The sequence below is a fragment of the Hevea brasiliensis genome, chromosome 5 (genome assembly GCF_030052815.1).
Source record: "Hevea brasiliensis isolate MT/VB/25A 57/8 chromosome 5, ASM3005281v1, whole genome shotgun sequence".
NCBI classification, from domain to species: Eukaryota; Viridiplantae; Streptophyta; class Magnoliopsida; order Malpighiales; family Euphorbiaceae; genus Hevea; species Hevea brasiliensis.
In genome coordinates, this window is record NC_079497.1 from 61,254,645 (window position 1) to 61,326,733 (window position 72,089).

The window sequence follows — 72,089 nt, forward strand, 5'->3', positions numbered from 1 at the left end:
ATCGTGTAACACCCCTATGTTCGGTAGTACGTTCTACTGTTTCGGTGACCAGTGTCTATCCGAACAGCTAGGATGCTTAGAATTATATTTAAATGTTAGTGAGGAGACATAAAATAATAAAATACAAGAAAGGAAAATACAAGAAAAACAAACGAAAAATAATAGCAATGAAATGTAACCAAGTTAAACGAGCCAAAAACCGTAGCGATGGGTAATCGCACGGGGAAGTTACGGCGCAGGAAATAGCTGACCCCAAGACTGCAGGGAACCCTCAGAATTTAATTTCGAGACCTAATTAAAGACTTATTGAAGTATAAATGTCATTAGAAATATCAAAGAAAAATTACTTAATTAGTACAAAGAAAAACGAGAAATCGAGAAACCGATAAAAATCGGTGTTATCGAAAAAGTCTGAATTTAACCCGAAGAAGGGCATTTTGGTCATTTGACACCTAGAGTGGACTTTTGACCTAAATATCCATTAAAAATAAGTATTATTAAATTTTAAAAATGCCATGAAAATGAGAAACTTGACACATAATGTAAATAGTGAGAAATTTGGGTGTTAATTGTAAATTAGGAAACTTAGGGTTATTTAAATGTTAATTAAGGTAAGTGGAGCACTAAGTGGATTATTTAAATGTTAATGGGCATGGAGGGCAGCACTAACCATCATCTTCAACCTTCATCTTCAACATAGCCGAATGGTTCTCTCAAGCTCTCCATCCATGGCCATTTTATGCAACCTCCCTAAACTCCACCATTTTCAACCTAAAACCCAAAGCTTGCTTCACTAAGCTTGCTCCCCACATCACAAGAAAGAGTTAGATAGCAATTTTAAGAAGTTTAGTGAAGTTTTGGTCAAGCTTTAAAAGTGGTAAGTGTGTGTTTTCAATTCTTGTTTCATTAAACTTTGAGTGGATGTTGTGGTGAGTTGTTTTGTGGAAGAAGTTTTAAAGTTTGATGATTTAATGGTGATACACCATTTTGGCAACCATGGGAATTTAGTATATTTAGCTTGTTTTCACTTGTAAATGGTTGTTTAAGATGTTGATGTAAGTGTTTATGTGTATAGGAATGATTTAGACAATGTATACTAAGTGTATGTGTAATGGTGCAATTGGTTTTGGAAGCTTGAAAGCAATTTGAAGGAGATGTGTTCAATGAGGTAATTCAGCAACTTTAAAGTGTGGTTAGAAATGTATAGTTTCATGGAATGGTTTGTTCAATTATGATGCTTATGGTGGCAGCATGTGTATGTGTATAATTGTTTGGATTTAGACATGTAAATGAGGTATGTTCATGTGGTTAAATTGTGTAAATGGACTTTGGAAAATTCTGAGTTATAATGTGTATATTGAGAATGGTTACAAGCTATCCAAAATGAACAAAATGTGTTGTTAAGTATGTTAATGGTATGTTACCAATTCAGAATTGGCATGAAAGAGTTAGCTTGGTAAGTATAGAATGTGTAATTGGTAAGTGATGAACAATGTGTAATAGGGCAGTGTATATTTTAGCTTAGAACCTTAAGTGAGTGACTCCAATTGGTATGAAACCAATTGGAGGTAAAACTAGGCACAAAATGTGCCAACTTTCTTGAAGAAAGCTTACCTAAATTCTGCCTAAAAGGTGACTTGAAAAATGACCAAATTAGGATTAGTGACTTAAAAGCCTGAAAATTGACTATTTGGGCAGCAGTTAGTGTTTTGACCATAACTTACTCAAAACAGGTCCAAATGACCTAAAATTTTTACCATGAATAGTTTATAGATAGATCTACAATTCTTATGAAGACACCAAAGCCCATAAATGGCCAGAAATAAGCCAAATAGCTTGCACAAGTTCAGGTACCAAAACTGGCCGAACCAAAAGTGACCTAAAAATGACCTAAGCCTACCATTTTAGTGCATTCTGTCCAGCATTGGTAAATTGACCATATCTTGGTCTACACAACTCAGAATGACCTGAAATTTTGCCCCGCGTGCAAAACGACATAGACCTACAAGTTTATAGTTTGGACCAAAACCCGAAAACCGAGGAACTAGGTCATCCGGCTAGGTCAAAATAGTACACCGAAATCTGGTAAATTGCAATAAAATGCAATACACTTGGAAATGAAATTGGTAACATATACCAACACTAAAGGGCTATAAAATGTGACATATTGGTAACATTAGAATTAACTTACTTAGAGTGCATTAAGGGTCAACATTATAGGTTGACTAATGAAATGAATTGAAGGGAATAGTACTAAGAAAATTTAAATATTAGATTTTATTGTTAGAAACAAATTCATTGAGTACTGAAACACTTTAAATTGTGTTTTTCAGTTGAAAAGGATATTAAGAAGCATAAGAAACACTGAGTCAAGGCCTAGAGGTGACTCAAACTAGGTCTGTGCACAATACTTTTTATATTCACTGCTTTTACTAGAAAATTTATTTGGAAAAATGAGTTATGAATAATTTTTTATTATTTTGGTTTTGGAAATTTTATTTGAGAATTATTGTGTTGCCTACTTTGTAAATGAAAATTTTGAGATAAATTGTGTTTAGTGGTATCAGAGCAAAGTAGGGACGGCGATACATAACGCCTACGATTCCTAGGAACTCTCACTCATGAACTTAGGAGCTTGCAGGGATGGCGATACGTAACGCCTGCAAGTGCTCTGATAGGTACATTATATTCCTCCCTCTTTGACTTGTCAGTCTGAGGTGAGTATGGATGTTCATTATCTATCTAGCTACCTCCCTCATTGATTTCAATTATTGGGGTGAGTGCGCCTTGTCGTGATGTACACACGGCATGTTTGGAAAATTTTGTGTCATGACCTAAATTGTGTTATTGATTGGCAACTGTTAGTAGTATGCCCTAGAGCATATCATTTAGTATGTATCTTGTACATGTTTTTATTAATAAAAGGCATTTCCACTTTTCCGTTTACATAAGATATTTATGTGTAATAGAAAAGGTCCATTGATATTTTGTTAGAAATTCTATTCTTAAGTTGTTAAGAATATGAGTGACAATATTTCTAGTACAAAGTATCATAAATAGGTTCACAATCGAGGATACTTCATAATAAGGACATGACTTATCCAGAAAGATTGTATTCATGTTTGTTCCCAAGTTATTTATATGAGATATAAATAAGAAGGAATGGTGAGTCTCATGCCATATGACAAACATGATAGGCAATTATAAATGATAAGTAGGCCGAACTAGTGACACTTATGATAAGCACATGGAGTTTACTCTTGTCAATGTTTTGTCATAAATCATATTAGTGCATATAATCTTTAGACCTGAGATAGCACAGTTATCTTGTATATAGGTAGTTTGAGTTTGATACTGCTTTCATACTTGTACTGTGTATGGGTATATGGGCATATGTTGGCTCCTACTAGTTATATATGGAGGTTGGTGTTGATCAAGATGGAATCTGTTCCTCTAAGTAAATAGAGATAAAATCCTATGTTCATTTAATTATTCTTGATGTTTCAAGTTCCTGGCTAGGACAGATAGATTTAATCAGAAAAGAGTTTCTGATGAGAAAATCTTTTTTATCAAGAACTGGAATTAAAAGAGAACATAATATTCATAGCAAATGGAGTTTGACATAAACCATGACTCCAGCTTGAGTTGGGATTTTGTAACAGAGAGATTCTAGTGCATGGTAACATATGATTATAGGTTCATTTAAGGTAAACCTTATTACTAATTGGGTAGCCATGGCATGCTATGCTAGGTGTTAACCATGGTCTATGAGATGCATAAAAATGGTTTAGAGAAATCATTTATGGTAAGAAAGAGTTCTGATGATATTAAGAGTTGATATCATATCTCATTGCCAATTAGTGATGAGCCTAGTAAGTCACAGACATACACAAGTTATCACCTAATTAAATATGATTTAATTAATTAATTAATTAAAGAGTTTAATTGATTAATTAAATAGGTTTGGTTTGCAATTAGATTGCAAAGTCCCTAGCATGACTTGAAACCAAAGCTAGATTATTGGATGTAAAGTATAAGTTAAATTTATATTTAAAGTGTTTAAACATGAATTTAATTAATGAGAAATTAATTAATAGAGATTAATTAATTAATTTATATTTGATATAAATTGATTAGAAAAAGAGAAATAATTATTTTGGGTTAAGAACTCAAAATTAAGACACTGGGGCATTTTGGTCATTTCACAGGGTGACATGTGGCACCATGAGATGGTAACACATGGCATTACACATAAGCTTGCCAAATGTCTTTTAATCATGTAAGATGATTAAAATTAAGATTAAATATAGGTTTGACACTTGGCACAATGTGATTGGGTCAATTAAACCTAGAACCAATCAAAGGGTGACATGTGGCAAGGGTTTAAGTGGTGACCTAGCTATATAAGTGTTGTTATGAAAAATTAAAACACACAAGCTGCTGCTCCCAAAGGTGCTGCTGCTCCCAAAGGTGCTGCCACCCCTTGGCTACCTCTCCCTTCTTTTCTTCTTCATCTCTCATTCATTCCAAGAGATTAGCAAACGATCTCTTGAATTAAAAATACTAGAAATTGTTTCTAGTGTCCTGTTTACATCTTTAATCTCTTAAAAGGCATAACTTGATTTTCCAAATAATAGAAAAAGCTTTAGAAGCTATTCAAGGGCTGCCATAGGTGATCTTGATGTGAACAAGCTAGAGGGATAACATCTGGTGTCCTGAAGACAAATCTCAAAGGCACAAATGCACTGCAGTGCATCAAGAGGTTAGTGTATTTATTCTTGATTTAATCTAGGGTTCTAAAATTAATCTGATTAATTTTAAAATCTTAAATGGCAAATACAGATCCAAAAACATGTTAAAAGAGTTTTAATATGTTGTTTATCATTGAAAAAATAAATCTTGCATGATGCATGCGACCCTAGGTGAAAATTTTTGAATTCAATGGTATTAACTTGTGTTTTTCACGCTTCCTCTCCTTCAATTGGTATCAGAGCCACTATATTTGCCATTTAGATTATTAATTATATGATTTAATTGTGTGTTTTGATCATGAGATGATTTATCCATTGCTGGTTGCAATGGATGTGTGGCGGCATGCAAGAGAACACCTAATGGTGCGCTAGGTTTGTGGTTCCATGGGTGGCTCAAGGTTTGGCTTTTTAATTTGCAATTGTTGTATGATCTAAAAGCTCATCCTATGTCTAATTAAATTGTTTAATTAGAATTTTAATCAAACAATTAAATTTTGATTCAAATCAGAATTTTTAAAATTGTTTGAATGTGATTCAAATCTAAATTTTAAAAGTTGTTTGAATGCGATTCAAATCTGAATTTTTAAAGTTGTTTGAATCATATTTAAATCTGATTTTTTTTTAAAGTTATTTGAATAATATTCAGTTCTGAATTTTTAAAAATTGTTTGAATATGATTCAAATCTAACTTTTAAAAAATTGTTTGAATGTGATTCAAATCTGAATTTTTAAGGTTGTTTTAATGTGATTCAAATCTGAATTTTTAAATTTGTTTGAATGAGATTCAAATCTGAATTTTTAAATTTATTTGAATCATATTCAAATCTAAGTTGAATATGAGATATTCAATTTAATTTAAATATGTATGTTTTATTTAATTGTTAAATAGTGATATGCATGATGGATGATCATGGACTATAAAAGATCAACGTGATTAGATTTATTTCTTTTATGTTTTTTTGGGATTGTAAATTAACTAATTTATTTTAATTTATTTTGGGCATATATTATTAAGTTTATAATGATTTTTGGGTTGTAATTTCATTTATTTAAGTTCTTGTAAATTCGCCTTGGTATGCCAAGGATTACTATGTAATATTGGATTGCAAGAAGTTGAAGGAGGTCAAGAGCATTGGTGGGACCAGTGGGAGGAATTCAAGGTCAAGTGTTGATTATGTACTCCTTCAGTAACTCTTGTAAAATGAATGAATGAAATGCACTTAGAAATGCCCTGATTCAATTCTTGGTAGCTCAGAATTGAATCCCTTAGAAAGTCCATGATCATACCATATTTATTGCTTATCCATGAATGCATGAGATGTATGGGAATGTATGCAATTATATGATATATGCATGCTAAATGGATAATGTGCAAAGTGAGACCTTAATTGTAATTAGGATGACCATAAAATCTTCCAAACAAATGATTAAGTTGAAAATGTTATAATTAAAGTAATTATAACATGGGCCCTCCATTGGGGCAATTATTTTAAGAAATTTTAAATAGTTGCATAAGATGCAATTAATTTAAGAGATTTTTTTAAGAATAATTGTTAAGCATGAGATGTTGTAAATATGTAAATGGTTTGGTGGCCAATATTGGATGTACCTGAGGACATTAAAATTATTTGCATAATTATTGGCTCAATGGGATCAACTTAACTAATGCAAGATAAGTCAATAATGGATGTACCTGAGATTTTGAGCATTAGGGGCTAGGTAAAGGATTGAACCTCACATGAGATGTGATGGGCAAGGAGTTGCTCACTTATAGTTTATTGTCATTCCAATAACGGATGTACCTAGGATGATCAATAGAATTTTAAGAATTCAATCACCCACTAGAAATCCATCCAACTAGGATTTCCGTTTTCTATTTTGGAAGTGTAGGATTCGCTAAGTTAGTGGGAGGACCAATTTGATTAAAAGACTATAATTATTTTAGTTAATTACTTGATACATTTGCTAATTAATCTGGTTATTTTCTGTAGTTAATTTTCTGATAATAATGAGCACAGAACAACCACCACCATCCAATATCCTTGCAAGCATACTTGATCGCAATAGGTTGACAGGACCTAATCATGCGATTGGCTAAGAAATTTGAAACTTGTCCTGAACCTTGAACATATAGGATATGTTCTAGATTCAAATGTTCCTGGTCCCTTACCTCCAGAGGCCACTCAAGAGGAACATGAAACTTTGGACAAGAGGAAGGAGCATGATATGAGAGCCAAGTGTTACATGCTTGCTTCAATGAGTAATGAGTTACAAAAGCAGCATGAGAACATGCAGAGTGCGAGTGAGATCCTCCTTCACCTATAAGACTTGTATGGTAAGCACAGTAGGAATGCTAGGTATGAGATATCTAGGCAGCTGTTCTGCATGAGGATGTCTGAGGGACAGAATATTGGGGATCATGTCCACAAGATGATTCAGCTGATTGGGCAGTTAGAACATCTTGATTTCAACATGGATTTCCAACTACAGACGGATTTGATCCTTCAGTCTCTTCCTGAGTCTTTGGGAATTTTGTGACAAATTTCCATATGACTAAACAGGAATGCACCTTAGCTGGTTTACTCAATATGCTGGTTATTGCTCAAAAGAATATGCCGAGCAATAAAGGAAAAGAGGTAGCTTTGATTGCATCTTCTTCTGCTGGAAAGTCCAATAAAAAGAAGGGCAATAAGAAAAAGAAACCTCAGATTCCTGGTCCTTCTAAGAAAATAGCTAAACAGAAAGGGAAGACTAAAGCTGATGGAGGCAAAGAAAAGTGTTTCCACTGCCAAAAGGATGGGCACTGGAAAAGGAACTGCCTAGAGTATCTTGCTTCTCTCAAGGACAAGAAGGATACACCTTCAGAAGGTATGTCCATATCTTATTATTTAGATTATGATGATACTCATAGTTCATCTACAGCTTGGATTTTAGATACTGGTACCAGTTCTCACATTTCTAATGATATGCAGGAACTAGCAAATAGTAGCAGCTTGCGTTCTCAAGATTTTAGAGTCCGGATTGGCAATGGTTCAACTGTTGAAGCTTTAGCCATAGGATCTAAATCTTTTTACATGTTTGGACATGTTTTGTGTTTGGATAATATTTTATATGTACCTGATACTTTTAAGAATATCATTTCTATATCTAGTTTGACTAGAAATGGCTATGAATTTCAATTCACAGATGATGTTTGCAATATTTATTTTAGAAATAAATATGTTGGTTCAGGTTATATGAATGAAGGTCTTTATTATTTAGATAATAATGATAAACACAATTGAATGCAAGTGATCTAAATGAATGCAATGCCATGGTGAAAACCAACTCAAGTTCAAAACATATTTGGCACTTAAGGTTATGTCATAAAGCAGAAGATAGGATTGCAAAACTGGAGAAAATGGGGATTCTATCCTCATTGGCCTCTGAGCCTACTCCAACTTGTGAATCTTGCCTTCAGGGCAAAATGACTAGATCACCCTTTGTTGGACAAGAGCTAAGGTGTGGTGATCAACTTTAATGAAGAGAACTAGTGGAAATAATGGCTAAATGAGGAGTGCATTGAGGCTTGTGTGAGGTTTGGCTATGGAGGATTTTCTTTTGGGAGGTTTTTGGCTGGTTGTTAAGTGAGGTTGAAGATGACAGATTTCTATCCCAAATGCTGTATTTTAATTCCCCTTAGTGGAGCACTAACTTAGTTTTAAGATTTAATAATCCAAAGTTTCACAATTCACACATTTTACCTCAATTCTTTTACTATTCCCATAATATACCACAATTTTAATTTTCATGACATTTTCAAAGTTTAATGTCATTTATTTTTAATGGACATTTAGGTCAAAAGGCAACTCAGGGTGTCAATTGACCAAAATGCCCCTATTCGGCTTGCATTTCAAATTTTTCGATAACACTGATTTTTATCGATTTTTCGATTTTTCTTTGATATTTTCTAAGTCAATTATACCTCAATAAATGTTTATTTAAGTCTTAAAAATATTTTCCAAAGTTCCTCGCGGTCCAGGGCTAGTCAACGGTCCACGCCGCAACTTTTTGGTGCGGTCACCCATCGCTACAGTTTTTGGCTCGTTTAACTTAGTTACATTTCATTGCTCTTATATTTTCTTTGTTTTTCTTGTATTTTCCTCTATTGTATTTCATTATTTTATGTCTCCTCACTAACATTTAAGTATAGTTCCAGGCATTCTAGCTGTCCGGACAGACACTGGTCACCGGAATAGTAGAATGCACTACCGAATATAGGGGTGTTACAATTCTCCCCCCTTAAAATAAATTTCGTCTCGAAATTTTACCTAGCTTCAGTCTCTGAATAGCTATGGATGTTGTCTCCTCATGTCCTCTTCACGTTCCCAAGTAGCCATCGTGCTACATTTTGAGTTCTGAGTTAGGTAGAATGTTGTAACACCCCTATATTCGGTAGTGCGTTCTACTGTTCCAGTGACCAGTGTCTGTCCAGACAGCTAGAATGCCTAGAACTACACTTAAATGTTAGTGAGGAGACATGAAATAATGTAATACAATAGAGGAAAATACAAGAAAAATAAAGGAAAAACAAAAGAGAGAAAATGAAACTAAGTTAAACGAGCCAAAAATCGTAGTGATGGGTGACTGCACCGAGAAGTTGCGACGTGGACTATTAACTAGCCCTGGACCGCGGGAAACACTGGGAAATATTTTTAAGACTTAAATAAACATCTATTGAAGTATAAATAATATTAGAAATGTCAAAAAAAAATTAATTAATTAGTACAAAGAAAAACGAAAAATCGAGAAACCGACAAAAATCGGTGTTACCGAAAAATTGGGAGTACAACCCAAATAGGGGCATTGTGGTCATTTGACACCCCGAGTTGCCTTTTGACCTAAATGTCCATTAAAAATAAATGATATTAAACTTTGAAAATATCATGAAAATTAAGATTGTGATACATTATAGGAATAGTAAAAGAAATGAGGTAAAATGTGGGAATTATGAAACTTTGGATTATTAACTCTTAAATAACAGTTAGTGCTCCACTAACTCATGTTATATGACACATATGTAAGCCTTTGGATAGCCATCTCCACTAAGTCACCTTCTTCTTCATTTTTCTTCTTCATTGCTGAAACCAAGTTGCTCTCCCAACTCTTCCATGGCCGTCCACATGCAATAGCCAATCCACCATCTTTAAGCCACCATTTCCTTAAGAGTTCTTCATTAAAGCTGGAGTATACACCTTGGGCAGCAGTTTGGGAGCAAGAAGGGAGAGATTTGAAGAGGTTTGACAAGTTCCACTTGAGGTACATATCCATTTCTTCATCCTTTCTTCATTAAAGCTTGTGTGAGTGTTGTGGTGAGTGGATTTATGGAAGAAATGTTGAGGTTTGGTTAGTTAGGGTGATGTTACATTTTGGCAGCCATGGAAGTTCAACATGTTAACTTGTTTTTTTCATGTAAATGGTAGTTTGGGGTATTGATTTAAGTGCTTAAATGTATAGAAGTTGATTTTCATGTATATAGTTTGAATTGTAAGTTATAAATTGAAAATGGAAGTTTGGTGTGAATGTGTTCCTTGGGCAGCCTCATGGTGAAGATTGGTAATGTTTAAGTTCATGAAAAGTGGTTGAATTATGGTACAAAAAATGACATCATATGTATATGAAATAGTGGTGATAATGTATGTAATTTGGTAGTGTAAATTATATGTATTGGTTAGGAGTATTATGTGGAAAATTGTTTAGAATTGGATATTGTAAATTAGGAGTTGTATTTGGTGTACATAAGGTCATTGTATTCTGCCCAAAGTTGCTATAATGCAAACTAATGACTGGGTATGGTATGGTACAAGTGTAGAATGGTTTGGGAAGTAAAGATATAGTTGGTTGAATGTGTATTTGGATTGGTGCTTTTAAAATGTGTTAAGGGCAATATGTGTTTTAGGCTATAAATGGAATTGTGTGACTCCAATTGGTATGAGGCCAATTGGAGATGAAACTAGGCACAAAATGTGCTAACTTTCATGAAGAAAGCCTACCTAAATTCTTTCCAGAAAGGTAAATGAGAATTTACCAAATCCGGATTAGTGACATTGTAAACCTGAAAATTGACCATTTGAACAGCAGTCAGTATTTTGGCCATAACTCACTTAAAACAAGTCCAAATGACCTGAAATTTATACCATGGAAAGCTTAGACATAGAGCTACAACTCTTATGAAGACATCAAAACCCAGAAATGACCATAAGCAAGTCAAAATGCTTGCACAAGTTCGGGTATAAAAACTGCCAGAATCGGAAATGACCTAAAAATGACCTAAGTTTGCCATTTTAGTGCAATATGTCTAGCAATAGCAAAATGACCATAACTTGGTCTAGTAAACTCCAAATGACCAAAAATTTGTGGCAAAAGTTTACTAAGACATAGACCTACAAGTTTATAATTTAGACCAGAACCCAAAAACCGAGGGAACTAGGTCATCCGGCTAGGTCAAAATAGCATACCAAAATCCAATAAATTGCAATAAAATGCAATACACTTGAAAATGAAATTGGTAACATATACCAATACTTGAGGACTATAAAATGTGACATATTGGTAACATGAAAATTAATTCGCCTAGTATGCATTAAAGGTCAATATTATAGGTTGACTAATGAAAGGAGTAGTATCAATAAAATTTAATTATGGAACCTTATGATTAGAAATAATTTAACTGAGTACTGAAACACTTTAAATTGTGGGTTTCAATTGAAAAGGATATTGAAGAGCATAAGGAACATTGAGTCAAGGCCAAGAGGCGACTCATCCGAGGTCTGTGCACAATACTTTTTATATTCACTGCTTTTACTAGAAAATTTATTTTGAGAAATGAGTTATGAATAATTTTTTATTGTTTTGGCTTTGGGAATTTTATTTGGGAATTATTGTGTTGCCTACTTTGCAAATGGAAATTTTGAGATAAAATGTGATTTGTGATTTATATGAAATATTTAAATATTATGATTTGGAATTGTTTTGATTCACACTTGGCATGGCATTCCCTTACTCAGTTCCACCTCCACTTGTGGGGTTGAGTATGATATTTGACTATTTTCCTCTCCCTCTGGCTTGCCAGTCTAAGGTGAGTATAGATGAGTACTCATTAACTAGCTAGCCACCTCCCTGATTGATTTCGATTAGTGGGGTGAGTTTGTCTTATCGTGGTGTACAACACGGCATGTTCAAAAAAGTTTGTGTCATGACCTAAGTTATGTTATTGATAGGCAAAACTGTGTTATTCAATTGTTTGATCAAATTTGTGTTATATGAGCTTTGAAAAATTGTGAATTGTTTGAATTGTAAATTATCAATAAAAGTTTTATATACCGTATTTTAAATTGTTATTGTGCACCACTGAGTAAATTTTACTCAGTGATAGCTTTTTCATTGTTATCGCAGGTAGACAGACAAACAGAGCAGCAGAGTAGGCTGCTTGTGACTCCGGTTTGGGATTTTGCCGGGTATATTAAGTATACCACTTCCTTGTAAATATTATTATAATGTATGTGAATTGTACATATATATTGTACTTGGTCTTGAGCAGTTGTAAAATAAAGTTATAAATTATTTTAGCCTGTCAAAATGTTGTATTACAATTCTCTTATTTTAGCTTTTGAAATACTCATCTATTTTGCACTTTATCTTTGAAATTGTTGAAAATGATATTGAATTGACTTTGAACTATGTTGAGGACACTGATTTGAGTTGAGCCATATTGGAGTTTGGGATTGAACAAATATATCGGAAGTGTTTTTTACAGGTTTTTAAAGTACTGTTTTGCTCCAAATACGGATGGCACTCTATCGAAATTTTTACAAAAATTATTGATACTTCAGATTTGTTATTTGATTTCACTTCAATTAATAAAAAATTTTAACACCTGTCAAAAGTGCTCACCACTGTAAAAAGAAATAAGAAAATGTTTAAAATCCCTGTAGTATATTTAATGGGTTATCAATAGACGAAGTTTGGTAATTCATTAGGTATACTATGAGATCATGTTATGCCTTACGGAGGGGTAGGGTGTGACAAATGTAGTGCAAGGATACTTGTAATTGCTGATCTTGAGAGATCGCCCAAATGATGTAATCTGATCTTTTGGAAATGAAATGAAATTTTATTTGAATATTTATTTTGTTTTATTATTGCATTATTTTTGGATCCCTTTTAATTGTGACCGATCTAATCCTGCCAAATGAACTCATAAACTAATCTCCTTTTCCCAATCTCTTTTCTGTGCTTTTGGAATTTTCTCGGGGCACTGGTTAGATCTCGCTTATCGATGTAGCATTTAATGCATCAGCGGGTATAAATAGGGAGGGGGTGGCTATTTGCAAATCATGCCACTTTCAAATTTCTCTCATCGATATCAAATTCTCTCTCATTTTCCAAGTTTTTCAAGCACCGACTAGTACTTCAGTAAGAGCTTTAATCTTTTTCCGATCAATTTTCCTTTTTATTTCCTGAAATGAGTGGTACCGAGGGTCAAAGAGCTGTAAGCCCGCCTTCCGTCCAAATTTCGTGGACCTCGAAAGAAGGTAACGCGATTAGACCAAGCGGGCGATCTAACACAGCCATTATTCTGGCTACTAGTCAAGCTACCAGACTGAAGTGAGGAACGTCTTTGAGGAAGGAGAACCTGCCAGTTGATGAACTACTGTCAATCCTTAGAGAGACTGATCTCCAATCTATTATTCAAGAATACAATCGGTGGATCGACTCTTTTGAACTGATCAGATGCCATGGTGATCTTCGGGCCGATCACTTTTTTGAAGAAGGCGATCTTGCCATAATGTACGAGGAGCAGCTGAAGTCTGGGTTTCATTTTCCCTTGGATGGATTTTACAAGACCGTCCTAAAATTATTTGGAATTGGAATTATTTGGTCCCCCAAGTTCCTAAAAAGCTTAATTTAAATAAAGACGAAGACACCATGTTGAAAGAATTAAAAGCTCAGGCGGCCACCCATAAATATTGGTGCTTAGATGCGGTCATGGCCAAACTGAAATGGTGGATGATGTGGTTGATCGCCCATGAAGATTATGAGCTTTAGCTTTCTAACCTCGGTCCTGCGATTGGTATAATCCAGATCCCTAGTCTCTTAATCTTAGCGAACTCACTGACTTCTTCTTTATGCAGGTATGGCAGGTGGTGAAGCTTCCAAAGAGAGCCGCAAGCGAAAAAGGAAGGTCTCCTGAACGGTACAAGCGATAAAAGAGGCTACTACCACCGCTGCTCAGACACCCAGACGAGACTTGGTAGAAGTACCAAGCTCCCCTCCTCGACTTCAGGAGCAGCCAGTCTTGGAAGTAGAGGTTGTCGCCTCTCCACCTCAGCAGATTAAATGTCCAACTCCTCCAATCTCTTCTAATGTAGAAGGGGAGCCTTCTGGCCCTACTGTTAGAACACTCTCCAGAGGAGCTCAACTCTTTATCAAATTGCTGGAAAGAAACTGCTCAACCCGAGGGAATCCTGGTCTAGCCAAGGTCATAGGTGCCTCCATCTGTTTCTAAGAAAATTGAAACCAATTGGCTGAGGAGAGTATTGATGATATTCTAACTCAGACAATGAGTTTGGACTTGGAGGCTATTGCAAACCAACATGTGATCAGAGAAAAAGCCCATATCTTAAGGAAGGAGATTCTTAAGGCGGTCCAGGATGCGTCAACTGCAAAGGCTCAGCTCTCCACTGCCAATGATTACATTGTCAAAATAGAAGATCGAGTGAAGTATTGTGAAGAGAGGATAGCTAAAGTGGCGCGAGAACTTGAAGTCACCTAGGCTGGTCGATCAGCCGATCTTGCTCATTTTTCTAAGGAACTTCGGGCAAAGGAGGAGGAGAGCACTAGAAAAGAGGCTGGGGCATATGTGAACGCCCATAGCGAACTCTTGTCCGAGCTAAAGAAGCATTATCCTGAGGAGGACTTTACCTAGATGGATAAGCTCATCCCGGCAGTCGAGGAGGACAGCGATGAGGAGCACAATGGTGGGAGAGAGAGAAGAATGTAACCAGAGAGCAGGGTAGAGAAGACCCCCCTGCTAATTGACTTGTATATTTTTATTTTAAAATGAATTGAAGTCTTTTATGTTTAAATTCTTGATAAGATCGGAAAACATCCAAACCAAATTGTCTGAGTACTTAATTGATTGAATGCAGTTGAACATTAAACCTAAGAGCGACTATTAATCATAAGATAAACTACTCCAAGAGATCAGAAAAACATTACACATGAACATGAGATCAGAGGAGCCATGACCAAATATCGAATGGAACTTTAGAATATTAGAATTGCAAAGATTTGAAAATGACTAGGACTTTTTAAGGTTAGAACCATTATTTAGAGATAGGATAAAACCTTAATTTCATTTGAGGAATATCTGGGCAATTCAACTGAGAAACCCGATCACAACATTAGTTAAATGGAATTTTGCGGTATTTGTACATAGAGAGATCGGAGAACAACAGTAGGCAAGATTGGATGGTCTAGAGATCCAATATTGACTCAAACTCATTAGATAAAGACCAAGGGATCGAAAAGCAATCTAACTTGAGCGTGAGATCGATTTGTTCTAGAGACGAGCCATTGGTAAGTTCGAAAAAGCTACCTGTGATTGGGACATTGGTCGAGAATGGATAATAAAGTTTCAATTTTAAAAGAACCTTGCCTTTGAAGGTCAACCAAAATATGGTGTCTATACCAGTGGCAATATTGGAAAAAGAAAGAAATTTGGGGGATCAGGCAAAGGTGGAAGGTCTGGTAGGGGTAGATTTTCTAGGCAGAGATCCCCTTTGTCTAGTCAGCAGACATCTAGGAGTTCTCACCCTCCCCACCCTTGTGAGACATGTGGCAAGGCCCATGGTGGGATATGTTACTGGGCTATAGGAACCTGTTTTAACTATGGGAGTATGGGGCATTTAGCTAAAGACTGTACCAGTGTCCGTAGATTTGGGCCACCTCCTACTACTGTAGAAGGGTCTATTCAGAGTTCTGCTACCAGAGGTTCACAACCAGTTAGCAGAGGAAGAGGCAGAGGTAGAGGCAATACTTTTAGCAGTCAGGGCACAGTAAACTAGTCAGAATAAGGGAGTGCTCCGACTAGAGTCTACACTATGAGACAGCGGGAAGAAGCTAAAACTTCTGACATTGTGGCCTGTACATTCTCTATCTCTAATCAAGATGTATTTGTACTGTTTGATCTAGGTTCTACCCATTCGTATGTTAGTGCTAGCATCGTCAGTTCCCTTATTGTTCCGTGTGTCAAGATGGGTTTTGAAGTGCTAGTAACTAGTCCATTAGGACAAGAGGTCTGGGTTAACAAAATCTATAGAGATTGACCTTTGGTGATCCAAGGACATGTTTTTCGATCAGATTTGATTGAAATGCCCTTCAGAGATTATGATATCATCTTGGGCATGGATTGGTTAGCCAGGCATCATGCAATGATTAACTGTAGACTGAAGACTGTCACTTTTGGTCTCCCTCAGTATGGTGATGTGGCAATACACAGGGAGAGGCAGTTATTGCCATCAAGCATCATTTCGGCTGCACTAGCCAGGAAGATGATAAGAAAATGGTGTGAAGCATACTTGGCACATGTGATAGACACCCAAGTGGAGAGTCCATTATTGAGAGACATCCCTACAATATGCGACTTTTCGGATGTGTTCCCTGATGAGTTGCTAGGATTGCCTCTGGAAAGAGAGGTGCAGTTTGAGATTGATGTCATGCCTGGTGTAGACCCAATTTTTATAACACCATATAGAATGGCACCAGTAGAATTGAAAGAATTGAAAGTGCAGTTGCAAGAATTGCTTGATAAGGGCTTTATTCACCCTAGTGTGTCACCTTGGGGAGCGCCAGTATTGTTTATTAAGAAGAAAGATGGCACTATCCACTTATGTATTAACTACCGGCAGTTGAATAAAGTGACAATAAAGAATAGATATCCATTGCCCCACATTGATGACTTGTTTGATCAGTTAAGGGGTGCAGCTGTATTCTCCAAAATTGACCTGAGATCGATTATTATTAGCTGAAAGTACAAGAGCAGAGTATTCCAAAAACTGCCTTTAGAACTTGATATGGCCATTATGAGTTCTTAGTTTGCCATTCGGGTTAACTAATGCTCTGGCTGCTTTTATGAATCTGATGAACACTATCTTCAGACCATACTTAGATCAGTTTGTAGTGGCATTTATTGATGACATGTTGGTGTATTCGAAGAGTGCAGAGGAGCATGATAGATATCTGCTGATTGTACTAAGACTTTGAGGGAGAAATAGCTATAAGCTAAATGGTTGAAGTATGAATTTTGACTGAAGGAAATATCCTTGTTAGGGCACATAGTATCGGTAGAAGGCATCAATGTAGATCTAAGTAAGATAGAAGTTGTCCTTAATTGGAAGCCACCCAGAAATATCACAGAGATTCGCAGTTTTCTGGGTCTAGCTGGATACTACCGCCATTTTGTGAAAGGGTTCTCCATGTTAGCATCTCCATTGACCAAACTACTTCGAAAAGCTATGAAATTTCAGTGGACGGATAAATGCCAATAGAGTTTTGATGAGTTAAAAAAATATTTAACTGAAGCTCCAATCCTTACTTTACCTACATCGGGTAAAGAATACACAGTTTACAGTGATGCTTCTCATAATGGGTTAGGCTGTGTATTGATGCAAGATCGGAATGTCATTGCATATGCATCACACCAGCTGAAACCGTATGAGAGGAACTATCCGACACATGACTTGAAGCTTATAGCTATTGTGTTTGCTCTTAAGATCTGGAGACATTACTTATATGGGAAAAGTGTTACATCTACACAAATCCTAAGAGTTTGAAGTATTTGGGTACTCAGAAGGAGTTGAATTTGAGATAGAGGAGATGGTTAGAGTTGATAAAAGACTATGATTGTCTGATAGACTATCAGCCAGGGAAAGCCAATGTGGTGGCTGACGTCTTAAGTCGTAAGGCTATAGCAAGTCTATGATTTTCTCCTTTGTCTATGGTACATGAGTTGAGAGCATTGCATGCCAGCTTAGAGATTAATGATGAGAGGCAGACAGTAGTTGCATGGCATGTATAGCCAGTGTTGATTGATCAGATCAGAATGGCTGTTCAGAATGATGAAAGATATCAGAAACTACTAGAAAAAGTCAAGTAGGGCGAAAAACCTAAATTCTTGGTGCGAAAAGATGGTCTACTGCTACACCAGGGCAGAATGTGCATTCCTAATGACATTGACTTGAGACAGATTATTATGAAGGAAGCACATAAATCTCCTTTTGCTATGCACCCTGGTGGCACTAAAATGTATAGAGGGCTAAAGGAGCATTACTGGTGGATGGGTATGAAAAGGGATATAGCTGATTTTGTCTCTAAATGCCTAACTTATCAACAAGTGAAGGCAGAAAATCAAGTACCAGCTAGTTTGTTACATCCATTGCTAATACCTAAATGGAAATGGGAATGAATAACTATAGATTTTGTGATGGGACTTCCAAGTACATAGAAGAGTCATGATGCAGTATGAGTCATTATTGATAGATTGACCAAGTCTGGTCATTTTCTGCCATTCGGATGGACTATAGTTTAGAAAGATTAGCCAAATTGTATATTGATGAGATAGTGAGACTTCACGAAGTGCTAGTATCAATTGTATTAGACAGAGACCCTAGGTTCACTTCTAGATTCTGGGGTAGTCTTCAGAGAGCCCTTAAAACTAAATTGAACTTTCAGTACGGCATTCCACCCATAGACAGATGGCTAGTCTGAGAGGGTAATACAGATATTGGAGGATATGCTACAGGCTTGTGTAATTGAGTTTGAGGGCAGTTGAGACACAAACTTGCCTCTGATTGAGTTTGCTTGTAACAATAGCTACCAATCAAGCATTGGGATGCCTCCATATGAAGCTTTGTATGGTAGAAAGTGCAGAACTCCTCTGTGTTGGGATGAAGTGGGCAAAAGAAAGATGATTGGCCCAGAAATTGTTTAACAGACAAAGGACAAGATCAGACTGATCAGAGATCGACTCAAGGCTACATCAGACCGTTAAAAGTCCTATATTGATCTGAAGAGAAGGGATATTGAGTATACAGTGGGTGAGAAAGTATTCCTCAAGGTTTCCCCTTGAAATAAAATTATGAGATTTGGCAGAAAGGGGAAACTAAGTCCTCGTTTCATCGGGCCATATGAGGTTCTGGAGAGAGTGAGTCCTTTGGCATACTGTTTGGCACTACCTCCAGAGTTGGAGAAGATATATAATGTCTTCCATGTGTCTATGTTGAGAAGGAATAGATTTGACCCATCTCATGTGTTACCAGTGGAAGAAATTGAAGTAAATCCAGACCTCACATATGAAGAAGAACCCATAGAGATTCTAGCTTATGAGGTAAAGCAGCTACAGAACTAGCAAATACCATTGGTAAAGGTGTTGTGGAATCGTCATTCAGGCCAGGCGGCTAATTGGGAATGTGAGAAGGACATGAGGAGGCAGCACCCATAGTTGTTCAGAGACTGATACCAGGTAAAATTTCGAGACGAAATTTATTTTTAGGGGGGGGGGGATTATAACACCCTTATATGCATAGCCTGGTATATTTTATTATTCCGGTGACCAGTGTTAGTCTGGAAAATTAAGGAGATTAGAATCACATCTAAGACACCTAGATAAGCCCTGAATACAAATAATTAGTAATTGCAGATAGTTAAGTATAAATAAGAAAAACAGAACACAAAAGGTTAAATGAGCTGGGAGTCACAGCGATGGGTAACCTTCCCGGGAAGTGACTGCGAGTCAGTCTTAACCCAAATTTTGAACCGGAAAATGTGACGCCACGATCCTTAGGACTATTGCAAACACAGTGGAAAAGAAAAAATCACAAAAAAGAGTTGATAAGAAGGTCAAATAATTATGTCAGGGATCCAGAAGAAATATTGAATTACTTATAAACAGAATCAGACCGGTGAGGGGCAAATTGGTAAATTCACCCCTAGAGATGACTCTTGATCTAACAGTCTAATAAAATCGGAGAAACAAAAATTTTCTAATCGAGAATTAAATTAAAGAAACAAGAAAAAATAAAGGAAAAAGAAAAAGAATTAAAAGTTGAATTGTTACATCACACACATGACATCACATATGATCTCAAAAGTAATTTTAACTTTCCCCAATAATTGACCAAGTTAAATAGCCAATTAATTACATAGAAATAATAAGAAAAAGAAAAAAATCATTATGTTCCTTCCTCACCACTTTGGCCGGCCAAGCACCCACCTCCCACCTCCATTAAAATACCTCCATTAAAGCTTGAACTCAAGCTTGATTTGCCTCACTTAACCCTAATTTCTCCCACATTTATTTCATAAAACCTTGTTATCCCAACTTAAGAAGGAATTTGAAGAAGGAAAGAAAGGAGAAAAGAGAGAGAATTGAAGATTTGGGCATCAAAGTTTGAGGTTAGTTCTTTCAATTAAAATTTTAGTTTAATACTTGTGTTTTTAGTTCACTTAACCTAGAAATTACTTTAAAGCAAAAGAAAACTATTATTGGGGGACTGAATGGGATTTTTGGCCAGCCTATAAGGGTATTGAAATTTCATGATTTTGATGGAATTGAAGTATTAGTTAAGTTAAATTGAGTGTATAGAGGTTGATTATAAACTTTAATTGCATTAGATTTCAAAATTGTGTAATTAGGGTTCTTAACCTCTTGAAAATTAGGGGGAAAATTTGGGAAATGGTCAATTGATGCAAATGACCCTAATTGAAGTGAGAAATGGTCAATTGGGACCATTTGTGGTATGTTTCAATTGGTAGAAACCAATTGCAATACGGATTGGTTAGGGTCACTATTCTGGCAGCTTGACCTAGGTCTCTTTCAGGGACTAAAATTGAAAATTTACCTATCCAATTGGTGTAAGGCTGATTGAGAATGAAAATAGACACATAATGACACATTTTTCATTCAGGAACCATGCCTAGAAAATGACATTAACATAGTGAACAATTACATCAAACCCGAGTGTAGTGCACTGCCACTGTACCAAAATGACCAAATAAATAGTGTTTGTTCATTTGGCCATAACTTAGGCTATACAGGTCCAAATGACCTGATTTTGTGGCATTGGAAAGGTATGACATAGCACTACAACTTTCATGAAGAACACCAATCTAAATTCTACCCACAACTAAGTCATTTTGCCACCCAAAGTTAATGGTCCAAAATTGCCAGAACCAATTAGGTGCCCAAAAAATCTGGGTTAAACCAATCCGGCCAGCTATATTCAAATGGCCATATCTTGGGCTACAAAACTCCAAATGGAGTGATTTTAAAAAAATAATTAAATATAAGACAATAAGGAATAACTTCTATGAAGAACACTTAGCCAAATTACCACAGCAACATGACCAATGGAACAGTGCAAAATAGGACATCAAAACTGAAAATTTGAAATTATGCCTAGGAGACCTAAAAATTGAAGGGGCAACCAAAATCAATAAATTAAACAACCAAAATGTGGTATGTGGGTGAAATTGAAATTCCCATACCTATTAAGCATAAAAAAGTCAACAATTTGACTTGAATAGTGTCATGAATAGTAACCCCAAAACGCAAAATTCAAAGAACGTTAAATTAAGCATATTAAAGCTAGACATATGTAACACCCCTATTTGCATAGCCTAGTAATTTTACTGTTCCGGTGACCAGTGTCGGTTTGGATAAGTAAGAGAAGTAGAACCACGTCTAAGACACCTAGTTAAGTCTTGAACGCAAATAATTAGTAATTGCCAAATAGTTAAGTATAAAGAAGAAAAACAAAAGATAAAAAGTTAAATGAGTCGAGAGTCACAGTGATGGGTGACCTTCTCCGGAATGACTGCGAGGTTAGTCTAAACTCAAATTTCGAACCGTAAAATGTGACGCCCTCTCTCTCAAACTCCATTGAAGCCCACTTTGAGCTTGAGAAACCCTAAACCCAATCACTAAATTCATAAAATCCCTCCATTAAATCTTATCTTTGGACCTTGCTAAGCAACTTAGGAGCAAAAAGAAGAAAGGAATCAAAGGTTTGAGAAGAGGAAATTTTGTCTAAACAAGTTGAAAAGAATACCGGGAAAGAACCCAAGGCATCGAGTCAAGGCCAAAAGGCGATTCGCATAAGGTTTGCGCACAACATAGAAATTTCTGTAAATTTTCTTCTGCAAATTGTTTTGAATGAATTGTGATATTAAATTGTGACTTAATTATATTGAAATTTTTATTATGCTTTTACCTTAAATTATTGAAAGTTTACTTGTATGTGTTTGAAATGGCAATAAATATTTAGTAAATTGCTAAGATAGTTTTGAAACCACAGTGTCATGACCATATATTTGAATACCTCACTAGCATGACTAGTGGGAGGAAATAGTTTTGAATTTTGATTCCTTCTCAATAACCTTCTGGCTATTGAGATGAGTATTGTTTTGAATAGCATGATATAACTGTGTATTTTTATGAAATTCTTTTTGAGACTTTCTAAATGAAATTGTTTGGACTAAAAGTTTATAAATCATGTTTTGTATCTGTCTTTCATTTTCAGTACTGTATTTGAATAAATGGGATTTGAATTATACATAAATGTTATTTTTGTATGTTGTGCACCACTGAATCATAGTACTCAGCAATGGCTGTTATTGCTGTCGCATATATAGAGACTAGAGGAGCAGCAGAGTGAGCTGCTGAGGATCTTGCAGCCACATCCCTGAAGTTTTGTCGAGTATATTTTTTACCCTGATTGTAATATTTAGTTTGATGTATGTAAATGTATGTACATGTAATAACTGGTCATGAGCAGTTGTATAGAATTTAAAATAATATTATTTTGGTTTTGCTAATGTAAAGTTTGGTTGATGAATGTAAATTATTTTTATTTTAATGAAAAATGAATGAAATTATTGAGTGTTATTTTTTATGACAATTGAATTGAGAAATGATGTTGAATTGTGTTGAGGTAGTAATGAGTTTGATGAATGAGATATTGGAAGTGTTTTTACAGATTTTTGAAGAACTGTTTTCTTAAAATACAGACGGAACTCTGCCGAAATTTTTCTAAAATTTGCGTAAAAATAAAATGGACAAAAATTTGAACTAGTTTTTAAATTTCTATTAAATGTAAGAAAATGCTCACCACTTCCAAAAAGTAAGAAAATGGTTTTAAAAATCCCTTGTAGGGTACTTAATGAGTTATCGGTAGATGAAGTTCGGTAGTTCATTAGGTATTCTACGGGATCATGTTATGCCTTACAGAGGAGTAAGGTATGACAACATAAGTAATTGTGAATTTATTATTGAATTTATTATACGTTATGATACTGAAACACAGTAAAATTATGTGTTTCAGTTGAAAAGAATACCGAAAAAGAATCAGAGACATTGAATCAAGGCCTAGAGGCGACTCGTAAAAGGTTTGTGCACAACATAAAAATTTTTCCATAAATTCTCTTTGATAATTTGTTTTGATGAATAAATTGTGATTTATTTTTACTACAAATTTGTGACTGAAATGAATAATATGCGTTTGACCTAAATTATTGGAAATTTAATTGTATGTATTTGAATTGTCAATAAATGTTTGATAAATTATTAAGATAATTTTGAAACCACAGTGTCATTGCTACATATCTGAATGCCTCACTAGCTTGTCTAGTGGGAGGAATTAGTTTTGAATTTTGAATTTTGAATTCCTTCTCTGGCTGAAGTGTTAAGGTGTGTGCCAGTAGAGGAAGAAATTGAATGGGTACCCATAGTTTGAGCTAGCTAGCTTTGAGATTCCTCATAAGCCTCCGGTTATTGAGATGAACATTTTACTGATGGCATGATATAACTGTGTGTTTTTATGAAATTTGTTTTACGACTTCCGAAATGAGATTATTTTGACTAAAATTATAAATTGTGTTTTGTATTTATTTTTCATTTTCAATACCATATTTGAATAAATGTAATTTGATTTATGCATCAAATTTTATTTTAGTATGTTGTGCACCACTGAGTCATAGTACTCAGCAATGGCTATTTATTACTGTCGCAGATAGAGAGACTAGTAGAGCAGCGGAGTGAGCTGCTGAGGATTTCAGAGCTACTTCTGGACCTTTTATTGGGTATAATTTTATACCCTGATTGTACATGTTTATTTTGATGTAATTGACTGTATATACATTTGTAAAGTGGTCATGAGCAGTTGTACAAATTTTGTAATAGTGTTATTTTGGATTTTCTGATGTAATTTAGACTGATGAATGTAAATTAATGTTTCTTGAATGGAATGTGAATGAAAACTATTTAGTATTATTTCTGAAATATTTGAGTTGGAAATTGATTTAAATTGTGGAGATTGGGGAAAATTATGTTGACTTGAGTTTTAATGATGGTTGAGATTGGTTGAAGTGGTATATTTGGAAGTGTTTTCTACAGGTAAAATTTTTGGTTTTTCTCGATTATAGCCGGCACTCTGCCGAAATTTTTTCAAAATCTGTGGAAAAATAAAAATGGACAAAAATTTTACATAACTTTTAAACTTCAATTAAATGTTTTTAATGCCTGCTAGAAATGCTCACCACTTTCAAAAGTAAGAAAATTGTTTTAAAATCCCTTGGAGTGTATTTAATGAGTTGTCGGTAGACAGAGTCAGTAATTCATTAGGTATACTATGGGATTATGTTATGCCTTATAGAGGGGTAAGGTGTGACAATTCTTGCAATAGAAACACGATTTAGTGTAACTAAATGATGTGTTTTTCAATAGCTAAAAGTGATTGCATGATGCATGAAACCCTAGCTTAAGAAAAATTTCAAACTGCACATATCCTGTACCTCTTGATGAATTGGTCATGCAATTAGTGCAAATCTCTTACAGTAACATGTATCAATCATTGACTAAAGATGCAAACTAATTCAATTGAGTAAATTAGTTATAAAGGTTAACAACTTCCTTATCTTTCCTTATAGATTAGATTAACAGGAAGTGCTCTACCACTAATCTTATACCATCACACTCAATCTAAGACTAAAACAACTTAATTATAAGTTTGATGGTAGCATTAATCATTAGAAAGACATTCTAATTCAAGGTAACAAACTCATTCAGCGTGGTTCATTTAATTTAGACACTCATCTTTATAAAAAATAAATCATTATGTGCCACTTATAGTTAGATTATTCAAGGTATTAAGTACTCAAATTATCTTAACTTAGCAATATGTTTTCATGCACAATTAATTAGTTGGCCACCCTAACTAACCATGCATTCAACATTCATAAAATAAACCAAAAGATAAGTGATACTCAATAAAGAACAAATATGAAATTTATTAAACTCAAATCAAAGTCTCATGATAACCTATTCCATGGCTTCAACTATCTCCCTATCGAATTACAAAACTATTCACACATAACTAAGAACATTAAACATAAACAAATTAATAAGAAAAGAGAGAAAAGCATACTGCCCCTTATGAATGGAATTTGAACAACTTGAATTTGATGTTGATGATGATGCCACACACTCCAAAAGGATGTAGAAGCACCCCACAAGCCAAAAGAAGAAGAAGAAATCACACCAGTAACTAGATTAAGCAGTTGATGCCTTTGGATGCGCAAAGAGGGAATTTGGCCATTATGAGTAAAGGAGAACTAAAGAACCTCATATCTGAATTTTGGACCATTTTTATAGAGAAACATAGGTTAACTAAGACTCTAGATCTGATTTGGAAGTCCTAGTTGTATTTTGACTTATAACTCTCTCAAGAATCCTAGTTAAAATAGGAAAACAAGTTAAAAACAACTATCCTTGTATAGATGTAGACCCACACATCTTTTTTTTTTTTTTTTTGGGCCTTAAATAAAATAATTAATCAAGTCCTTAACTTCTCGTCCCACATAACTCAATATCAAACACACTTAACATGTGGCCCCCAATGTAATTTGGCACAATTGCTCTCATTTTTCATACATCATCTCAAAAATATGTCAATTAAGGTCCATCTAAGCCCATAAGTTCATATTCAAACTCTAAAATAGTGGATCACATACAAGCTCTATTAAGGTTGTCCAAAGAAGCTCAACATGACTTAATGCCCGAACATGTTTGTTTGTCACCCTTAGCCTCCAAATACCATATACCAAACCCAACCATCCTAACATACCTAAATATACTTAGATCCTTCTAAAAGATCACAAGGAAAAAGAGTTTACCTTTTTCCCTTAAATTTGAGAAAGAAGGAGAGTTGGTGATTTTAACTTCAATCCACTCTCACCAGCTTTCCAAAAGAAAAATCAAGCTTCACGGCATGAAATTTCTAAGGAAGTCTTTTAAAAAATCCATTTGCATGTTACAAAGGTTAAGCAAGAGGGAGAAATGAAAGTTCAAGCCTCCTTTGGGCAAAAAAAATGAGACTTTGCCCCTTTATACCATCACTGTCGAGGGATTTTTGGCTGCTAAAAGCTCAGCTATTGGTTGTCAAAGTCCATTTCGTCCAAAATAGGTACTTGAACAACAAAAGGGACTTCGGCTACCAAAACTTCATATTTCAGCTGTCGAAGTTCCTTTTGTCCCAAAGTAGCACATAGAAAATTTTTTCTTGATCACATTTTCAATTTTAAATAAATTTTTAACCCATCATATATATACATACTGTCACGACCCAACCTATGGGCCGGACCGGCACTAGGACCTGGGCCAGCTTAAAGCCCCCGAGGCCCGTAGTAAGCCTAACTATTCCTCAAATCCATAACCAGGCCCACAGTTTAGGCCCAATATGCACATAAAATAATTTAAATTAAACTGTTATACTCATATTTCGGGCCAACTTAGCCCAGAAATTATCAGAAATAAAAATTTGGGGAGCCCAGCTCAACCCTGTTACCTCATTTATAACCATTTAAAACTCATAAAATTTTTTCTTTTCATTTATTAATACGAAAACTTGAATTCATACAGTCCCTAACAGGCTTAATGCTACTACTAGCACATGCGGAATCCTAAATTACAAATTTAGAGAATAATAATACAATTAAATAATCGACGTTAAACCTGCGAGGAAGAAAACAGGTTGCTCTGTAAAATAACTCCTCCTGTGGCCTGGAAAAATATTGAACAGGAGTGAGCGTTCGACTCAGAGAGTAAAATATCAATTTTAACCATAATCTCTATAACTATCTAAAACTAATGCACCCTATAGAGTGAAATGCAACACCAGCAATAATTTCACATCATAACATCAAAAAGGTAATTTGGAGCACTCACGCACCTAGCAATATCAACCATATATATATATGGGAGCTGATCTCCTATACAGCTCTCTTAATTCCAACTGTGCCAGCGAAGAACTCAGCTCGGACTTCCACTTATTTGTCACACCCTAACCCTCTGTAAGGCATAACATGATCCCGTAGTATACCTAATGAATTACCAACTCCGTCTACTGATAATCCATTAAATACACTACAAGGGATTTTAAAAACTTTTCTTCTTTTACAGTGGTGAGCACTATTTACAGGTGTGAAAGACTTTGGTGAACTGAAGTGAAACAACTAACTCATTTGATTTATTTGGAGTATCTGTAAAAATTTTGGCAAGGTGCCATTTGTATTTTGGACAAAACAATTCTTCAGAAAACCTGTAAAAAGCACTTCAATATATTTTCAAATCTCAACTCCAACATTTTTATCAACACAACACATTTCTCAAGTCAAATCCACAGTGATTTTCAAAGACTAAGATACAAAAATATAACAAAATTTTTACATGTCATATATCTCATTATTATTTTTCTACTTGATTGTAAAACTTAAATTTACATCTGCTCAAATACAAGAACAAAATATACATACAGTGAATATACATTCTGATTACAAAATGCCACATATGGTATACTCACTATACCCAAAATCTCTCATTGGCGGTACTAGCGACCTAGTCTGCCGCCTGTCTATCTCTCTACTGCGACAATAAAAGCTATCATTTGAGACAATGTCTCGATGGTGCACAACATTAACCAAATACAATTTTAAATCACAATTCATAAATCATATCATTAGTGGATACTTAAAACCATAGTTGATTTCAAGACAATGAATGTCATAAGGAATTTAAACTCCAATTCACAAATTATCAAAATTCATAATAACACAATTTAGTCAAATAGCTTAAGAATACCGTATTGCCAATTCATACACAATTTGATCAAATTCTTGAATAACACGCTTTTTTCCAATCAATGACACAATTTGATCAAATAATCTGAATAATATCGTTTTGCAAAACAATAACACAATTCGATCAAATAATTGAATAATAACGATTAGAAAATCAAAAAAACCATTCTATCAAAAAACTGGAGAATAAAGTGTTGCCAATCAATATCACAATTTAAGTCATGACACAATTTTTCCATATATGCCGTGTTGTACACCACGACAAGACATGCTCACCCCAATAATCGAAATCAATGAGGGAGGAAGCTAGCTATATAATGAGAACTCATCTATACTCACCTCAGACTGGGAAGTCAAAGAGGAGGAACTTAATCATACTCACCCTGTCGATAAGTCAAAGAGGGAGGAATAATCACACTCACCCCATTAATGGAGGAGGAACATAGTATCGGTGTCATGCCAATTGTGAGTCAAAACAATTCCAAACATTTTATTCAAATGATCCGTAAGAATCCAATAAATTTCCAAAGTTATAATTTCATTCACAAAATGGCAACACAATTGTAATTCACTTCAATTTCCACAAAACCATTTACGATTGCTTTTCAATCAATAAGTATCCATCAATATCATTCAAACAATTTTTCACAGTTTCAAACCATTCACAATGTTTTTCAATCAATAAGTGTCCACCAAACACATTTCCACAATTTAAAACAATAATATACAAGTAGTCATAATTTATTTCAATTGAAAATAATTCAAAAGAAATAGTTGTTGTGCACAAACACAATTTAAAACAATAATATACAAATAGTCAATATTTATTTCAATTGAAAATTCAAGAGAAATAGTTGTTGTGCACAAACCTCTGATATTTGTCTCTGGTTTTGACTCAGATTTCTTTCCCTTTTCTTTGAGTCCTTGTTAATCGAGAAACACAATTTGAAGTGTTTGGTGCTAATTTAATTTGCCTCTAACGAGGGTGTTTAGTAAATAATGCACTGAACTCAATTATTTACTTAATCACCTAATATACCGACCCTCGTTGCGTTTTAGGTAAATTAGGTTTTAGTGTCGTTAATATGTCACATTCGATAGGGTTTTAGGTTTGGTACATTTTGCCAAACTCGTTTCCTTGTTTAGTGCATTTTAATGCAACTTGCTGGATTTCGGGATCTGGTTTGACCTAGCCGGACGCCTAGTTCCTCGGTTTCGGGCTTCGTCAAAACTACAAACTTGTAGATCTATGTCTTATTGCACGGGGCAAAATTTTAGGTCAATCCGAGTTAAGTAGACCAAGTTATGGTCATTACACTATTGCTGGTCAAATGGTATCAATTTAGGTCAATTTTTGGTCAATTTGGTCAACTCTGGTTCGGCCAGTTTTGGACCCGAACTTGTGCAAGCTTTTGACTTGCTTATGGTCATTTCTGGGCTTTGGTATCTTCATAAGACTTGTAGGTATGGGTCTTAACTATTCATGGTTAAAATTTCAGGTCAATTGGACCTGTTTTGAGTGAGTTATGGCCTAAACACTCACTGCTGCCCAAATGGTCAGTTTTAGGTCTCAAGTGTACCTAATCCGAATTGGTCATTTTCACATCACCTTGCAAGCAGAATTTTGGTATGTTCTCTCAATGAAAGTTGGCACATTTTGTGCCTAGTTTCACCTCCAATTGGTCTCATACCAATTGAGGTTACACATTTAAAGTTATAGGTCTATTTGCACACTGTCCTCTATGTGTCTTTCAAACCCCAATTCAAACACACATTTAACTTGCTCTACCTTAAATCCCCATACCCAATTCTGATGTTATACCATTCCATATTCATTTATCACTTCTTACTATGGTCAATTTGGACAGAATACAAACATTCTCAATACATCAATTACAACCCTAAACCACAAAGTCCAAATTTAGCAATATATGTACATAATTACACCTAATCATTACATATAATTTCCACTACTAATTTACATACACATTCATCAATTCTTCTATGTCAACATTCTGCCAATACTTCCATCAATACATACAATTATTCAAGGGTCCCCAAGCTGCGAAAACCTTCTTCAACATCAAAGTGCCCTACAATTTACCAATTCCCATCCAAGTGCATAAATCACCATATATATGTGAAATAATCCTCTAGGATATTAAATCACCATGATCAACATTATTTCTCATCAATTATATGCATAAATATCTCATCAAAAACGTGACTCCATGGCTGTCCAAAATGAAAACAACAATAACTCTTCAAACTCAAAATTTTCCTTCACAAAACCAACACCCATAACATGCACACAAAACTTAACAAAGCTATCTTCAAAATTATGGACTTACCTTATGCTTGGAGCTTGTTAAACCTTGCTTAAACTTCTCAAATTTAGTATCAAACTCTTCCTTGTGATGAGTAGACAAAGTTTCATGAAGGAACCCAAGTGAATGGAGTTGAAATGGAGGGATGGATCAAGCTTGCATGAAAATGTCCATGGAGTTTCCTCTCCCTTCATTCACGGCAACTTTGGTACAATGGAGAAGATGAAGTTTCTGCCTTGGATAATGGATGTACACCTGCCCCACTATGTCTTTAGTTTATTCCTTTAGTGGCCCACTCACATTATTTAACCATATTATAAGTTTAATGTGTTATTTACACCATTTCCACTCCATTTTTGGCTATTTATTTTAGGTACCACTAAACAAATTTTTCATTTCATTTTCTAAGTGTAATATTATTTATTTTTAATGGAAATTTAGGTCAAAAGACAATTCGGGATGTCAAATGACCATAATGCCTGTTCGTGGCATTCCCAATTTTTCGGTAACACCGTATTTTGTCTCTTTTTCGATTTCTCACTTTTCTTTGTACTAATTATTTAATTTTTCTTTGATCTTTCTAATGATATTTATTCTTCAATAAGGGTCTATTTAGTCTTAAAATGTTTTCCGTGGTTCCCGCATGATCCAGGGCTAGTCAACGGTCCACTCGTGACTTCCGTCTGATCACCCATCGCTAGGTTTCCGCTCACTTATTCGGTTACATTTCTTTGCTATGATTTTTCCTTTGTTTTTCTTATATTTTCTTTTTTTGAATTTCATTATTTATGTCTCCTCTCTCATAACAAGGTGTGGTTCTAGGCATCCTAGCTGTCCGGATAGCACTGGTCACCGGAACAGCAGAACGCACTACCGAACTTAGGGGTGTTACAATTCTCCCCCCCTTAAATAAATTTCGTCCATGAAATTTTTACCCAGTAGCCATCTTACAATAGTCATACGTTTATTTCTCCTTTCTATATGATCGTAAGACTTTTAACAATCTAATACAATGTTTAATTTGTTTGGATAAACCCAATCTCCTCTTAATATTCTGCTGTATAATATTTTGGTTAACGTTGCTCCATGAATGACCCTTGAGGTCATGTTAGAATCATTCATCAGTCATTGGTCCTCGACCATTCTAGTCCATAGTCTTCCTCACATTTGTAATATTTCTTTGTTACACATGAATCAACATTCAATTCTCTACTTTCATAACTCTTTTTATCACAATATTCTATAACTTACTTCCTTTTGTTTGAACTATAACCTTTCGATATTTTAAGTTTTGAGTTTTAGATCCCTAAGTAGGATTTTCAAACTTATTTCTAACAATTAAATTCTGTCATGGCATAACTATACCAAAACAGATGCCGTTGGCAACTATTCTTATCTAGGTGTACTATCGGGTAGTACGTAGCTCTACACAATAATCTCAAGTCAGTACTGTAATCTGCAGCTTACAGTATAAACATCAAGAACATTGCATAGTTACTACGATACATCCCAATAGATCAACTTTGTTATCTTTTATTCTTTTTGAATTCACTGATATTCGAATCTTATTCGATTACAATATCCATTAGCAATTTCTAACATAACCTCCTTGCCCTCATCTAGAGCAATTCCATTCTTGCATCTTACATTTACGTCCTCTTGCCTTACATTAAGTAGGCTCGCCAATTAGCTTATAATTTTATGGTGTGTCACAAATACTTTTACGATAAACTCTTCCAAAACTAATTTCACTTGTTATCACAATCCTTATCCTAAAGGACTAGTCACTAATGCATCAAAATTTATTTCCACGACCTCTGTACAATAATACAAGGAGATTTCCTCCCGTTAGTGCATATTTATTTTTTAATGTACTGTATGTATGAAACATTTGAGCAGTTGTAGTTACCGACATAAAGATTTCAAATTCACAGTTTGAAATTCACTTTAAAACCATTGCTCTGATACCACTAAAACATGTCACACCCTACCCCTCTGTAAGGCATAACATGATCCCGTAGTATACCTAATGAATTACCAACTCCGTCTACTGATAATCCATTAAATACACTACAAGGGATTTTAAAAACTTTTCTTCTTTTACGATGGTGAGCACTATTTACAGTGTGAAAGACTTTGGTGAATCAAGTGAAACAACTAACTCATTTGATTTATTTGGAGTATCTGTAAAAATTTTGGCAAGGTGCCATTTGTATTTTGGACAAAACAATTCTTCAGAAAACCTGTAAAAAGCACTTCAATATATTTTCAAATCTCAACTCCAACATTTTTATCAACACAACACATTTCTCAAGTCAAATCCACAGTGATTTTCAAAGACTAAGATACAAAAATATAACACAATTTTTACAAGCCAAATAACTCATAATTATTTTACAACTTTATTGTACAACTTAAATTTACAATTGATCAAAACCAAGAAAAAAATATACATACGGTGAATATACATTACAAGTACAAAATGCCACATATGGTATACTCACTATACCCAAAATCTCTCATTGGCGGTACTAGCGACCTAGTCTGCCTGTCTATCTCTACTGCGGCAATAATAAAGCTATCGCTGAGACAATGTCTCAGTGGTGCACAACATTAACCAAATACAATTTTAAATCACAATTCATAAATCATATCATTAGTGGATACTTAAAACCATAGTTGATTTCAAGACAATGAATGTCATAAGGAATTTAAACTCCAATTCACAAATTATCAAAATTCATAATAACACAATTTAGTCAAATAGCTTAAGAATACCGTATTGCCAATTCATACACAATTTGATCAAATTACTGAATAACACAGTTTTTTCCAATCAATGACACAATTTGATCAAATAACTGAATAATATCGTTTTGCAAATCAATAACACAATTCGATCAAATAATTGAATAATATCGTTTTGCAAATCAATAACACAATTCGATCAAATAATTGGAGAATACAGTGTTGCCAATCAATATCACAATTTAAGTCATGACACAATTTTTCCATATATGCCGTGTTGTACACCACGACAAGACATGCTCACCCCAATAATCGAAATCAATGAGGGAGGAAGCTAGCTATATAATGAGAACTCATCTATACTCACCTCAGACTGGGAAGTCAAAGAGGGAGGAACTTAATCATACTCACCCCAGACTGATAAGTCAAAGAGGGAGGAATAATCACACTCACCCCATTAATGGAGGAGGAACATAGTATCGGTGTCATGCCAATTGTGAGTCAAAACAATTCCAAACATTTTATTCAAATGATCCGTAAGAATCCAATAAATTTCCAAAGTTATAATTTCATTCACAAAATGGCAACACAATTCGTAATTCACTTCAATTTCCACAAAAACCATTTACAGTGCTTTTCAATCAATAAGTATCCATCAATATCATTCAAACAATTTTTCACAGTTTCAAACCATTCACAATGTTTTTCAATCAATAAGTGTCCACCAAACACATTTCCACAATTTAAAACAATAATATACAAGTAGTCATAATTTATTTCAATTGAAAATAATTCAAAAGAAATAGTTGTTGTGCACAAACACAATTTAAAACAATAATATACAAATAGTCAATATTTATTTCAATTGAAAATTCAAGAGAAATAGTTGTTGTGCACAAACCTCTGATATTTTTCTCTGGTTTTGACTCAGTATTTCTTTCCCTTTTCTTTGAGTCCTTGTTAATCGAGAAACACAATTTGAAGTGTTTGATGCTAATTTAATTTGCCTCTAACGATGGTGTTTAGTAAATAATGCACTGAACTCAATTATTTACTTAATCACCTAATATACCGACCCTCGTTGCGTTTTAGGTAAATTAGGTTTTAGTGTCGTTAATATGTCACATTCGATAGGGTTTTAGGTTTGGTACGTTTTGCCAAACTCGTTTCCTTGTTTAGTGCATTTTAATGCAACTTCTCGGATTTCGGGATACTGGTTTGACCTAGCCGGACGGCCTAGTTCCTCGGTTTTCGGGCTTGGTCAAAACTACAAACTTGTAGATCTATGTCTTATTGCACGGGGCAAAATTTTAGGTCAATCCGAGTTAAGTAGACCAAGTTATGGTCATTACACTATTGCTGGTCAAATGGTATCAATTTAGGTCAATTTTTGGTCAATTTGGTCAACTCTGGTTCGGCCAGTTTTGGACCCGAACTTGTGCAAGCTTTTGAATTGCTTATGGTCATTTCTGGGCTTTGGTATCTTAATAAGACTTGTAGGTATGGGTCTTAACTATTCATGGTTAAAATTTCAGGTCAATTGGACCTGTTTTGATTGAGTTATGGCCTAAACACTCACTGCTGCCCAAATGGTCAGTTTTAGGTCTCAAGTGTACCTAATCCGAATTGGTCATTTTCACATCACCTTGCAAGCAGAATTTTGGTATGTTCTCTCAATGAAAGTTGGCACATTTTGTGCCTAGTTTCACCTCAATTGGTCTCATACCAATTGAGGTTACACATTTAAAGTTATAGGTCTATTTGCACACTGTCCTCTATGTGTCTTTCAAACCCCAATTCAAACACACATTTAACTTGCTCTACCTTAAATCCCCATACCCAATTCTGATGTTATACCATTCCATATTCATTTATCACTTCTTACTATGGTCAATTTGGACAGAATACAAACATTCTCAATACATCAATTACAACCCTAAACCACAAAGTCCAAATTTAGCAATATATGTACATAATTACACCTAATCATTACATATAATTTCCACTACTAATTTACATACACATTCATCAATTCTTCTATGTCAACATTCTGCCAATACTTCCATCAATACATACAATTATTCAAGGGTCCCCAAGCTGCGAAAACCTTCTTCAACATCAAAGTGCCCTACAATTTACCAATTCCCATCCAAGTGCATAAATCACCATATATATGTGAAATAATCCTCTAGGATATTAAATCACCATGATCAACATTATTTCTCATCAATTATATGCATAAATATCTCATCAAAAACGTGACTCCATGGCTGTCCAAAATGAAAACAACAATAACTCTTCAAACTCAAAATTTTCCTTCACAAAACCAACACCCATAACATGCACACAAAACTTAACAAAGCTATCTTCAAAATTATGGACTTACCTTATGCTTGGAGCTTGTTAAACCTTGCTTAAACTTCTCAAATTTAGTATCAAACTCTTCCTTGTGATGAGTAGACAAAGTTTCATGAAGGAACCCAAGTGAATGGAGTTGAAATGGAGGGATGGATCAAGCTTGCATGAAAATGTCCATGGAGTTTCCTCTCCCTTCATTCACGGCAACTTTGGTACAATGGAGAAGATGAAGTTTCTGCCTTGGATAATGGATGTACACCTGCCCCACTATGTCTTTAGTTTATTCCTTTAGTGGCCCACTCACATTATTTAACCATATTATAAGTTTAATGTGTTATTTACACCATTTCCACTCCATTTTTGGCTATTTATTTTAGGTACCACTAAACAAATTTTTCATTTCATTTTCTAAGTGTAATATTATTTATTTTTAATGGAAATTTAGGTCAAAAGACAATTCGGGATGTCAAATGACCATAATGCCCCTGTTCGGGTGGCATTCCCAATTTTTCGGTAACACCGTATTTTGTCTGTTTTTCGATTTCTCACTTTTCTTTGTACTAATTATTTAATTTTTCTTTGATCTTTCTAATGATATTTATTCTTCAATAAGGGTCTATTTAAGTCTTAAAATGTTTTCCGTGGTTCCATGATCGAGAGCTAGTCAACGGTCCACTCGTGACTTCAGTCTGATCACCATCGCTAGGTTTCCCGGCTCACTTATTCGGTTACATTTCTTTGCTATGATTTTTCCTTTGTTTTTCTTGTATTTTCTTTTTTTTGTATTTCATTATTTATGTCTCCTCTCTCATAACAAGGTGTGGTTCTAGGCATCCTAGCTGTCCGGACAGCACTGGTCACCGGAACAGCAGAACGCACTACCGAACTTAGGGGTGTTACATTATTAACCAAATCGGGGTCCCAGCGAAGAACTCAAGCCGTGTCTACCCCGAAGGACCGGGTCCCAGCAAAGATCTCAAGCCGTGTCTACCCGTCCTATCCATAGTCCACACCACATCACACGCACGTACACTGCTCCAAATTACCACAACAACATACATGGCACTTTCACAGTTATGAATGCAACATAAATCGTGCCTAAAGTTTATCTACATAGATATATGCATATAAGTGATGCACGGGCATGCTTGAACATATAATAATAGTGAAATTACAATTAAAATTAATATTTTACTCACAGTACACCGATGACTATTGTGGCTGCTGGATGCAGAAAAATAGCTGACCTCGATCACCTAATAATTAAATTATAAATTTATTAGTATTAAGTTAAGATAAAACTCTAAAGAGGCAATAGACAGCCTAATCCATGCCGGAAATCCGGCAGAGTTTCCCCTATACTTGGGACCTACCCAACCTACAAAAAGGCTCAAATAACACTTCTAAATTCTCAATTTCCACAACCACATCTCATCAATATCACATGGCCCCTCCTGGGCCCTCCAAATCAGACAATACTCAAAATCTTAAAAATTACGTTTTAGTCCCTATAATTGACATTTTTCAAAAATCCACTCAAACAAGCTCTAAAAATTCTAAAATTTTGCCCCAGGGTCCTTAATAATATTATAAGGCTATTGCAAAATGAATTGTAATTTTCTAATCACCCATGAATATTTTATTCAAGAATTTTACTCAATTTCCTAAGTTTTCAACAACTAACATATCCTTAATTCAACCCAATTTAATATTCACATATTTAAACCTCCATCCTCAAGCTTCAATCAATCATATAAAATTTAAACATCTTAATTTTAAATAATCTTATATGCCCATATGCTAAAAATCTAACTAAAATCCATCCATATTTCTCAAAAATATTCTACAATCACTCAAAAATTCAACTAACACCATAGAATATCTCCAAATAATTTTACTTTCATCATATATTTTTCTTAGAATTTTTCTCCAATTTTTTTCTGTTTAAGAAATACTGTATTTATGCTCCACAGACAGCGAAATAATGTAAATAGTCTTACCCGAAGTTTATCTGTGTCTCAAAAATTTCAAAAATTTACGAGGAAGCCTCTAGAAGTTGAATCATCTCCATAGCCCACCGGAGCCACCACGAACCATCACAAGACGCTGTTTGGCCACGGCGACATTTGCCGGATCTGATCATACCACCATGTTCCTCTCCTCTTCCTCAGTCCATATGTGGTCTCGGATCGTCGATCCAACGGTCGGATCGTCGTAGATCTGACGAAAAAGCTTGAAAAACCCGAAACTTCTCTCCTCCATATCACACTCATCCGACCTCCATTTGCTTCAAAATTAGTATCAAAAGAAAGCTCTCGGAACAAGCTTTCCAAGGCCATCGGAATCGCCTCGATCGGACGTCGGACAAAGCCGGAATCGCGCCGGAAAGCCGCTACCCACTGTGCGCGCATTTTCTCTCTCCTCTCCCTCTCTTGCCGCTTCGTGGCTCTGCCGTCACGGAGGGTTGCCGCCGTGGGGAACTGCTGACGTCGTACCGGTCACGGAGAAAGAAAGAAGAAGAAGAGAGGGAAGGAGAGGGAAAGAAGAGAAATGGGGGGGGGGGGGGGGGGGGCGGGGCCGCCCGATTTTTGAGTCCCATTTTCTTTTTTTTTTTAAAATTAAATGTTGGCAGTGACAGTGGATTTCCACTGTCACACGCCAACCTCAAATCAATCAATATTTTTTTTTTTTTTCTGTTTTTCTAGGTTGTTACACATACACACTAACACTTTCCACCACCATTCCCCTATCCATGAAAATCTTGAATTTCACCAGAATATTCCATCAACGATAGAAATTCCGTGCGGGTGTTACACAAGGGTCCGTGTGGATCGATTAAAGGGCCAACATTTGAAGATCTACTACCTAGAGGGAGGAATTGTGATTTTGCACCTCAAGGGTAAATCTCTAACCTTAGCTTAGGTTTTCCTTCTTCTTGTTTCTTAACAACAAAATTGGGTTAGATGGTCAATAAATTTTGTGTAATTGACAACCGGGAAAAAATTTTACAGTATGATAATTTTGTAATTACTTTATTATTATGTAATTTTTGAATTGTTTATTAAATTAAAATATAATTTAATTAATAAAGTTATTTTTTTAGTATAAAATTTTAATTAAAAATAAATATAAAATATATTTTATACAATAAATAAAAAATATTTAAATTTAATATTTAAATAAATAGATTATTTTGTTAATCAAATAAAATTTTAGATAATATATTGTAATTTACTATTACTTTCATAAATTTAATTTAATCCCTTTAATTATAATAATAATAATTAATTAAATTTCCATTATAAGACACATAAAAAAAATTTGATTATAATTATGAAGAGTCTAAAAATTTTAATTTTTTTTATCCAATAACCTTTATTTTATATGGAAGCGATAACAAAAGACGGTGCAAATGAAACCATAGACAAAAGTTTAACGGAACATTTGGGCTTTGGCCCAAAATAATGGTGATGGAGAAGAAAATCGTTTATACCCCGAAGTGGAGACTGGAGATGGCAGATCGGAAAGACACCCAGAAGAAAAGAATGGCTGTCTTTGCCATGAGTTCTCCCTCTCCAGTCCTGCCTTCATTTTGTGTTTCGTTACCTTCATCAACTAAGGCTTTTGCTACTTTTCCAGGTATCTTTCTTATCTTCTCTGCTTCACACATGCGCTTGCGGGAAATAATGATATTTAAAAGAAGAAGAAAAAAAAAAAAAAAGAGAGAAACGTACCATAACCCACTTGTGATATTGATTGCATTTTCACACAGTATACTGGTTTGGGCCAATTTTAGCTTGAACACTGTGCAATCTTTGGTTGGTGCCTTCTAAAAAACCTGTATTTATATTGCTGTTTTCTGTAACCCCTTTTTGGGTTCACTTTAAAACACAAAATAAGTTCCTCTTTCTGCACCTGTAAATTTTACTCGTTTTTCGACAAAAAACCAATATATGGATTATGGATTTTGTTTTGATTTTCAGTTTCCAGGTTGCACTTGAAATCCATCTATGTGCTCTCGAAATCCTTCGGTGGAATTTCCTTTGCGACAGTGAGAAGTGGTACGATTACTGTTAAGGCATCAATGGATATTAGGGGGACAGGTCCGGACGCTGGGGAGTCTGTGTCAGAAAGTGATGATGAAGAGAATTTGCTGTTTGAGAAACTTCCTCTTGATGCAAAGCTACAACAGAAGCTCGAGCAGAAGTTTAGGATGAAATTGGCAAAGAAGATAAGGCTTCGGAGAAAGAAACTTGTTCGTAAGCGGAGGATGAGGAAAAAGGGACAATGGCCTCCTTCAAAGGCAAAAAAAGTGAAGAATGTCTGATTTCGTGTCCTCTTGTAGGTATACTGCTGGCCCTTTTGCACCTAATTCCATATATTTCAATTATGCAAGTTTTAATGTGTTATTTTGTTGATGAATATTCCTAGTTCCTACATGGTTCTGAAGTAAATTCCTGAAGCTCTGCAAGTTTAATGCAGGGTTTCCCTGGATAATTCGAGACGAAGTGCTTGGATGTGGTGAGTTTCAAGTGGCAAAAGAGTTAGATTAGGAACTATAGTGTTAGAATGAATAGGTGGTAACTAAACTGTATGTACTGTGCTTAAGTGTTATACGCCTGAAACAACTGCTGCTAAATCACATAAAAGATGGATTTGTGATAGGCTGATATACAACTAAAGATTATAGTCAATGTTGCTTGATGGGTTCAAATGGAACCATCCATTACCACTTGGGATTAAATTGTAGATGAGTTAAAGTTTAGTTGGTGGATTGATAGAGGGGAAATGATCTAGTCATTTTCAAAATTAGTAGAGGAAACTTTGCAAAGATGAGAATGCTGACATTTGAACTACTAGAAGCTTGATGGTCTTTGGCAATCCATTTCAGGGATTACATACATGAAATTAGCAACCTCTTGGGCTTGTTGGGAACATATATGAAAATTAAAATTTTGAACTTTTCAGTGAACCTGGTGCTCTGTCCTTGATGCACTTTGTGGTATTTCTTTGGTGAGTCAGTCTCTATTGAAGAAGCATAACTTCAAGTGGGGAATTACACTAAGAATTCATTCTTCATAAATTGATGCCATAATTTTTTTTGTATTGTCCAAATTGTCAATAAAGTTAAAGGTTCAATTGGTCAAAGATTTGATGGCTTGTGTATTTAAATTGTAAATAATATCTATTAAGAGGCAGTTTGGAAATTTATGCAATGACCAATGTTTTTGGTTCCATTAATGTAGGAAGAAGCTGAGGGGATTCTAACGGTTATTATGCTAGTTTTACTTTAGATTGGTGTTGAGAATTAATTGCCTGATCTAGCCCATCCCTTTTGGTGCCATGAATTTGATAAAATTTTCAAGTTTAAATGGACAGGAACTATGAACTGGATAACTCATCTTTGGGAATTATTGTTTTGCTTGCACCACCCCTTTACTATAGCATGAAATTATCAAGTTTCTTGTAATCCAAAAACAAAACACAAAATGCCGACTTTAGTTTCTTTGATTTTTCAAATTTAAATAATCCGGAGACCTGGAGTTGTTGTCTAGATAAGTAAAAATCACATAACTGATGATGATAATCTTAGTTAGGAAGTTAATTAGGCCTTAATTAGTAGTGTTGTTTAGATGTTCTTTATGTAGGAAAATAGCAGAATTTTATCATTTTGGAAACTAGGGATATTTTTTCAATTTCCAAATCTTCTTCAAATGTTGTGTAGATGTTTTCAGGAATCTCTAGTTTTAATTTGAAGCCTTTGTTATTGTTATTATTGATTTAGGATAATATTATTTCTTATAGATTCGTATTCTAAGATATGTCTTATGGATAGTGTTAGAACAAAATGGGGTATCTATTAGGTACATACAAGTGTTGAAAGACATGTACGAATGAGCAACTATTATTGTGCGCACAGTGGGAGGGGACACAAGAGATTTTCCTATCTTAGTTGGATTACAATAAGGTTCAGCTGTAAGCTCTTACCTTTTTACATTAGTTTTAGATGAATTAACGAAACATATACAAGAAAGTATCCCTTGGTGCATGATGTTTGCGGATGATATAATTTACACAAGAAGGAGTTAATAGAAAGCTAGAGCTTTGGAGAAGTACCATAGAGTCAAATGGCTCTAAGTTAGGTAGAACGAAAACAGAATACATGCATTGTAAGTTCAGTGAAGGCCAAACTGGTGATAGGGAAGGAGTTAGTTTGGATGGAGTTAGTTTGGATTGAGTGATACTGTTTCAAAGTAATCACTTTAAATATTTCGGCTCAGTCCTTCAAATAGATGGGGGATGTGAGGAGGAAGTTAGTCATAGCCGGATGGGTGAAGTCGAGACGTGCCACGGGAGTTTTATGTGATCGCAAGATTCCCAATAAGTTGAAAGGAAAATTTTACCGTACAGCCATATGATCGGCCATGTTATATGGTAGTGAGTGTTGGGCACTGAAGGAATCGTATGTGTCTAAGATAAGAGTTGCGGAGATGAGAATGTTAAGGTGGATGAGTGGCCATACTAAGACTAGATAAAGTTCGTAATGAGAGTATTAGAGAAAAGGTAGGAGTGGTATTGAGGATAAGTTGAGAGAAGGGAGATTGAGGTGGTTTGGTTATGTAAAGTGTAGACATACGAAAACTCCAGTTAGACAATTAGAGCACATTAAGGTAGAGGATAGAAAGAAAAGAAGGGGCAGACCTAAACTGACTTGGAGGAGAGTAGTACAACATGACCTAGAAGCATTACACATTTCCGAGGATTTAGCCTAAAATTGTTTAGAGTTGAGAAAGAGAATTCATATAGCCGATTTCAAATTTTTGGGATAAATGTTTAGTTTAATTTAGTTGAGTTGAGTTGAGTATTATTTCTTATAGATTCAAGACTAGTTTTGAAGTCCAAAATTCCTCTAGTTTTGCCTTTTGAGTTGTCAGTTATGTGATGCTTAGATTCTTTATTTACTAATCACAATACTGTTCATAGTTACTGCTAGTGGTACCATTCAGGGATACTCATCATATGCTTATTTTTCGCAGTTCTGATGTGAGGCTGTCTTGTGTTGGTTTGGTATCAGACGTTCAAGATCCTTGAAGTTAGTTGCTTTCGTTTTTTATAAACAATAACATTGAATTAAATTCAAATTTTGATATGGGACATACTCTTCACTCTATTCCCTTGAACATCATAAGACTGATGTGGGGCCATCAGTAACATATTTTAGGACTGTTTTGGGAAGAAATTTAAAATATAACTGTTTACGGTATTTTCTTTGTTGCTAGTGAAAGACATATTTTATCATACCTATATTGTTATTCTTATGGGCTATTGGGTGTTAGGTTGCTCTTGAATGATTTGATAATAAAATTGAAAATTCAGGCTATTAAAGTATGTTTGGTACATTGCATTTTTTTTCCCTTTATTATCTAAAATCTGTTTGTAGTTTTTTGTTCTTTGTTTTTTAAAAACTGTTTTTCATTATATTGTCTAAGTTTTTAAAATAAGTAAAAAAAAAATAATTTATATTCTGTTGCAAATTAGAAAGGCGAGTTTAAAAATTTTTTAAAATAATATCTAGGAGAATTACTACTTAGTCCATAGCGTTTGCCATTATTTACTGTTTAGTCACTTTATTTATTTATTTATTATTATTTTTTTTTGATGTGGTTTAATTTTCTACGAAAAGCCTTTTGAGGCTCTACTTAGTTACAAAATCTGATACTGTTAACTTTTCCAGTAACTAGTGAGAAAGAAAGCTGAGAGAAGAGGAATCAGAGTTCTGATTGCGCGAACCGCTGCTTGGATCTCCAATTTTTTTAGCAATCTGAGAGTTTGTTACTGCAAAATGAAGAATAGAGGAGTCTGTTTCAATAATGAAAAAGGAAGCATTCATGGATCGTGCCAACTTTAAGGCTCAAGGCATTGGCTTCGCCTGGATTTTTCATTATTCGTAGACGTCTTTTCAATTAATATAAATGGGCGGATGAATCAGATACACCCTTATTTTAATTTTTCTACCTTTTTAATAAGATTTAGTAATTTTCTACCATAAATGAAAGAACGTTTGTTATGAATAAAATTAATAGTTATTTTAATAAATAAATAATTAAAATATGAAATTTGATATAAATGGATTCAGAGCAGCAAAATCAAAATGCCTAATATTCATGTTAACGGATTGGTTTGAGTATTGTAAGTGTGTAAACATGTAAACAAGCAAGCTGAGCTTTTAAATAGTTTAGGCTCAGTTTATATATATATATATATATATATATATATATATATATATATATGTTAGAGCTTGACCTCAAATAAGTTTACATTATGAGTTAAATTCAAGCGAGTCAAATTCAAATTAAACTCATCTTATGCTCGTTTATATTATAAGTTATGTTCGGCTTATCTCAAATAAGTTTAATTATGAGTTAAAATCAAGTTCAATTCATTTTATGTTTGTTTATATTACAAGTAACTTGAGTTGAAATCAAACTGGTTGATATTATTATATTAAATTAAAAATTAATTTAAAATTTAACAAAATTAAAATATAATTTAAAATTAAATTATATTTTAAATTAGAATATAATTAGTGGGTCTAAATAGGCCTGACATATTATTAGTTTGTGCGAGAGGCTTCCCTTACAAGACAGCATCTCCCCCAGCTGTTTAAAATCGATGTGGAACCAAGTCTCACATCATTGTTTTAACATATTAATGATCTGTTAATTAATAATTATTAATTAAATTTTCATCTTATGTAAATAATTTACCATTATAATGACCTAATAAAATAATATAATCTATAATTAAAATTTTACATTATTTATTATAACACTCATGAATATTTAAGATTTAAATCTGATTAGAAATTTAAGAAACAAATTAAGAATCAGAAGGGCATAAAACTGTTTTTAAAAAACTTTTTTTTCATTATATTTTATAAATTCTTAAAATAAGTAAAAATAAAATAAAATTAATGCATATTTTATTTTAAATTAGAAAGACAAGTTTAAAGAATATATATATATATATATATATATATATATATATATATATATATATATATATATATATATATATATATATATATATATATATATATGTGAAGAGAGAGAATTACTATTTAATTCCTAGGTTTGCATTATTTACTATTTTATCTTTTTTTGAAAGTTATAGTAGTTAATCCATGTTTATTTTTTTAAGCAATTTAGTCCCTCTATAATGTTTGAATATATTTTGCTTGTAATGCCCTCATTTTAGATAGTCCATACATTTCTACTATTCCAGTGATTAATGTCTGTCCGGACAGTTAGAATATCTGGAATTATATGTAAACTAGAGTGAGAAGTTATAAATAAACCAAATCATGGTAAGAAAAATTTAGAAAAAATTTTAGAAATAAAATACAATAAGGTTAAATGAGTCGGTGTTTCGGTGATAAGTGGCCTAACAGGAAGCGGCTATAAAGGCAGTTAGCAACTCTAGACCCGAGGGAAACCCTGCAAAATAATTTCTGAGACTCCAGTAAAGAATTATTGAGGTTTCGATGACAATAGATTGCTAAAAAAACACAAGAAAAATAAAAACAATCGGTACAGACAATTTTAGCTCAATAAGCTAAACAAAGGGCATTTTGGTCATTTCTACATTCATAGATAATTTTTGACCAACTTGTCCATTTAAGTGAGTGAGGTTAATGTCCTAAAATATGAATAAATATTGTTAAAAATTTAATTAAAAATGAGTATAGAAAGAAGAAAGAAAAAAAAGAAAAGAAAATAAAATTAAAAAGTTAATTATTACATAAGCATGACATGGGATGATGTCATTAAAATTTTCTCCACCAATCATAATTTAACAAACTCATTAAAAGAGATAAACAAGATCCGAAAACCATTTCATCTTCTTCCATCTCCTTCCATGGCCGAAATTCACGCTCTCTCTCCTCCATAAAATTTCTTTCATCTCTCTTCATAATTCTTTGATTTCCCACCATAAAAGTCCTTCCTTTCTTTACTAAAATTTAACCTTGCATCTTGGGCAAGCTAGAGGTAGCAAAAAGAAGAAGAAAAAGAGAGGTTTTGCAAGCTTGGGGTTAGCACACATAAAGGTTAATGTCAATTCCTTTCACTCTCTCTCTAATTTCTTTGTTAGAAACTTGAAATGAGTTAGGACTTGTGAAAATTGAAGAAAAATAATAATGTTAGAGCCCTCTTCTATTTTCGGCAGCCATAAATGGGAAAGGGTTTTGATGAATTTTCATGGTGTTAAAGTGTGTAGTGATGGCGATGAATAAGAATACATGAGTATGAATTTTGAATTGTATGTATGGTGCAAATGGGGAAACTTTGGGAATTAGGGTTTCGGGAAAATTAGGGTTTTGTTGAATTGATGGTAAATTGATGTTCTAATGGTCAATTAGTGACCATTTGATAAAGTTTGACCTTAAATTGAAAGCAATTGTGGCATTGAAATTGAAAGTGGTATACTACCTTGTTGTTGGGATTTTGGACCCTTTGAGTCCAGTGTCATTATGTGGTTATAACCTGAGCTATGTTGCTCCAATTGGTGTAAGGCCAATTGGTGTAAGACCTTAAGCCAAATTTTTTATGAAGGAACCCTACCCATAAAACCAACTTAAGTTGACCTAAAAATTGCCTCAATCCGGGTAACCAATATGCTGGCCCTGGAAAATGATCAAATAAACAATATTTGTTCAAATGGTCATAACTCAGTGTAGAAAGGTCCAAATGACTTGATTTTTGTGGCCGTGGAAAGCTTAGACAATTTAGAACAACTTTCATGAAGAACATAAACACAAATTCTGACCATAACCTAAAGAAATTGTCCACCAAATTCAGGACAGCAAAACCGTCAAAACCAATTTTTGCCCAGAAATTCTGGGTAATGCCTAATCCGGCCAGCTATGTGAAAAATGGCATAACTTGAATTACAAAACTCTAAATGGAGTAATTCAAAAGGGAAATTAAACTAGACATAATAAGGAATAACTTCAGTGAAGGAAGTTTAGCCAAATTCCCACTGTAGCTTAGTTTAATGGAACAATAAATTTAGGTAATCAAATCTGAAAATTTAAAATAACTTTAAATGAGTTTTGAATTGAGGTTGGCAATTAATGCCAATAAGTGTAAAATTCAAAATGTGGGATTGGTGTAATTAGAACTACCATATCTATTATGTATGAAAAATTCAATATTTGTGTAACATCCTTACTGTATCAATTCCGCACATTATACTGTTTCGGTGACTGGTGTCGGTCTGGACAGCTAGAACGTCTGAAAAAATATTTAGCCATAATTAATTCAAATAATAATAAGAAAAATTAAGAAAAAAATTTAGAAATAAAATACAACCAAGTTAAATGAGCCGGTGCCCTAGCGATGGGTAACCTAGTGGGAAGTTGCTGTAGAAGCCCTAAACCCAGGGGAAAATTTTTGAAATAATTTTTGGTACTCCAAAGAAGAGTCATTAAGATTTCTATGACATTAGAATGCCAAGAAAAGGCTTAGAAAAAATTTTCAATTAGTACAGACAATTTTAGCTCATTAAGCTAAACGGAGGGTATTTTGGTCATTTTGTCTTCGGAGATGATTTTTGGCCAACTTGTCCAGTTAACTAAATAATTATTATGGCTAAAATATGAATTAATATTTGTGAGAAAATAATTAAAAATGAGGAAAAGAAATGAGAAAAGAAAATAAAATGTAAATTGAATTATTACATAAGCAATTATGTCATAATGCATAAAAGAAAATTTTCAACAAATTATAAATTCTAACCAATGGGAAATTGACAAGCCAGCTAAAAAGAGATAAACACAAATGAAATGAGGTTAAAATGAAAACAAAATTTTGCTATCTATGTTCCTCATTCAGCCAGCTTCTTCCTCTCACTCCTCTCACCATTGTTGATCAAAACTTCTCACTAGAAATTCTTGATAAATCACCATAAAATTTTAAGCTTGCTTTACAAAACCTCTTCCTCACCCCTTAAACTCTCTCTAGCCAGCAAAATGAAGAAGGAAAAGGAAGTTTTTGCAAGCTTGGGAGTTAGCGCCAATAAGGTTAGTGCCAATCCCTTCTAGAAATGTTGTGTATACCTTATTTGGAGTAGGAATTGAGTGAGAAAATTAAGTGGAATTAAACAAAATTTTCATGATGAATTTTTACAAATTTTCGGCAACCATGGACTTATTAGAGTTTTGATGATTTCTTTGGATTAAATGAGTATATAAGTTGCACTTGATATGAACTTAACACTTAGCACATTGAATTGTAAGTTAATGGAAAAGTAGAGAAATTGAGAACTTAGGGTTTTGAGCAAATTAGTGTTTTGCTCCTATAATGGTGTAGGAACATTTTAATGGTCAATTAGTGACCATTTGGTAAGTTTTAAACTTAATATGAAGTGAATTGAGTCATTGGATGTTGGAAAGGTTAGGCTGTCTTGTGTACTGCATTCTAGACTCTTGGAGTCCAGTGTGTTTGGAGAGCCTTAACTGAACTTGTGTAACTCCAATTGGTACAAGGCCAATTGGAGGTGAAACTAGATATATAATGCAACAGCTTTGGTGAAGGAACCTTGCCTAGAAATCCAACCTAAGTGGCCTTAAAAATTGACCTAATTAGGGTGACCAATATGCTGTCCTTGGAAAATGACCAAATGAACAATGTTCATTCATTTGGTCATAACTTAGTGTAGAAAGGTCTAATTGACCTTAAGTTTATACCGATAGAAAGCTGAGACATAGCCCTACAACTTTCATGAAGAAAACAAACCCAAATTTTGACCATAACCTGTCTAAAAACTCACCTGCATTCAGTGTACAAAAACTGCCAATATCCAAAAATTGCCCAAAAATTCTGGGTAAAGGAAATCCAACCAGTTATGGTGAAATAGTCATAACTTGAGCTAGAGAACTCCAAATGGGGTGATTGAAAAAGTGAAATGTATTTAGACATAATAAAGAACAACTTTGATTGAGAACACATGGCCTAATGGAATAGTGAACTCTAGCTCCCAAAAAATGAAATTTTGATTTATTCTCCATTGGTTAGAAGTATGGATTGGCAACTAATGCCAATACTTTTAGGAACCAAAATGTGGTAAATTTATGTGATTAGGACTCATGTAACTATTATGCATTGAAAAGTCAATAATTTGACCTAAATAGTAAAATGAATAGTAACATTATATGTAAAACATGAAAATTCAATCAATAACTTTGTAATGTGCCCTAGTGCACCTAGTAAGATTTGTTTGAATAGGTTGGCATGCCAATAAGGTTCAGTTAGCAGTACTGCACATGGTATTATGCCATTCTGTGATTTTATGGCTTTTAGCCATTCTGATATTAGTGTGATACTTGGCCTTGTGCCTAATCTTTATTACAGCTTATTAGCTATTCTGTTGCACATCGGGAGATACATACGTGATCGATGGTGTGACGCTCGAGATACTTAGTACCCAGTGCTAGTTTACCTGTTTATCCAATCCAGTTATCCAGTATAGGTTACTTGGGCAACCAAAAATGGAAGTTGATAAATTTAATGAAATAATTGATATAACAAGTGCCAAATAAATAGACTACAAATAATTACCAAAAATTTATCTGCATGAGACATCAATATATACATGGCATATTTATTTTCTTTTGGTTCTTTTTATTTTATTACTGGCACCACTAAGCATTATTACTTAGCGTGTTGCTTTTGCCACGCGTAGGTTCTGGAGAGACTGACAGAGAGTCCAGTAGACCACAGACTGGGTGAGGCTGTTCACAGTTCTGCATAGTGTCCGTGTCACCTCACAGACTTCAGTGCATTGGTAGAACACTAGGTCCCATTTTGGTATTGTGTACTGTTTGTATTTTGTAATTTAACTTTTATTTTCTCATGTATAGTTAAAACTCATGTAATATATGTTGGTATTAATGCAAATGTTTGTAATTTGTGTTTATAAATGAAAATTTAGTATTTGTGTATGATTTGTACATGATTATCACGTGAAACGAATGAATGACAAATAGAAGAATTTTTGAGAAATGGTTGAGAAATATTGAGATTATGTTGATATAAAGGAGTTTGAGAATGATGGGAAATGTATTGAAAGTGTTTTTCACAGGTTCCGAAGAACTGTTTTCTCCATTTTTAGCCGGTACTCTGCTAGATTTTCCATAAAATTTTCGGAACCTCAAATGAATTTATAATTTCAATAAATGACTTAAATGAGTTAAATTTCACAAATTTCATTTCATAACCATAAAGAAATAAATTAAGGAAGGATAAAAGTAATTGAAATAAAATATGGTGTTCCGGTACACTGTGTGGCATATCTTGCTCGGCTATACTATAGACGGGTAAGGGGTGTCACAATTTGTGCATGAATAGTAAGGTGAATAGTAACCAATAAATATAAAGTGTAAAGAAATAAACAACTAACTTTGTAAACATGCCCTAGTATGCCTAGAATAATTGGTTTGGATAGGTTGGCATGCCAATAGGGTTTCGATAGCAGTACTTCATATGGCTTTATGCCATTCTGTGATTTGTGATATTTTATGTCATTTTATGATATTATGGCCTATAGCCATTTTACTATGCTTGATACGCTTGGCTGTGTGCCCGATACTTATTATGGCTTGTTAGCCATTCTGTTGTACACTGGAGACACTCTGTGACCAATGGTGTGACGACCCGATGTACTAGGTACTCAATGCTAGTTTACCTGTTTATCCAGTCCAGTCACTAGTATAGGTTACTTGGCCAACCAGAAATAAGTCTTCATAATTTATAACCAAATAATAAATATAAAAAGTGCTAAAATTAATAATATTATGCATAATTTCCAAAAAAACTTAGTCTGCATAAAACAATACCATAAATTTGGCATATTTATTTATTTTAGTTTATTTTTATTTTATATTGATACCACTAAGTTGTATTGCTTAGCGTGTCGCTGTTTGCCACGCGTAGGTACTGGAGACATGGATAGAGAGCGCAACAGACCTCAGACTGGGTGAGCATTCAGATCTGTATTGAGTTTAGAGTCACCTCCATTACAGTGCATCTTTGGTAGGACCTTTAGGCTTCTTTTGTATTTTGTACTTTGCATTTTGTAATAGACACTAGTTTTTGTTTTGCACATTATAAACTCATGTAATTATATGTCACTGTAATTATCTGTAAATTTTGTCAATTAATAAAATTTGAGTATTTCTCCATGAAATTGAGTTTAATGATGATATGAATGAAATTTAATTTAAAGTGTTGAGAATTGTTGAGACTTTGTTGATGGTTATTGGAGTTGAGAATATGATGAACATATTAGGGGTATTTTTTGTAACACCCCTATGTGCATTGTAACGCCCTCACTTTACATAGTCCGTACATTCTGTTGCTCCGGTGGCCTAATGTCTATTCAGATAAGTCAGGATGTATGGGACTACACTTTAGTGATAGTGAGAAGGCATAAAATAGTGAAATAAATAACAAGAAAATACAAGAAAAATTAAGGAAAAATAAAAGAGAGGAAATGAAACTAGGTTAAACGAGCTGGCACCGTAGCGATGGGTGACCGCACCGGGAAGTTACGGCGAAGGCAATTGTCGACCCCAGGACCGCGGAAAACCCTCAGAAATAATTTTTGAGACATAATTAAAGACTTATTGAAGTATAATTAACATTAGAAATGTCTAAGAAAATTAATGAATTAGTACAAAGAAAAAAACAAAAAAAAAATCGATAAATCGACAAAAATCGGTGTTACCGAAAAATCGGGAATACAACCTGAAGAGGGGCATTTTGTTCATTTGACACATATTGTACTTGGTCTTGAGCAGTTGTAAACTAAAATTGTAAAATATTTGGCCTGTAAAAATATTTGACATATTTCTCTTATCTCAGCTTTTGGAAACACTGGAAAATTAATGTTGAATTGAGTTGACAAATGTTGAGAAATTTATTGTGTTGAGCTATTATTGGAGTTTGGGATTGAAGAAATATATTGGAAGTGCTTTTTTATAGGTTTTTAAAGAACTGTTTTATTCAAAATACAGATGGCACTCTACCAAAATTTTTACAGAAATTATTGATACTTCAGATTTGTTAATTGGTTCACTTTAGAAAAAAGAAAAATTTTACACTTGTCAAAAGTGCTCACCACTGTAAAAAGAAATAAGAAAATGTTTAAAATCCCTTGTAGTGTATCTAATGAGTTATCAGTAGGCGAAGTTTGATAATTTATTAGGTATACTACGGGATCATGTTATGCCTTATAAAGGGGTAATGTGTGACATGTTTTAGTGGTATCAGAGCCAGGTTTTAAAATTCTATTTTGACCTGTAATTTGAATTTTCTTTCTTCATAGTACAACTGCTCAATGTCATTGTTTGATACACCCATCCATTACATTATAAATATGCACTAATGGGAGGAAATCTCTTTGTGTTATTTGTTCAGGAGGTATAATATCCTCTAATTGACAATGGAAGAAGGGAACCGTTCAGTCGATCAATCAATAGAGTCTGAGGTACAAGGGGATGCCCCAGCCCTTCAAAATGTGAGTAGATCAGCTGCATCAACTTCCTCAATACTGTAGTTCCCTGCTCAATTTGCTCAGCAGATGGGTGCGATGTTCCAACAGAACGCTGGTAACATGCCCACTTAAGGCCCACTGTAGACACCAGTAGTACAACCATAGCCTTCAGCTAGGCAGTACGACAAGCTGATTAAGTATGGGGCTACTGAGTTCAAGGGGACAGTAGATCCACTAGAGGCAGAATAATAATTGGAAAGGATGGAAAGAGTTTTTAGGAAGTTGCACTGCACCGATGAGCTAAAGTTTGAATACTTAGTCTCACTTCTACGGGGGGATGCGTATGACTGGTGGAAAACCATTCTTCATAGTTTGGTGGAACCTCTAGTGCTGACATGGGATGACTTTCTAAGAGAGTTTAGACAAAAATATGTCCCAGATGCCTATGTGGACCAGAAGCTACAGGAGTTCTTAAGCTTGAAGCAAAGGAATAGAACAATGGCAGAATATGAGAGAAACTTCTCTCAATTGAGTCATTATGCAGGAAGCTTGCTTACTACTCCTAGAGACAGATGTAAATGTTTTGAGATCGGGTTAAGGCCTAGTCTAATAATACAAGTTGTGGGGTTCCGACACCAGAATTTCTCAGAGCTAATATCGTAAGCCCTAGAACTGGAAAGAATTGAGAATGAAGAAAAGGTTAAAAAAGGTACAGAAGAAAAAGAGAAAATTAAAAAGACTACTAATCAAGTTCCTGATAGTGGGTCAGCAAAAAGAAAGCACTTTGGAGGATCTAGCTCACGCGAATCAGGTAGAGATAGATTTTCTAGATAGAAACTGCCCCGATCGGATCAGCAAACTCAGCAGAAATCTAGAAATGCGCTGTCAGATCGACTTTGTGAAACTTGTGGTAAACCACATAGTGGGGTATGTTATAGAGCCATAGGAGCATGTTTTAATTATGGAGAGACTAGCCATTTTGCTAAGGATTGCATAAATCCATGCCATTCTGGATCAATTACTGCACCAGAGGGATCAGCTCAAGTTTCTTCCCCAAAGAGTTCAGCATCAGTTAGTAGAGGCAGAGGTAGAGGTAGAGGTAGGGGTAGTACACCTAGAAGTCAGAGTACTGTGAATCAGCCAGAACAGGGTGATGCTTTAGCTAGAATATACACTATACAACAGAGGGAAGAGGCTGAAACTTCTAACATTTTTACTGATACTTTTTCAATTTTTAACTAAGATATATATGTATTGTTTGATCCGGGGTCTACATACTTTTACGTTAGTGCCAGCATTGTTTGCCTTCCTGCTGTCCCTTGTATATAAAAAAAAAATTTTTAGTTACCTAAAAGTAAGTTCAAGAAATGGAATTGCTCTAGATGAGGGTAAAGATGTTACAGTTAGTAATTGTCAATGGATATTGTAATCAAAATAAGTTTTGGATATTAATGAATTCGAGAAGGATAAAATATAGAAAAGTTTGATCTATTGGAATGTATCGTAGTAACTATGCAATGTTCTTGATATTTGTACTGTATGCTGCAGATTACAGTACTGACTTGATATTATTGTGTAGAGCTACGTACCACTCGATAGTACACCAAGATGAGAATAGTTGCCAATGGCATCTGTTTTGGCATAGTTATGCCAGGATAGAATTTTATTGTTGGAAATGAGTTTGAAAATCCTACTTAGGGATTTAATGTAACACCCCTATGTTCGGTAATGCGTTCTATTGTTCCGGTGACCAGTGTTGCCCGGACAGCTAGGATGCCTAGAACTATACTTCGATATGAGTGAGGAGGCATAAAATAATGAAATACAAGAAAAGAAAATACAAGAAAAACAAAGGAAAAATAATAGCAAAGAAATGTAACCAAGTTAAGTGAGCCGAAAACCCTAGCGATGGGTGACCGCACGGGGAAGTCATGGCGTGGACCGTTGACTAGCCCTGGACCGCGGGGAACCCTGAAAAATATTTTTAGGAATTAAATAGACCCCTATTGAAGTATAAATATCATTAGAAATATTAAATAAAAATTAAATAATTAGTACAAAGAAAAGTGAGAAATCGAAAAACGGACAAAACCCGGTGTTACCGAAAAATCGGGAATGCAACCCGAACAGGAGCATTGTGGTCATTTGACACCCCGAGTTGTCTTTTGACCTAAATGTCCATAAAAAATAAATAATATTACACTTGAAAAATATAATGAAAAATTAATTTAGGGGTACCTAATGTAAATAGCAAAAATGGGGAGTTAAATGTGGGAAATTGAAACTTTTGAATAAATTAACATTAAACTTGCAATAGTGCTCCACTAACTCATTAAAGTGGACCATTTAATCTTCATCTTGGACCAGCAGATTGTCATCTTCCTCATTTCTCAAAATTCAGCCAAAAATGGAGAAGGGAAGAACTCCATTGCCCCATGGTTTTGGAGCTCCATGCAAGGGTGATCCAAGCTTCTTTCTCTCCACTTCCCTTCATTAAAGTTAATCCTCACACCATGGGCAGTAGATAGGCAGCAAGAAGATCAAGTTTTGGTGAAGTTTTGAAGAGTTTCCAAAGTGGTAAATATATATTTTTGATTAGTGTTTCATTAAAGTTTGTGAGGAGGTTATGGGTGTTTGATTTATGGAGAAATTTTTGAGGTTTGATGTTGAATGGGAGTGTGTACTTTTGGCAGCCATGGAAACACTTTGAAGATAGTTTACTCTTACTTCTAAATGGTGGATTAGAAGGTTGATTAATTATTTATGTGTATGGGTAATCATTTGGGTGATGTATACTTAGTATATGTAAATGTAAAATGAGATTTAAAGCTTGGAAAGTAATGGAATGTAAGTGTACCATTGTGGCAGTTTGTTAGCTCTTGAAGAATGCTGGAATTCGTGCTTGGTTTATGGAATAATGATGTTAAAATGTGTTGGTTGTTATGGCAGTTTGAGTGTGTGTGAGGTGGTGTGAAGTGGGACATGTAAATGAGCATAAAAAGGTGATTGAATTGTTGTAAATTGGATTGAAAAATTCTGCACTTGTTGGTGTATGTTGAATGTAATTGTAAGCTGCCAAAATGACCTATAATGTGTTGTGAATTATGTTTAGGTTGTGGTACAACCAGAATTGGTTTAAATGTTAAGTTTGGTGAGTGTTAAAAGTGATGCTTGATGTGTATGCAAGAATTTCAATAAGGCAGTTTGAGTTTTAGGCCTAGAACTTTAATTGTGTGGCTCCAATTGGTATGAGACCAATTGGAGGTGAAACTAGGCACAAAATGTGCCAACTTTCATGAAGAAAGCTTGCCAAAATTCTGCTTGCAAGATATTTTGAAAAATGACCAAATCCGGATTAAGAGCAATTGAGGCCTGAAAATTGACCATTTGGGCAGTAGTTAGTGTTTAGGCCCTAACTCACTCAAAACAGGTCCAATTGACCTGAAATTTTAACCATGAATAGTTAAGACCCATATCTACAAGTCTTATCAAGACACCAAAGCCCAAAAATGATCATAAGCAAGTAAAACAGTTTGCACAAGTTCGGGTCCAAAAACTGGCCGAACCTAAAATGACCTAAAGTGACCTAAAATGACCAATTTTGGTGCAATTTGACCAGCAATAGTAAAATGACCATAACTTGGTCTACATAACTCAGAATGACCTGAAATTTTGCCCCGCGTTCCATAAGACATAGATGTAAAAGTTTATAGTTTTGACCGAAACCTGAAAACAGAGGGAACTAGGTCGTCCGGCTAGTCAAACTAGTATCCCAGAATCCAGCAAATTGCAAGAAAATGCAGTATACACGGAAATGAACTTGGTAACATGTACCAACCCTAAAAGACTATCGAATGTGACATATTAGTAACGTTAAAACCTAAATTATCTAAAACGCATCGAGGGTCGATATATTAAGTTGATTAAGCAAATAATACCATTCAATGAATTATTTATTAAACATTATCATTAGAGACAGTTTAATTAAGTACTGAAACACTTCAAATTGTGTTTCTCAGTTAGCAAAGACTCAAGGAGAGGGAAGGAAACACTGAGTCAAGACCAAGAGACAGTTATTAGAGGTTTGTGCACAACTAGTTTTTAACTGATTTTATTTGAATATTTCATATGAATAAATGACATACTTTTCTTATGTATTATGTTTAACAAGCATTGGATTTAATTCAATGATTATTAAAAATTGTTATAGTATGTATGAATTTAGCTTTGTGAAATGGTATTTCCACAAGTATTAAGCATTGTTAGGGATTGAATAAATTATGTTTTGGAAAATTGTGATAGAACATGTTTTGAATTGTGATGGTAATTTTCATGGAAAAATGCAAATTTATTATTTGAATTGTGATGAGCATAAAAATTATTGGATATTGAAATTGAAATTGAATCGAATTATATTGTGATTTATGCTCACTAAAAGGATTGTGATATTGTTTTATATCTCACTATAGATGCTTGACTAGGTTATTACCCGTCTCTCTCATTTGTTGAGAAGACAATGGAGTTAGTTGTGTTTTGATTACCATGATACGTGCACAGGCTTAGATTTTCCTCTGATTTGAGGTTAGATCTAAGTTTTTTTTATCGTTATGGCCCTGGCGGAAGATTCATTATTGTGATGGTACTATGCACGATGATTCGACCTCCCCGACCATAGGGAGTTAGAATCTGATTCGACCTCCCCGACCATAGGGAGTTAGAGTCACATCGAATATGGCCCTTTCGGATTAGTCTTGCATAGTTAGTGAGATAAAGATTGATTTTTGAGATGCAACATGGTTTTTGAGATACATAATGATTTTTGAGATACAGAATGGCTTTTGAATGGTAAAGAATTGTGATTTCAATTATGATTTATGTATAATTGATTTTTGTTGGAATTACTTAAATGGTTAGTCATGATTTGATAAATTGAATTTTGTGATCAAAGTCATTTATACAAATGATTTACATTATTGGCAATGAATATTTTGAGTTTTGGAATTTGATGAGTATTCATATTTCCAAATTATTTACTGTAAATTTTTTCAATGTATATTGTACTATGTTTTAAATTATAGTTGTGCACCACTGAGTTCACCACTCAGCGATAGCTTTGTATGCTGTCGCAGGTAAGAAGAGCATAGAGCAGTGAATAAGTTTCTTTGAAGACATATTCATATCAGCTCCAGGTATATCATAGGTATACCCATGTACATAGGTTTTGATGTATGCATGTAATAATATGTATGTAAATTATTTGAGCAGTTGTATAAAAACTATTGTAAAATATTTTGGTATGTAATTAAATGTAAATTATTGTAAATATAAAGTTGAGATTTCATTTACTTGAATAGTTTTGTATTATAAATTTTGAGTCTTGTAATCAATGAAATGTTTCTTTATGATGAGAGTAGTTTGAAAATGAATTGATTGTTTATTGAGAATTGAATTGTGAATTGAAATAAAGTTTATTGGAGTTGTATTTGAGAAAACATATTGGAAGCATTTTCTTTTGCATGATTGAAGAACTGTTTTCTCAAAATACAGCCGGCACTTTGCCGAAATTTTGAAAAAATTTTATAACACCAGATTTTAATCGATGATTTAAATTTCACAAAAATTGTTTTAAAATCCCTTGTAGTTTATCTAATGGGTTATCGGTAGGTGAAGTACGGTAATTCATTAGGTGTACTACGGGATCATGTTACATCTTACAGGGGAGTAGGGTGTGACATTTAAAACTCTAAAGTTAGAATATCGAAAGGTTATAGTTTAGTACAAAAGGAAGTAAGTTATAGAATATTAATAGAAAAAAAGAGTTGTGAAAGTAAAAATTTGAATAGTTGGTTCAGTTATAACAAAGAAATGTTATAAATGCGAGTAAGATTATTGACTAGAATGGTCAGAGGACCAATGATTAGATAAATAATTTTAACATGACCTCAATGGTCATTCATGTAACACCCCTATGTTTGGTAGTGCGTTCTACTGTTCCTGTGACCAGTGTTGTCCGGACATCTAGGATGCTTAGAACTACACTTAGTTATGGGTGAGGAGACATAAAATAATGAAATACAAGAAAAGAAAATACAAGAAAAATAAAGGAAAAATAATAGCAATGAAATGTAACCAAGTTAAACGAGCCGAGAACCCTAGCGATGGGTGACCGCATCGGAAAGTTGCGGCGTGGACCGTTGACTAGCCCTGGACCGCGGGGAACCCTGGAAAATATTTTTAAGACTTAAATAGACATCTATTGAAGTATAAATATCATTATAAATATCAAAGAAAAATTAATTAATTAGTACAAAGAAAAGTGAGAAATCGAGAAAATGACAAAACTTGGTATTACCGAAAAATTAGGAATGCAACCCGAACAGGGGCATTGTGGTCATTTGATACCCCGAGTTGTCTTTTGACCACAATGTCCATTAAAAATGAGTGATATCACACTTTGAAAATATCATAAAAATTAAAATTGTGGTATATTATAATAATAGTGCAAGAAATGGGGTATAATTTGAATAACTAAAACTTTAACATATAATATTGTTTAATTAAACTATAGTGGAGCACTAAGGGATGTTTAAACTTATTAAGGGACATGTGTATGTCCACTAAATGATTCATTTTCTGGTTCATCTTCTTCATGCCGAATTGAGGTCCCAAAGAAACCTCCATTGCCGTCCCACCTTCAAGCTTCATTCTCCCATGATCCAAGCCATTTTTCCACTTGATTCCTTCACTAAAGTTGTTCTACATAACTTGGGCAGTAGATAGGCAGCAAGAAAATTAAGTTTTGGTGAGGTTTTGAAGAATTTCAAAAGTGGTAAGTATGTATTTTTAATTATTGTTTCATTAAACCTTGAATGGATGTTATGGGTAGTTGAATTGTGGAAGGATTTTTGGAGTTTGATGTTTTAAGGGAGATGTATATTTTTGGCAGCCATGGAACTTCAATGAGAGCAGTTTATCCTTGCATGTAAATGGTAGATTAAAGTATTGATATAAGTGTTTATATATGTAGGAATAAATTGGATATTGTATGTGTGATAGTACACTTGATTTTGGAAGTTTAGAAAGCTAATTGAAGACGATTACAATCGGCAACTTGAAGTGTAAATCAAAATATGTTGTTTCATGGGTTGGTTTATGGAATTATATTATTGAATTATGGTGCTTGTTATGGCAGCATGTATTTGTGTATAAAGGTTTGAGTTTGGACATGTAAATGAGCTAGGTTATGTGGTTAAATTGTTTGTAATTTGAACTTGGAAAATTTTGGACTATAATGTGCATATTGAGTGTGGTTATAAGTTGCCAAAATGATAAAAAATATATTGTGAAATGTGTTTATGTTATGGTACAAAACAGAAATGGCATGAAGGAAGTGACTTGGTAAGTGTTGAATGTTTCCTTTGGTATGTAATGAAGAGTATGTTGCAGGGCAGTGTATATTTTGGCTTAGAACCTTAAGTGTGTGGCTCCAATTGGTATGAGACCAATTGGACGTGAAACTAGGCACAAAAAGTGCCAACTTTCATGAAGGAAGCTTACCAAAATTCTGCCTAAAAGGTGACTTGAAAAATGACCAAATCCGGATTAGTGCATTGAAAGCCTGAAAATTGACCATTTGGGCAGCAGTTAGTGTTTTGGCCACAACTCACTCAAAACAGATGCAATTGACCTGAAATATTTACCATGAATAGTTAAGACATATATCTACAACTCTTATGAAGACACCAACACCCAGAAATGACCATAAGCAAGCCAAATAGCTTGCATAAGTTCGGGTCCAAAAACTGGCCGAACCAAAAGTGACCTAAAAATGACCTAAAGTGACCATTTTGATGCATTCTAACCAGCATTGGTAGATTGACCATAACTTGGTCTACATAACTCAGAATGACCTGAAATTTTGTCCCGCGTGCAATAAGACATAGACCTACAAGTTTGTAGTTTTGACAAAAACCTGAAAACTGAGGGAACTAGGTCGTCCGGCTAGGTCAAATTAGTATACCGAAATCCGGCAAATTGCAATAAAATGCAATATACATGGAAATGAATTGGGTAACATGTACCAACACTAAAAGGCTATTAAATATGACACATTCGTAACATTAAAACTTAATTCACCTAGACTGCATTGAGGGTCAACATCTTAGGTTGACTAAGGAAATAATAGAATTCAATAAGTTAATTATTAAGCTTTATCCTTAGAGACAGTTTAAATGAGTACTGAAACACTTTAATTGTGTTTTTCAGTTAGCAAAGACTCAGGGAAAGGGAAGGAAACACTGAGTTAGGGCCAAGAGCCAGTTATCAGAGGTTTGTGCACAACAGTTATTTCTTTTGAATTTTCAATTGAAATAAATTATGACTATTTGTATATTATTGTTTTAAAGTGTGAAAATTTGTTTGAATGATATTTGATGGATACTTATTGATTGAAAAGCATTGTAAATAGTTTGAAACCACAACTATCATGTATATTGATTGAATTCCTCACTAGCTTATCTAGTGGGATGAATTGAATTCCCTCCCTGGCTGAAGTGTTGAGGTGTGTGCCTGTTGAGGACGAATATAATGAGTACTCAAATTATTGCTAGCTAGCTATGTTATTCCTCATTAGCCATCGGCTTTTCGGACGAATTGAATTCCTCACTAGCCATCGGCTTTTGGGACGAATTGAACTTTGGAACATGATTAAGCTGTGTGTGTGTGATTTATTGATATTTATTGTGATATTGTGAAATGGAGTTTAAATTCTTTATGACATTTACTGTCTTGGAATTTAACTATGGTTTTAAGTATCCACTATTTATATGACTTATGATTTGTGATTTAAAGTTGTATTTGGTTAATGTTGTGCACCACTGAGACAATGGCTCAATGATAGCTTTTCATTGCTGTCGCAGGTAGACAGACTGACAGGGTAGTAGACTAGGCTGCTAGTACTACACTGAGAGATCATCGGGTATATTGGGTATACCATATTCTGCATTTTGTATTGTAATGTATGTTCACTGTATGTATATAGTGTTCTTGGTTTTGAGCAGTTGTAAATTAAAATTATAAATTGAAGTTGTAAAATAAATTGTAAATTATTTTGGTTTGTAAATATTGTGATATATTTTTTTTATGTCAGCCTTTGAAAATACTGAAAAATTATTGTGGATTTGAGTTGAGAACCATATTGTGTTGATTAAATGTTGGAGTTTGAGATTGAGAAATATATTTGAAGTGCTTTTTACAGGTTTTTGAAAAATTGTTTTATTGAAAATACAGATGGCATTCCGCCAAAATTTTTACAGAAATTACTAATAATTCAAATGTGTTAGTTGTTTCACTTCAGTTCAAAATTTTTTTTTAACACCTGTAAATAGCGCTCACCACTGTAAAAAGAAGTAAGAAAAGTTTTAAAATCCCTTGTAGTGTATTTAATGGGTTATCAGTAGACGAAGTTGATAATTCATTAGGTATATTACGGGATCATGTTATGCCTTACAGAGGGGTAAGGTGTGACATGTTTTAGTGGTATCAGAGCTAGTTTTTAAATTCGGTTTTCACCTGTAATTTGAATATTCTTTCTTCATAGTACAACTGCTCAATGTCATTGTTTGATACATACTGTACATTACATTATAAGTAGGCACTAACAGGAGGAAATCTCCTTATGTTATTTGTTCAGGATGTCTAAGATCCTCGAATTGAATATGAAAGAGGGTGATCGTTCAGTCGATCAATCTATAGAGGCTGAGGTGCAAGGGGATGCCCCAGCCCTACACAATGTCAGTGGATCAGCAGCACCAGCCCCCTCAGTACCGCAGTTTCCTGCTCAGTTCGCTCAGCAGATGGCTGCAATGTTTCAACAGATGGCTGGTAATGTGCCTACTCAAGTCCCACTACAGACACCAGTGGTACAACCACAGTCTTCTGCTAGGCAGTATGACAAATTGATGAAATATGGGGCTACTGAGTTCAAGGGGACAGTAGATCCTCTAGAGGCAGAACAGTGGTTAGAGAGAATGGATAGGGTATTTAAGAAACTACATTGTACAGAGGAGCTCAGATTTGAATATTCAGTATCTCTGCTACAGGGGGATGCATATGACTGGTGGAAAACCATTCCCCACAGTCTGGTAGAAGCTTCGGTGCTAACATGGAATGACTTTCTCACGGAGTTCAGACAAAAATATGCCCCTGATGCTTATGTGGACCAAAACCTGTAAGAGTTTCTAAGTCTGAAACAGGGGAGTAGATCAGTGGCTGAATATGAAAGGGAATTTTCCCACCTAAGCCATTATGCAGTAAGTCTACTTGCTACCAGTAGGGAGAGATGTAAGAGGTTTGAAACTAGCTTGAAGCCCAGTATTAGATTACAAGTGGTCGGATTCAAACATACTAACTTCTCTAAACTTGTTTCTCAAGCACTAGAGTTAGAAAGAATTGAATCTGAAGCAGCCCCAGAGAAAAAGAAATCAGAGAAGACAGAAAAAGAGAAAGAAGGGAAGTCAGTAGATCAGAGTTCCAGTGGTCCTACTGGGAAGAGGAAGAACCATGGGGGACACAGCAGAGGTGGTAAGAAGTCTGGTAGGGGAAGATATTCGAGACAGAAACCTCCTCTATCTGGACAGCAGAGTACCAGAAGTTTCCACCCTCCCTGCCAATGTGAAACTTGTGAAAGAAATCATGGTGGGGTATGCTACAAGGCTATTAGAGCCTATTATAACTGTGGAGGCACAGGGCACTTTGCCAAGGACTACACCAGTACTCGCAGAGTTGGACCACCTTCTACTACTGCTGAAGGGTTAGTTCAGAGCCCTGTCATTAGAGGTTCACAACCACCTAGCAAAGGTAGAGGCAGGGGTAGAGGTAGCCCAGCAGGTAGCCAAGGCACAGTGAAACAATTAGAGCAAGGTATGCTCCAGTCAAAATCTATGCAATGAGACAGAGAGAAGAGGCCGAGACATCTGATATTGTGGTTGGTACCTTCTCAACTTTTAATCAAGATGTGTTTATGTTATTTGATCTGGGTTCTACCCATTCTTATGTGAGTGCTAGCATCATTGATTGCATTGCTGTTCCATGTACTAAAATGGACTTTGAGGTGCTAGTAACAAGTCCGCTAGGACAAGAGGTCACGGTTAATAGAATATATAGAGATTGTCCTTTGGTGATCCAAGGACATACTTTTCTGTCTGATCTCATTGAAATGCCCTTCAGAGATTATGATATCATCTTGGGCATAGATTGGTTAGCCAGGCATCATGCCATGATTGACTGTAGACTGAAGACAGTCACTTTTGGCCTCCCTCAGTACAGTGATGTGGTAGTACATGGGGAGAAGCAGTTATTGCCATCAAACATCATTTCGGCTACACTAGCCAGAAAAATGATTAGAAAGGGGTGTGAAGCATACTTGGCACATGTAGTAGACACCCAAGTGGGGAGTCTAGCATTGAGGGACATCCCTCCAGTATATGACTTTCCAGATGTGTTTCCTGATGAATTGCCAGGATTACCTCCGGAAAGAGAAGTGCAGTTTGAAATTAATGTTATGCCTAGTGTGGATCTAATCTCCATAACACCATATAGAATGGCACCAGCAGTATTGAAGGAGTTGAAGGTACAATTGCAAGAACTACTTGAAAAGGGCTTCATTCGCCCTAGTGTGTCACCTTGGGGAGCGCCAGTATTGTTTATTAAGAAGAAAGATGGCACTCTTCGCTTATGTATTGACTATCGACAGTTGAATAAGGTGACAATAAAGAACAGATATCCATTGCCTCGCATTGATGATCTGTTTGATCAGTTGAAGGGTGCAGCTATATTTTCCAAAATTGATTTGCGATCTGGTTATTATCAGTTGAAGGTGCAAGAGCAGAGTATTCCAAAGACTGCTTTTAGAACTGGATATGGCCACTGTGAGTTTCTAGTAATGCCATTCGGGTTAACTAATGCTCCAGCTGCTTTTATGGATCTGATGAACACTATCTTTAGACCATATCTCGACCAGTTTGTGGTGGTGTTTATTGATGACATTTTGATATATTTGAGGAATGCAGAGGAGCATGACAGACATCTGCAGATTGTACTGCAGACTGTAAGGGAGAAACAACTATATGCTAAATTATCGAAATGTGAATTTTGGCTGAAAGAAATCTCCTTCTTGGGACATGTTGTGTCAGCTGAAGCTATCCTTAATTGGAAGCCACCCAGGAATATCACAGAAATTTGCAATTTTCTGAGTTTAGCTGGATATTACCATTGATTTGTGAAGGGGTTTTCTATGTTATCTTCTCCACTGACCAAGCTGCTTCGGAAAGATGTAAAATTTCAGTGGACAGATAAATGCCAACAGAGTTTTGATGAGTTGAAGAGGTGTTTGACTGAAGCTCCAGTCCTTGCTTTACCTACACTGGGTAAAGAATACATAGTTTATAGTGATGCTTCTCACAATGGGTTAAGCTGTGTGCTGATGTAAGATTGAAATGTCATTGCTTATGCATCACGCCAGCTGAAAACCGTATGAGAGGAACTACCTAACACATGATTTGGAGCTAGCAGCTATTGTTTTCGCTCTGAAGATCTGGAGACACTATTTGTATGGGGAGAAATGCTACATTTACACAGATCACAAGAGCTTGAAGTATTTGGGCACCCAGAAGGAATTGAACTTGAGACAGAGGAGATGGTTAGAACTGATTAAAGACTATGATTGTTTAATAGACTATCAGCCAGGGAAAGCAAATGTGGTGGCTGACGCCTTAAGTCGCAAGACTATAGCAAGTCTCAGAGTTTCTCCTTTGTCCATGGTACATGAGTTAAAAGCACAGCATGCCAGTTTAGAGATTGATGATGAGGGACAGACAGTAGTTGCATGGCATGTACAGCCAGTGTTGATTGATCATATCAGAATGGCTACTCAGAGTGATGAAAAATATCAGAAGCTACTGAAAGAAGTCCATTAGGGCAAGAAACCTGAACTCTCTGTGAGAGATGATGGTTTATTGCTACATCAGGGCAGAATGTGCGTTCCTAGTGATGTGGAATTGAGACAGATCATTATGAAGGAAGCACATGAGTCTCTTTTTACTATGCATCCTGGTGGAACTAAAATGTACAGAGGGCTAAAAGAGCATTACTGGTGGATGGGTATGAAGAGGGATATAGCAGACTTTGTTTCCAAATGCCTAACTTTTCAGCAAGTAAAGGCAGAACATCAAGTTCCAGCTGGTTTGTTACATCCATTGCTAGTACCAGAGTGGAAATGGGAATGGATAATCATGGATTTTGTTACGAGACTTTCGAGGACACAGAATAGTCATGATGCAGTATGGGTTATAGTTGATAGACTAACCAAGTCTGCTCACTTTTTTCCAGTTCAGATGGACTATAGCCTGGAAAGATTGGCCAGATTATACATATATGAAATTGTAAAATTGCACGGAGTGCCAGTATCGATTGTATCTAACAGAGATCCTAGGTTCACTTCTAGATTCTGGGGTAGTCTTCAGAGAGCCCTAGGAACTAGATTGAACTTCAAAGACAAAGATTCCACCCATGCAGATGGCGGTTGAAAGAGTAATTCAGATATTGGAGGATATGCTACGGGCTTGTGTGATTGAGTTTGAAGGTAGTTGGGATACACACTTGCCTTTGATTGAGTTTGCTTATAACAACAGCTACCAATCAAGCATTGGGATGCCTCCATATGAAGCTTTGTATGGCAGGAAGTGCAGAACTCCCCTATGTTGGGATGAAGTAGGTGAAAGAAAGATGATTGGGCTGGAAATTGTTCAGCAGACAGAGGAAAAGATCAGATTGATTAGAGATAGACTCAAGGTTGCATTAGACCATCAGAAGTCCTAAGTTGATCTGAAGAGAAGAGATATTGAATATGCAGTGGGTGATAAGGTATTCCTTAAAGTTTCTCCTTGGAAGAGGATTATGAGATTTGGCAAAAAGGGGAAACTGAGTCCTCATTTCATCAGACCATATGAGGTTCTGAAAAGAGTGGGTCCTTTGGCATATCGGTTGGGATTACCTCCAGAGCTAGAAAGGATACATAGTGTCTTCCATGTGTCCATGTTAAGGAGGTACAGATCTAACCCATCTCATGTTCTATCAGTTAAAGAAATTGAGGTAAATCTAGACCTCTCATATGAGGAAAAACCCATAGAAATTCTGGCATATGAGGTGAAGCAGCTGTGGAATAAACAGATACACCTAGTTAAAGTGCTGTGGAACCATCATTCAGGCCAGGAAGCTACTTGGGAACGTGAAGAGGATATGAGAAGACAGCATCCACAGCTATTTAGAAATTGATGCCAGGTAAAATTTTGAGATGAAATTTAATTTAAGGGGGGGAGAATTGTATCACCCCTATGTTCGGTAGTGCGTTCTACTGTTTCTGTGACCATTGTTGTCCGGACAGCTAGGATGCCTAGAACTACACTTAGTTATGGGTGAGGAGATATAAAATAATGAAATACAAGAAAATAAAATACAAGAAAAATAAAGGAAAAATAATAGCAATGAAATGTAACCAAGTTAAACGAGCCGAGAACCCTAGCGATGGGTGACCGCACCGGAAAGTTGCGGCGTGGACCGTTCACTAGCCCTGGACCGCGGGGAACCCTGAAAAATATTTTTTAGACTTAAATAGACATCTATTGAAGTATAAATATCATTAGAAATATCAAAGAAAAATTAATTAATTAGTACAAAGAAAAGTGAGAAATCGAGAAAATAACAAAACTCGGTATTACCGAAAAATTGGGAATGCAATCCAAACAGGGGCATTGTGGTCATTTGACACCCCGAGTTGTCTTTTGACCTCAATTTCCATTAAAAATGAGTGATATCACACTTTGAAAATATCATAAAAATTAAAATTGTGGTATATTATAATAATAGTGCAAGAAATGGGGTATAATTTGAATAACTAAAACTTTAACATATAATATTGTTTAATTAAACTATAGTGGAGCACTAAGGGATGTTTAAACTTATTAAGGGACATGTGTATGTCCACTAAATGATTCATTTTCTGGTTCATCTTCTTCATGCCGAATTGAGGTCCCAAAGAAACCTCCATTGCCGTCCCACCTTCAAGCTTCATTCTCCCATGATCCAAGCCATTTTTCCACTTGATTCCTTCACTAAAGTTGTTCTACACAACTTGAGCAGTAGATAGGCAGCAAGAAAATCAAGTTTTGGCGAGGTTTTGAAGAATTTCAAAAGTGGTAAGTATGTATTTTTAATTATTGTTTCATTAAACCTTGAATGGATGTTATGGGTAGTTAAATTGTGGAAGGATTTTTGGAGTTTGATGTTTTAAGGGAGATGTATATTTTTAGCAGCCATGGAACTTCAATGAGAGCAGTTTATCCTTGCATGTAAATGGTAGATTAAAGTATTGATGTAAGTGTTTATATGTGTAGGAATAAATTGGATATTGTATGTGTGATAGTACACTTGATTTTGGAAGTTTGGAAAGCTAATTGAAGAAGATTACAATCGGCAACTTGAAGTGTAAATCAAAATATGTTGTTTCATGGGTTAGTTTATGGAATTATATTGTTGAATTATGGTTCTTGTTATGGCAGCATGTATTTTTGTATAAAGTTTTGAGTTTGGATATGTAAATGAGCTAGGTTATGTGGTTAAATTATTTGTAATTTAAACTTTAAAAATTCTGGACTATAATGTGCATATTGAGTGTGGTTATAAGCTGCCAAAATGACCAAAAATGTATTGTGGAATGTGTTTATGTTATGGTACAGAACAGAAATGGCATGAAGGAAGTGACTTGGTAAGTGTTGAATGTGTCCTTTGGTATGTAATGAAGAGTATGTTGTAGGGCAGTGTATATTTTGGCTTAGAACCTTAAGTGTGTGGCTCCAATTGGTATGAGACCAATTGGACGTGAAACTAGGCACAAAAAGTGCCAACTTTCATGAAGGAAGCTTACCAAAATTCTGCCTAAAAGGTGACTTGAAAAATGACCAAATCCGGATTAGTGCATTGAAAGCCTGAAAATTGACCATTTGGGCAGCAGTTAGTGTTTTGGCCATAACTCACTCAAAACATGTCCAATTTACCTGAAATTTTTACCATGAATAGTTAAGACATATATCTAAAACTCTTATGAAGACACCAACACCCAGAAATGACCATAAGCAAGCCAAATAGCTTGCACAAGTTTGGGTCCAAAAACTAGCCGAACCAAAAGTGACCTAAAAATGACCTGAAGTGACCATTTTGATGCATTATGACCAGCATTGGTAGATTGGCCATAACTTGGTCTACATAACTCAGAATGACCTGAAATTTTGTCCCGCGTGCAATAAGACATAGACCTACAAGTTTGTAGTTTTGACCGAAACCCGAAAACAGAGAGAACTAGGTCGTCCGGCTAGCTTAATTTAGTATACCGAAATCCATCAAATTGCAATAAAATGTAATATACATGGAAATGAATTGGTTAATATGTACCAGCACTAAAGGGCTATTAAATATGACACATTGGTAACATTAAAACCTAATTCACCTAGACTGCATTGAGGGTCAACATCTTAGGTTGACTAAGGAAATAATAGAATTCAATAAGTTAATTATTAAGCTTTATCCTTAGAGACAGTTTAAATGAGTACTAAAACACTTCAAATTGTGTTTCTTAGTTAGCAAAGACTCAGGGAAAGGGAAGGAAACACTGAGTCAGGGCTAAGAGATAGTTATCAGAGGTTTGTGCACAATAGTTATTTCTTTTGAATTTTCAATTGAAATAAATTATGACTATTTGTATATTATTGTTTTAAATTGTGAAAATTTATTTGAATGATATTTGATGGATACTTATTGATTGAAAAGCATTGTAAATGGTTTGAAACCACAGCTATCATGTATATTGATTGAATTCCTCCCTAGCTTACCTAGTGGGATGAATTGAATTCCCTCTCTGGCTGAAGTGTTGAGGTGTGTGCCTGTTGAGGACGAATGTAATGAGTACTCATATTATTGCTAGCTAACTATGTTATTCCTCATTAGCTATCGGCTTTTGGGACGAATTGAATTCCTCACTAGCCATCGGCTTTTGGGACGAATTGAACTTTGGAACATGATTAAGCTGTGTGTGTGTGATTTATTGATATTTATTGTGATATTGTGAAATGGAGTTTTAATTCTTTATGACATTTACTGTCTTTGAATTTAACTATGGTTTTAAGTATCTACTATTTATATGACTTATGATTTGTTATTTAAAGTTGTATTTGGTTAATGTTGTGCACCACTGAGACAATGGCTCAGCGATAGCTTTTCATTGCTGTCGCAGGTAGACAGACTGACAGGGCAGCAGACTAGGCTGCTAGTACTACACTGAGAGATCATCGGGTATATTGAGTATACCATATTCTGCATTTTGTATCGTAATGTATGTTCACTATATGTATATAGTGTTCTTGGTTTTAAACAGTTGTAAATTAAAATTGTACATTGAAGTTGTAAAATAAATTGTAAATTATTTTGGTTTGTAAATATTGTGATATATTTCTTTTATCTCAGCCTTTGAAAATACTAAAAAATTATTGTGGATTTGAGTTGAGAACCATATTGTGTTGATTCAATGTTGGAGTTTGAGATTGAGAAATATATTTGAAGTGCTTTTTACAGGTTTTTGAAGAACTATTTTATTCAAAATACAGATGGTATTTTGCCAAAATTTTTACAGAAATTACTAATAATTCAAATGTGTTAGCTGTTTCACTTCAGTTCAAAAAGTTTTTTTAACACCTGTAAATAGTGCTAACTACTGTAAAAAGAAGTAAGAAAAGTTTTAAAATCCCTTATAGTGTATTTAATGGGTTATCAGTAGACGAAGTTGGTAATTCATTAGGTATACTACGGGATCATGTTATGCCTTGCAGAGGGGTAGGGTGTGACAATTCAAGAATGGAACATGAATCGAAATATTAGATAGAGCGATAGTAAGAAAAGATTAGTACTATATAAACAAAGTAAATGTTATATTAGATTGTTAAAAGTCTTAGACAAATTCAAAGGAAAGAAGATTATACGATCATATAGAAAGGACAAAAACTAAATTCTCACTCCATAAGATCACACCAGATCCTAGAAGGAGTGGATTTATTAGCACACAAAATTGCTTACATTTAAAAAGGTGAAATGAATTTAAATTCAACGTATGATGGGGAAACTCATAAAGATCTTAGTACATGAGGTGAAGTAGTTGAGAAATTAATGTATACATTTGGTTAAGATGTTATGAACCATCATTAAGACCAGGAAGTTACTTAGGAATAAGAGGAAGATATGAGGAGGCAACACCCACAGTTGTTCAGAGACAAGAATCAGATAAAATTTTGAGACGAAATTTATTTTAAGGGGGGGAGAATTATAACACCCCTATATTCGGTAGTGCGTTCTACTGTTCAGGTGACCGGTGTCTGTCCGGATAGCTAGAATGCCTGGAACTACACTTAAATGTTAGTGAGGAGACATAAAATAATGAAATACAATAGAGGAAAATACAAGAAAAAAAAAGAGCAATGAAATGTAACTAAGTTAAACGAGCCAAAAACCGTAGCAATGGGTGACCGTACCGGGAAGTTGCGGCGTGGACCGTTGACTAGCCCTGGACTGCGGGGAACCTTGGGAAATATTTTTAAGACTTAAATAAACATGTATTGAAGTATAAATGACATAGAAAATGTCAAAGAAAAATTAATTAATTAGTACAAAGAAAAATGAGAAATCGGAAAACCGGCAAAAATTGGTGTTACCGAAAAATTGAGAATATAACCCGAATAAGGGCATTTTGATCATTTGACACCCGGAGTTACCTTTTGACCTAAATGTCCATGAAAATAAAGTGATATTAAATATTAAAAACCCCATGAAAAATGAAATTGAAAATGAGAAGTATAAATAAGGAAAATTATGTGTAAGATTTGGAATAACTAAAAGTTGGATTAAACTACTATTAATTTTCATTAGTGCTCCACTAACCTCAATCTTTGGACACCTAAAAGGGCACTTGGAACATTAGAAACTCATCTTCAACCTCACATTGAAAACCAGCCGAACCAAGCTTCTCCCAAACTCTCCCATGGCCGCCCCATGTCCAAGCTCCCATCTCCCTCTTCAAGCCATGGTTTGCATAAGTGGTCTTCATTAAAGTTAATCCTCACCTTGTAAGGAAGAAGTTGATAGCAAAATTAAGAGGTTTTAGTGAAGTTTTGGTCAAGCTTCAAAAGAGGTAAGTGGTTGTTTTCATTTATTGTTTCTTTAAAATTGTAACTAAGGTTGTGGTGAGTTGATTTATGGAAGAAAAGTTAAAGTTTGGTGAGTTAGGATGATATTACATTTTGGCAGCCATGGTAGTTCAATATGTTTAACTTGATTCTACTTGTAAATGGTAGTTTGAGATGTTGAATTAAGTTCTTATATGTATAGGAGTGATTTACCATGTATAAAGTGTGATTTGTAAGTTAAAAAGTAAAAATGGAAGTTTGATATGTATGTGTGTTACTTTGGCAGCCTCATAGTGAAGATTGGTAATGTTTAAGTTCATGAAATGTTGTTGAAGTATGGTACAAAAAAATGGCAGCATATGTATATAAAATAGTAGTGATAAGGTATGTAATTTGATGATGGAAGTATGTGTAATAATTAGGAGTGTTTATGTGTATATATTGTTGGGTTTGGACTTTATGAATTATGATTGCATTTGGTGTATTGTGAAGTTGTTATATTCTGTCCAAGTTGACCTATAATGTAAAATAATGAATGGTTATGGTTAGTACCAAATGCAGAATGGTTTGGAGAAGTGAAGATATAGTTGGTGAATGTGTGTTTAGTTTGGTGTTTGAGAGGCATGTAGAGGGTAGTGTGCAAAGGAGCCTATAACCCTAAGTGTATGACTCCAATTGGTATGAGACCAATTGGAGGTGAAACTAGGCACAAAATGTGCCAACTTTCATGAAGAAAACCTACCTAAATACTGTCCAAAAAGTGACATGAGAATTGACCAAATCCGGATTAGTGACTTTGTAAATCTGAAAATTGACCATTTGGACAACAGTCAGTGTTA

General features: G+C 34.8%; 1 protein-coding gene and 1 long non-coding RNA gene across 6 annotated transcripts; one reads left to right on the top strand and one right to left on the bottom strand.

Annotated features, from left to right (window-relative positions):
- Positions 1-26,673: 26,673 nt before the first annotated feature.
- On the bottom strand, positions 26,674-37,506 carry LOC131180235 (uncharacterized). Its single transcript, XR_009149036.1, has 3 exons — positions 37,417-37,506; positions 36,616-36,672; positions 26,674-26,907 (listed from the first exon to the last, which is right to left on the bottom strand). It is a non-coding gene; the product is annotated as an uncharacterized LOC131180235 (long non-coding RNA).
- A 1,338-nt stretch (positions 37,507-38,844) lies between these two features.
- Positions 38,845-43,493, top strand: LOC110671958 (50S ribosomal protein 5 alpha, chloroplastic). Of its 5 annotated transcripts, XR_009148913.1 has the most exons (5): positions 38,845-39,055; positions 39,400-39,761; positions 39,899-39,937; positions 42,454-42,509; positions 43,152-43,493. XR_009148913.1 is itself a non-coding variant. In XM_058147193.1 (3 exons), the coding sequence occupies exons 1-2, from the start codon at positions 38,881-38,883 to the stop codon at positions 39,741-39,743; spliced, it is 519 nt and encodes a 172-aa protein (XP_058003176.1). In that variant the 5' UTR covers positions 38,845-38,880; the 3' UTR covers positions 39,744-39,761; positions 39,899-40,181. The 5 variants fall into 5 exon arrangements, 2 of the variants coding, with proteins under 2 accessions (XP_058003176.1, XP_021690293.2); XR_002498182.2 differs by lacking the exon at positions 42,454-42,509; XR_002498183.2 differs by lacking the exon at positions 39,899-39,937.
- The last annotated feature ends 28,596 nt before the right edge of the window (positions 43,494-72,089 follow it).

Bases quoted from the DNA above. Each gene is read 5' to 3' on its own strand.
- LOC110671958 (XM_058147193.1), top strand. From the start codon at position 38,881: ATGGTGATGGAGAAGAAAATCGTTTATACCCCGAAGTGGAGACTGGAG. The intron at 39,056-39,399 runs GTATCTTTCTTA...TTTGATTTTCAG, and splicing joins GGCTTTTGCTACTTTTCCAG to TTTCCAGGTTGCACTTGAAA.